At 40.6% G+C, this 72,089-nt stretch overlaps 2 protein-coding genes across 3 annotated transcripts in view; one reads left to right on the top strand and one right to left on the bottom strand.

The window, feature by feature from the left end:
* CCSAP (centriole, cilia and spindle associated protein) overlaps positions 1–1,094 on the top strand; it is a 14,270-nt gene extending 13,176 nt beyond the window's left edge. The window contains exon 3 of the mRNA XM_058543063.1: positions 1–1,094. This exon is cut by the window's left edge and continues 1,511 nt beyond it. The gene's annotated coding sequence lies outside the window, so the exon portion shown is untranslated.
* Positions 1,095–18,125: 17,031 nt separating this feature from the next.
* On the bottom strand, positions 18,126–60,958 carry RAB4A (RAB4A, member RAS oncogene family). 2 transcript variants are annotated; one of them, XM_058543061.1, is made up of 8 exons: positions 60,566–60,958; positions 39,875–39,955; positions 37,562–37,676; positions 31,297–31,359; positions 29,546–29,700; positions 27,648–27,743; positions 23,884–24,020; positions 18,126–19,211 (listed from the first exon to the last, which is right to left on the bottom strand). In XM_058543061.1, exons 1-7 carry the CDS (start codon positions 60,594–60,596, stop codon positions 23,905–23,907), a joined length of 657 nt encoding a protein of 218 aa, XP_058399044.1. In that variant the 5' UTR covers positions 60,597–60,958; the 3' UTR covers positions 18,126–19,211; positions 23,884–23,904. The 2 variants fall into 2 exon arrangements, with proteins under 2 accessions (XP_058399044.1, XP_058399045.1); XM_058543062.1 differs by lacking the exons at positions 39,875–39,955; positions 60,566–60,958 and having other exon boundaries at positions 29,546–29,662; positions 37,562–37,642.
* Between the last annotated feature and the right edge of the window lie 11,131 nt (positions 60,959–72,089).

Here is a 72,089-nt window from a genome sequence, read left to right as displayed (position 1 = left end):
GAAAACTTGGTCTTGACGTGAAGTTGAGCATTTCCTTGATATTTTTACTCTGGGTCTTTGAAGTATTATGAATTTTGAGAACACAAATATGTTTTATGCCACATAAAATCTTCACACAGTGTCATCTTACAACTGTATTAAGCTTTGAGAACTCATACTGAAGAACCATGAGCTTTTTTTTTTTTTGTTAAAAAGACTTTTTAAATATTTTGCATCAGAGAGCTCTCCTAACCATTGAGATTTATATTTAATAAGAGGAAGTTCTACGTGTTGTCCAAAACAACCTTGCTAGTAATTCTGCTGAATTTTGCTGTTATTATTATTAAAGTCCTTAAACATTGCAGGTACCTAAAGATCAAATTACTGTGGCGTTGCGATGGTGTAGCTGATTGTGAAAACCCTTCCTTTAGAACCACTTCTTGCATGTTCGGTTTTACCCATCTAGCTCAAGTGATTGTGTTGCATCTGACAATCTTAGGGAAGATAGCCTTGGCGGGTAGCTCAGGCCCCACACTGATGGACTGCCTTAGAAACCCAACTTCCTTTAGGCTTTGAACAAGCCAGACTCCCTCTAGAAAACAGACTTGTCTTTAATGTGCTTACTACTGAAAATTCCAGATGGAGGTAAAACCTAGAAGGCGATATTGGCCTTTTTGCCCTTTTTAAGTAGAGGACAAATGAACAAGATTTTTAAAGTACTTTTAATGTGCATGAACAATGAGTGAATCAATATGAATTAATTGTGAGTCCCCTTCTTATGTCCAAGTCATTAGTTGGTTAAGGTTTCTTTTCCTTCTTTGTCTTTAGGGATGAAAATTACCTTTTGAGCCTATGAAATTTTTTAACTTGTAACAATTGGATGGTTTTACTTTTTCCTTCTCATTCTAGAAACTAATGTGGTTCTAATCATGTTCCTAATTCTTGGGACAACTTGCAAGACAGCAAGATAGTTTAAAATTACCTTTCATGTTGAAAAGTTTGAAACTGTTTGAGAATCCAGTGATATGTAAAATATAGAATAAAATAATTGCTATATAAGACTGTCTTTTTAAATTTTTGGTTTTAAGTTCTTAATTAAAACAATTTGCCATAAACATGTTTTATGTGTTACTTTTATTAAAAGCAGTAATAGAATATTGAATAACATCTAGCCATCTGCTGGACCGAGGTGAATGAGAAATAAATAGGAATCTGTTCTTTTTTTGAAACCTAAGGACTGCTCTTATTTAGGAGGCATCAAAATACTTGGTTCCTCTGGTTATATGTATGCTCGCCCACCGCCATAAAATTTCTAAGCACATAAATACATTTCTTAAGTTTACTAAAGGTATAATAGGGTATAGGTTATCTTAATTGCTCATAATGTGGTAGACACATATTTATGGGACTTCATATGTAATAGCTTTATTATTGTTTCATCAAATATCAATTGCTAGTAACTTGAAAGGAGTGTGTACTAGGTCCCTCAAACTGAGCTGACTAAACTGCATGAAAGAAAGGTGGCTGTTGAGTTATTGGAAGTCAACTTCTAAAACAGAATTCTGCACAATTGGCAGGTTTAAAAATAGTCCTTAGTGTATTCCCCTCCTCTAAATTGACAATGCTGTACTGGGCATAAACTTTATAAATGGAATGTTATAGTAGTTGATAGTTAAAATGTTCAGAAGTGTTACTGGCAAAAAGGGAGAGAGGCAGAGCATATGTTAGAAGTAAAAACAACTTTTTTTGTTGACTGCTTCGGTAAAAAATCTTTAGTGGATAGTTTTACATTTCACTGGACTAGATAAAAGTGGTGCTGATATTTATATAGCCTGATTCTGTAGTTGGTTTGGTATCAAACTGCTAATGCCTGACTCATCAAGTCCTTACTGTATAGTCTTGTGATCAGTTAAATAATATTTAAAAAGTGATCCTAAAAATGTGATCTGGTCATTTCAAAATGTTTGCATCTGAAATAGATTTCCATACAATAGGACGAGTAGGGAGTTATGCTGTGTAAATGTATGCTTAATACCAAATTCTATGCAAGGAGCTATGTCTAGATTTTTGGCCCAGATTTGGTCTGTTCGAGCCTGCTGGTATGATATGGGAAAAAGTTGCTCCTTTAATAATTATTTCCATTTTGAAAGTCAGGACACCTGAGTGAAGACATTAGAAGCCTCTTTTTTGATTTCTTTTATAATTACCAAAACTGTATTTAAGAACACTCTCCCCATATTATTATAAGTTTATTTTGAGTTTTGCATTCACTTTAACATATAGAAGGAATAGAGGCTGGGTACTTACAAAGCTCAGGCAATGGGAATTTTGGGTTGTATTTTAAGAGCTATGTATTGCTTTTAGCTTATATTTAATATTGAAGTTACTTGGAAAAATGTGAATAAAGTTAATTAATATTACAGGCTGAAACTTTTGTTTGGTGGGAAACAATTCTGATTCGTACATCAGTGGTTGAAGAAAATGTATGATCACATTGACTCCTAAATGGATTTTTCATGAGATGTTTAACAAGATACATTAGATACATTCAGGAAAGGATACTTTCTGTATATACACTTTGAGTTGAACTATAAATTTTTCCCAGTCTTTTCTCTCACACCTTCCTATTGTTTTGAAAATTACAAAAGTAATAGTTCACAGTTAAAATAATTCAAAAAAAAGTAGAGAGTAAAAAGTGCAAGTTTCTTTTAATACCACCCCCTCACCAAAATTCTACACCCCTTCTTAGAGGACACCAGTGTTAAGTTTAGTGTGTAAACTTCTAGACTTTTTCTTCTAAGCACTTATCTGTGGAGGTACATAAACACTTTTTTTCCCCCCAAAGTATGGAGTAATACTATACACATTCTATAACTTTTTTCAATTAATATCTTAGGGAAGGTTTGAGTTCCAGGTAAGATGGAGTTAACATGCACCCTCCTTTTGTTTTCATTAAATACAACTATAAAACCTGGATAGAATGTATGGCACAACTATTGGAGGACTCTAAGAAGTAAATAGCAACACACAGATTGGGGAGGAACACCAGAATTCTAAGTACAACTGAAGTGGTGAGTTTACCATCTTTTTATTCCTCTGGTATCTCCCAGCCTGAACACAACACGGCCCCAAACGCCAAAGTGAGCACAGTGGTGCAGAGATCCTAGAGAAGCCTGGCTTGAGGAACAGGAAAGGAATGGCTAAAGCCCAGAGTGAGGGAGGGAAATGCCCTTTGTTTCCTCTCCTGTCTCTTCACTTTTCATGCTGGAGCCCCCAGGTAGTCCCTTGGCTGCCAGCAGGAACCTGCAGGAGCCAGGAGTCTGAGGGAGGGGAACTTCACCTCCATTTGGTAAGGCTGAGGCACCAAGAGGGTGAGGCTGAGTCTGTGTGCTTTTTTCCATCTCTGAAGGACATGCCTCAATTACAGGAGTGGGCAGTTTCGGGTTGGAGGGCCAAAAACGGAAGCCCCAAGGAACCAGAAAGTACTGGTGACATAGCAGAGAAGGATGAGCTCAGGGAAGTAGTTTCACAAAGATATTTATGAATTCTGGCTCACCCCTGACCTGCTCACCTCACTCACACTGTTCGCCTGTGGAGCTGATCCTAATTAGCCTACCAAACACATGTGAGACCTGAGCTGACAGACCCCTCCTCAGATCTCAGACTGACCACAGATGGTGTACACGTGGGACAGATCCCAACAGCACTGCAAAGGCTTTGAAAACTGACATTGGGACCAACACCCCCAGAACTTGTGGCCTGAACCTGACCAGATCGATTACTAAAACAAAAATATCAACATTCTCCATGGGATTTGCTTGCATCTTATTATGTAATATTCAAAATGCCTAGCATACAATCCCAAATCACTCAGCATATGAAGAATCATGAAAATATCTCTACTGGAAAAAGGCAATCAACAGATGCCATTATAGACTTTAAGGGAGCTAGTATTAAAAAGTTCAACTGAGCAAACACAAACACTCTTGAAATAAGTATTAAAATAGAAATTATCAGTAAAAAAAAAAAACAAATGAAAACATGAGAACTGAAAAATACCATAATTTAAAAACCCCTCACTGGATAGACTCAATAGCAGAATGGAGATGACAAAAGAAAGATATAGATCAATACAAATCATCCAATCTAAACAATAGAAAAAAGAAAAAAAGATTCAGGGCTACGTCATAGGAGTCACAGAAGGATAAGGGAAAGAATGTATTGCTTTAAAAACACCTGCAGAAATGATGGCTAAAAACCTCCCAAATAAAGCTGAGTGAACCCAAAACTGGATAAACCCAAAGAAATCCTAGCCCAGACACATCATAAAATGTTGACACTAAAAGACATCTTGAAAGCAGCCAGAGAAAAATGAAAGATTTCCTATAGAGGAACAATTCAAATGATAGTGAATTTTTTCGTCAGAAACTGTGGAGGCCAGAAGAAAGTGGCACATTTCTTAAAGTGCTGAAAGAAAATAATGTCAACTCAAAATTCTATATCCAGTGAAATATCCCTCAAGAATGAAGGTGAAGTAAGGATATTCTCAGATGAAGGAAAACTAAGAGAATTGATAGCCAGCAGACCTGCTTTACAGGAGTAGCTAAAGGAGGTTCTTCAGACAGAAGAGAAATAATACCAAAAGGAAACTTGGAATATTGGGAATGAAGAAAGAGCAAGTTATAGTATTCAGTCTTTTGTCCTTGGTTCCTGAAACAGCTCCAGAGCCATAAAGGTGAAAGGAGTGTCTTGTTATTTATAACAAGCCCCTTCAACCACATCTGAGTTTATTAATGAGGTAACTTTTGGAAAATCGCTAAAGATGGGGGCTGGTTGCCAGGGGAACGACCCCTGTGATTAGAGGCTTGAAATTTTCAGTCTCCCCCTACCCCTGTCCCTGACCTCTGGGGAGGGGAGAGGGGCTGGAGATTGAGTTCAGTCACCAGTGGCTAATGATTTCATCAATCATGCCTGTGTAATGAAGCCTCCATAAAAACTCAAAAGGACGGGGTTCGGAAAACTTCAGGTTGGTGAACACATGGAAATGTAGGAAGCGTGGTGTACTCAGAGAGCAAGGAAACTCCACGTCCCTTCCCACATACCTTGCCCTATGCATCTCTTCCATCTGGCTGTTCCTGAGTTATATCCTCTTATAATAAACCAGTAATCTAGTAAGTAATCTGTTTTTCTGATTTCTGTGAGCTGCTCTAGCAATTACTAGAACCCAAGGAGGGGGTCATGGGAACCTCTAATTTACAGCTGGACAGTCAGAAAGCACAGGTAACAACCTGGACTTGTGACTGGCATCTGAAGTGGGGAGGGGGAGCAGTCTTTTGGGACTGAGCCCTTGACTGATGGGATTTGATGCTATCTCTAGGTAGATCGTGTCAGAATTGAGTTGAATTGTAGGACACCTGGCTGGTATCACAGAATTGCTTGATGTGTGGAAAACCCACATATCGGGTGTTAGAAGTGAAGTAGTGTTGTAATAGAGTGTTGAGAGTAGAGGAGACACACAGGAGACTGAATTTTTCCTTAGAACCTAATAACAGAGCTTCAAAATATATGAGCTTCTGTGCCAACAGTGCTCTCACGAACACGGTGAATGTTCCTAAATCCTGGTGGATTTTTATAAGAAGTGTGGCAAGCATCATTCCTACAAAATGACAGAATGTAAGAAGAACAAGGATTCTCAGGCCAGCCCTGTGGCTTAGCAGTTAAGTGCGCGCGCTCCGCTACTGGTGGCCCAGGTTCGGCTCCGGGGCGCGCAACGACGCACCGCTTCTCCGGCCATGCTGAGGCCGCGTCCCACATACAGCAACTAGAAGGATGTGCAACTATGACATACAACTATCTACTGGGGCTTTGGAGAAAAAAAAAGGAGGATTGGCAATAGATGTTAGCTCAGAGCCCGTCTTCCTCAGCAAAAAAGAGGAGGATTAGCACGGATGTTAGCTCAGGGCTGATCTTCCTCACAAAAAAAATAAGTAAATAAAAAATAAAGAAAAAACCCAAAAAACAAGGATTCTCTGTATGCCCAGGAAAAGCAGCACTATGACAGGAAACAGTGGCTATGGTGGGCAGACTAAGTTGATCTTCCAGAAAGAGGCTAAAACTACAAAGAAGATTGTGCTCAGGCAAAATATATGAAGGAAAATCTGACTGAATTGAAGGGAGAACTAGACAAATTTATAATTACAGTTGGAGACTTCAAAACTCCTATCAGTAATAGAACTAGTAGACAGAAAATCAGCAAAGATATAGAAGAGCTAAACATCATTGATCAAATAACTCTAATTGATATTTATAGAACACTCCACCCAACAACAGCAGAACATGTATTTTTCAAGTGCACTTGGAACATTCATCAAAACAGACCAATTCCCAGTTTATAAAATAAACATTAACAAATGAAAAATAATTGAAATCATACAAAGTTTGTTTCTGACTATAATGGAATTAAACTAGAAATCAGTAAGAAAGATAAAGGAAAATCTCATATCAGGTGGAAATTAAACGACATGCTTATAAATAATCCACCAGTCAAAAAAGTCTCAAGAGAAATTAAGAAATATTTTAAATGGAAGAAAAAAGAAATTACAACATACTAAAATTTGTGGGCACAGCTGAAACAGTGCTTAGAAGGAAATTTATAGTTTTGAGTGCTTCTATTAGGAAAGAAGTTCTCAGATCAATAATCTAAGCTTCCATCTTAAGAAACTAGAAAGAGATGAGCAAAATAAACCCACATCTAGCAGAATGAAGGAAAAAATAAGGAGCAGAAATCAATGACATTGAAAACAAAAACAGAGAAAACAAATGAAGCCAAAAGCTGGTTCTTTGAAAAGATCAATAAAATTGATAAACCTCTGGAAAGGCTGACAGAAAAGGTCATACATACATAATATCAGGAATAAAATGTGGTTATTTTAATTTGCATTTCACTGAATATTAGTGAGGTTAATGTCTTTCTCATATTTATCAATTACCTATTTCTTTGATGAACGGCCTGTCTATGTGCTTTACCAATCTTTTAAAATTATTCTGGAAAAACTAGAGAAGCACATTGCCTTTCTTTTTAGTGGGTTTCTGTCTAACTTATTTATCTGATGCCAGTCTTCTGTTAAATATGCTGCAAACGAGTTGTCATAGCCTATTGCTAAGCGTTATGCTTTCTTTTGTCTTACCGGAAATAGTTTGCAGAATCAAACCTTGAACATTTTCTTTACAGATGGGGGATTTTGTGTCACCTTTGGAAAGATTTACCCTTCGATCATAAAAAAAATTCTACATGTTCTTCCAATGACTTAAAAAAAATCTTGCCTTTTACTTTTAGATCTTTATTCCAACAGAATTTTTTAGTGAATATGAAGTAGAGATCAAACCTTTTTCCCCCAATTAAATGGGCAGCGAATGGACTTAACACCATCCAGTAAAGAGCCCTTACTGATGTAAAATGTCACATATTTTTACATAAATTGCCATAGATACAAGGGAAGGTTTCTAGATTCTTCTATGGATCAATTTGTCTACACCTGAGCTCATAGCATTGTTTTAATTTAATTTTGCAGTATATTTTAGTATCTGGCATGGCAAGTCTCCCCACCCTTACCTTGTTCTTTGCTTTTCTTTTTTATATGAACTTCAGATTTTTTTTTCCCCCCTAAAGCCGCAGTAGATAGTTGTATGTCGTAGTTGCACATCCTTCTAGTTGCTGAATGTGGGACGCGGCCTCAGCATGGCCGGAGAAGCGGTGCGTCGGTGTGCACCCGGGATCCGAACCCGGGCCGCCAGCAGCGGAGCGTGTGCACTTAACCGCTAAGCCACGGGGCCGGCCCTTTATATGAACTTTAGAATGAGCTTGTCAAATTCTATTTTAAAATTCCAGTTGGGAGTTTTTTTAACTGCATTGAATTTACTAATTTTGGAGGACTCATATCTTAATAATATTGAGTTTTTCTGTCCCCAAATATAGCATGTCTCCATTTAAGTTGGTCTTATATTTATTTCAGTAATTTTCATCAAAAAAGTCTTGCACACTTCTGGCTGGATTTTTCCCCCTTCTATCAAATTTTCTATATGGTTATTGCCTATGTATAGGAAAGGGGCTAAACTGGAAGAAATGCTATTACTTTTTCTGATAAATAAGGGAAGGAGAATGTGGGTGAAGACTAAGAGATTAACAATGCTGTCATTAATTAAATAGCTTGGAATTACATCAGAAGAACCAGAGAACTGGTAATGACCCAACTGTTTATCAATAAGGAACTGGTTAAAGAAAATGTAGTATACCCACACAATAGAACATTATGTAGCCTTTAATAATAAGAAAGTTCTCAATGTACTAAGATATGCAGAGAGCTCCAAGATACAGTATAGATGGAAAAAAGACAGTGTATGTAATATGTTACCTTTTGTTTAAGAAGAGGAAGAGTAATAAAGGTATTTGTATCTACATCAAGAAACTCTGGAAGGATGCACAAAGTAATAAGTGGTTACCTGTAGTGGCAGGGGAAGGAATGGAGTGATGGAATGGAGTCAATGGAAGGAATGGAGTGATTCACTATTTATCTTTGACTTTTGAACCATAAGAATGTATTAGCTATTGGGGCTGGTCCCATGGCCTAGTGGTTGAATTCGGCACGCTCTGCTTTGGCGGCCTGGGTTCGGTTCCCGGGCGAGGACCTGCACCACTCTTTGGCGGCCGTGCTGTGGCGGCAACCCACATACAAAATAGAGGAGGATTGGCACAGATTTGAGCTCAGGGCGAATCTTCCTCAGGAAAAAAAAACAATGTATTAGCTATTAAAAAAAATCCTAGAGAAAACACAAACACAAAAACTAAATACTACCCACTCTTCAAAAATATGTCCTCCTGAAGATTCTAAGCTATGTGACTCTTAAGCAAGGCTGATAACAGAACCACCTGGGGGCCTCTATGGGCCCACATGCTGCGGGCGAAGTAGAGAGCAGCCTGGCTGCTCCAGCGCCTCCTGGTCCTGAACCGGGCCGGGAGGTTGTTTGAACATTACCATATTTAAAACACTGAGATTTTGGGATAGTAAGGTATAAATCCTGAATTTTCACTGAAAAGACTAACTAACCTTCTCCAGGAATAAAATTTTAGCATGAGTCTGTGATACCAACAATAAAAGCAGCTGAAGCTTATCAAGTGTTTTCAGAAGGACCAGGGCTGGCTTAAGTAGGTCAGGGCCACTGGCACTTCCACGTGTTCTGACTTGCAGGCACAGACTCTTCTCCTCTCCTCCGCGGCAGGCGCTGATGCTCCCGGGATTCCCAGCGTGTCTATTTCACAACAGCGGTGCTCCAGTAGCCTGTGCGACTGCTTGTGGAATAAAAGGATGCCTTCTTCAGGACTACCACAGTATTTACGGCAAAAGTAAATAAATTTAATAAAGATAAAATCTAATAAAGACAAAATGTAAACTTTAAAAAAAAAAAAAAGTCATGTGGATTTAAGTTTGGGCCTCCTGTTCTAATCAGTGGGAGTGTTCACTGGCATAAGTTCTCTGGAGGGCAATTTGGCTTTACCGATCTTAAAAAGGAACATTTCTTTGACTTGGCAATTCCACTCCTAAGCATTTCCTGATACACCCACGTGCGCAGATGTCCTGCCAAGGGAGTTCACAACAGCGTGGCACACTGGGTAGACTGGCGCAACCACACCGCCTGCCTCTGATAAGGAGCTAGACCTATGGGGGAGGAATGAGAAAAGGAAAGTGAGGCACAGCCTTGAAGCACAGTGGAAGCACGTCTGCTCCCAGGGTGCTGACTGTGCTCCTCTATGCACAGGGTTTCAAGAAGCTAACCGGTGCCTGTGGGAGGTGTGACAATGCCTGCTGCTTGGAATCTTGCTACACGTGTATGGTTTCACTTTAAACTTAAAACACTGGTTTCATTTACTATGAAAGACAGTCTGAACTAGTTGACTACTTGTGAAAATTGACATTGCCATTAATTTATCTTTGTTTTCATGACTTAGGTGCTGACTAATACCTGTAATGACTACATCAGTTTCTGTTTCACTATTTTATGACGTGAGGATTTCGGAATTGGGGAGTTCCTTTGTCTCTGTGCTGCCTTCTGGTCATTGAGAGGAACCCTGGGGAGTTGGCATCAAATCCTTGCTTCCTGCCACAAGCCGCCGTGGGTAGCTCACCTTGCTGGGGCCGCTAGGGCTGCCACCTCCTTCTCAGGCAGGACACCACAATGTGGCTTAGCCTCAGGGGTCTTGGCCCCATGTTCACTTGTGGATGATTCCTGACACTTACCCTACCTGTTTGCCTTCTGTACTTTCTACAGTGTCCATTGAACTAGACTTGACTTTATGCCCAGTGGAGTACTCTGCTGTGCAGTGTCACCCACTGATAGAACAGATATGACAACTGGGTAACAGAAGAACAGGCCAAAATTACTCCTGGAAATAGAGGAAAAGAGGATGGCCAAATCTGATAGTTACAGATTAAGTAAAAAAAATCCTGAGTAAGTAATGAAATTTTTCTTCTACTCTTATTCAAGAACTAAGTTAAATAAATAGAGATGAGAAGCAGTGCAGGCAAGGGCTAGCCTGAGTCAACAGTTTATTGGCATACAGCACAGGAATGTGGCCACAATAAATACATTAAATGTTGCGGGCGAGGGATAAACTCAAGTGTGTAAGGTGGAGAACAACCTCCCCAACAAGGGGAAGGCAACAGACCTCACATTAGCAAAGGCCTCACAGGCACATTCTTCCTTTACAGAGAAATACTGAACTCACGAGCAACTGCAATACCAGACAGCATTAACCGCCAAGGGCAAGGAGATTGTGACAAGCATTCTGAAGACCAGTTAGCATGCATTTTCAGTCACGCACTTTAAATTTATATTCTCAGTTTACTGAAGGCAGGGACAAAAAAGCAAGTTATCAAATTTGCATGTTTTTTTTTAAATCAAAATATGGTTTCACAGTGATGAAATTAACTTGTATTCCCCACCGCTAACAGTTCAGCACTAAAGCTATTTTAAAAATGGAAAATATTCTTACCAGTTAAAATGAGAACTGTTTATAGTTCTTAAAATTCCAGTGAATATGTGTGTTTAAAACTTTCATAATAAATTTTGAGAGAAAGAAAGATTCCAGTCAACAGAAATCCCAGTGCCTTGCCTGACCGTGCAGGGCCTGCTGTCCACCTCGTGGGGTGACCAGCCCCCAGCCTGTGTGTTTTGGGCCGCAGTTGTGAGATGGGCCTCATACCTGCTCTGTACCACTGCAAAGGGTGGTTTTAAAGGTTAAATCAGATGTTAAATGTGAGAATACTTTAAAGTTGTAAAAAATGCTATGCCCCTTCTAGGTTTTATGATTATAGACATTTCAATTGACAGTATTAAAAATGAGGAGCTTGTTAAACTAAAAACTTTCTAGTAATTTCTCCAACAAAATGTTTTTAAAGAAGAAAATAAAAGCGGGTATGAAATCCTGTCCTTTGAACAGAGACACAGTGAAAAACCGAAGGAGCACTTGGCAACTGGGTTTCTCCGCCCCACTCCAGTTCTCATGGCTCAGACAGGGCTCAAGTTGGAAAGATCAGGTAAAAACATGTAAAACAACCCAAATAGAATACAAAATGTAAAAGTTTCAGTTAAATCATTTAATCTTAAAATTACAGTAGGAAAACTATTATTTGCTATTCCTTTACTACTCCTTTGACAAGGTGGCAGGTACTAAGTTTTCAAGATCTAACTATAGCTCTGGCTTCTGCTTCAACATGGGGATTTGTCAAGTGTAACAGAGAGAGTCTAAGTAACAGAATCTCACCCCCAAGCATTTATGATCCATCATACATGATAACAATACTTGGACAGCTGAGCACACCTAGGCCTGAGAGCAAAGGTTTAACAACAATTATATCCTGTGTCGCTTCTCACAGCCCTCAAGCCTAGAGCTCTGTTCTTAAAGTGACAGAACAGTGAAGACGGAGAACACGGCGGTCCGGATACCTGCTTGCCCACAGGCTGTACCATGAGGTACCAACTAAGAGTGCACAGACAGAACCCCAAGAAATACTAATCCAAACAATGAAACCTGCAGCCTAAACATTAAAGCTCTTAACCCTAGAACATAAAATAAGATAACTGGTAACTATGTATTGAAATCAACATGCAAAAAGGGAGCAGGCTGCTCTAGGGGATATGACTTTAGTCAGTTTAATTATAATGTGTCATGGAGCAGATAGTTTTGGATTGAAATTTTGGGATGACCCATTAGCTTCATGAACTTGGATGTCCAAATGTCTTCCCATGTTTGGAAAGTTCTCAGCCATTCTTTCTTTCTATAAGCTTTTTCCTCTCTTCTCTCTCTGGGACTCCAATGATGCATAGATTGTCTCAATGGTAGCCTATTAAATCCTGTAGGCTTTCATCATTCCTTTTATTTCTTTTTTCTTTTTTCTTCTCTGACTGGATAATTTCAAATGATCTGTTTTCAAGCTCACTGATTCTTTCTTCTGCTCAATCCAGTCTGCTATTGAAGCTCTCTATCAAATTCTTCAGTTAAGCAATTGTGTTTTCCAGTTTCAAAATTTGTTTAGTCCTTTTTTATATTTTCTCTTTGTTGAGCTTTTCATTTTGTTCTTGTATTGTTTTCCTGATTTTGTTAAATTGCTTATTTGTGTTCTCTTATAGATCTCTGAGCATCTTTAGAACAATTATTTTGAACTTTTTATTGGGCAATTCTTGTATCTCCATTTCTTTGGAGTTACTGGAAGTTTACTATCTTCCTCTGCTGATGTCATGTTTTCCTGCTTCTTTATGATCCCCATCGTCTCGTGCGTCTGTGCACTGGAAGAAGCAGTCACCACTTCCAGACTTTATGGACACACTTTGGTAAGGAAAGGCCTTCACTTGTGGGTGGGGGCATGCTGGAGACTGCTGTGACCCCAGGACTAATAATGCAGGGTGCCAAGTGCAAGGGCATGTGGCGGCTCCAGGACTGGGGGTATCATGATGTTTCATCAGTCCACAGCAGATGCAAGGGTTGTTAGGGTCCTCAGTGGCACCTCCAGGTCCAGTGGCTAGGGACCAGGGCAGGCAGTAGTGGTGGCCAGAGCCGATGGTATGCACATACTTGGCTGTGGAGGCCAGCTGCAGGTGCCTGTGTAGTGGCAGGGGCTGGCTGCAGACACGTGTAGCGGTGGGGTCCAGGGCCAGCATCAAAGGCCTGGGCCAACTGCAGGCCCACAGCAGCTGTGGGGGCCCTGGCTGTCGGTGTGCTCTCCCACGGCTGCAGTCTCCCCACGAATGCACGCATGACAGTGGAGGCTGATGATGGCGAGAGGGCTGGGGACATGAAGGTGCACAGCCGGGGGTGGCTAGCTGCAAGTCAGCCCAGTGGTGCAGGCCAGTGACTGGAGATAGGGCCAAATCTGAGCCCACAAGCAGCCATGGGGGCCTAGGCTGTCAGTGTGCACTTCCATGGCTGCAGGATTGGCTGGAAATGAGAGTCAGGCTGGCAGTCCCCAAGTGTTTAGCTCGAGGTGCTAGCCACAAATGCGCATGTGGCAGTGGGGGTCAGCCGTGGGGGGTATCGAGGCTGGCATCTCGCACCTGTGTAGCTGCAGAGGTCTGGGCAGGCTGCCAGTGCAGATCCTGGGCTCTGCAAGGGGCTGGGAGGAACAGAGAGGGACTCAGACAGCTGGTGCCTGAGAATGGGAATACCCTGTGAGGCAAAAACTGGTGAAATCTGCAGAGGGTCTGCAGCGGCTGTGCTGGTCATTGATTTCTTCAGTGGTCAAAGCTGCTGGGGTCCTCTGCAGAGCAGGTCACTGGGAACTGTAGTTGCTCCCACTGTGTGGCTGATATTGGGAGCCCCTGCTCTTCTTCCTTGTTCCTAGCCATCTCTATACATCTCAGCTTTGCTGGTCTCTAGGTGGGGTGAAAGTGAAGTGGGTCCTTCGTTGTGGTGCCCTGAAAGGCCGCTTGCCCCGCTCTCCCCTTTCCTGGCGAGGGGAACTCTTTCTAGCTGGAAATTTCCTCTTGGTGCTGAGCGGTGCTGGCCTGGGGGATGGGATGATGCAGCAAAATAAGCTGTTTTCTTTCCCTTTTCTGATTATTGTCAGGTTTTTTGTTCCACTGGGCTGCTGACATTTCTTAGGTGGACTTCTGAGCCCTCCCAGAGCTGTTTTTGTTTGTCGACAGCTGTCTAATTGTTGATCTTTGTAGGGCGATGGGGGCTGGGGTCTTCTACTTTGCCATCTTGGTGATGTCACCTGAAAAAGGGCTCCAGGAGTTAAGAAACTCCCTCCTAGAAAGGAAGGAATTTAGCAGGATCATATGACCACCTGTTAGGGATTTTGCAGAAAGGAATCCTGCAGTGGACAGACAGGCTGGGTATATTATCCAGGTATTTTAGATATCCAGGTATTTTAGAAAGACTTAGGCACACAATAGACTCTGATCATCTGTCCTTTCCATAAGCACTGGAGTCCCTCCTGTGTGCCAGGCATTGGGCACACAGAAGCCTGCCCTGTCCTAGGGAGGTCTTAGCCCAGCAAAGAAGACAAATAAGGACAATGTATTGATCAATGTGATCAAGACCAAAAGAAAGGTTAGGACAGCAAATGATAAGAGCAGACTGTGTCTGCATATATCCAGGGGTGGGAAGGGGTTAGAGAAGGCTCCCAGCAGAGAAGTTCTCTATTGCACCCTATAGGACAATAGGGCTGCAGCCTGACAGAACTGGAGAGCCAGCGGGGTGCATTACAGGTGAAGGAAACAGCAAAGGCACAAGGGCGATGAGAAAGCAAGGGGCATTCAGAGAACCGCATGAGTGTCCTATAGGAGCACCATTTCCCCAGGAAATGGGAACAGTACCAGGGCATGTGACGTACATTTATGACCACAGAAACCATTATGATGACTCTTCTGGAAAAGAGAATGATGTGGTAATTACCCTGACTTATATCACCAAATTTCCTATTCAATGTAAAATGATTTGAGGGCTCCCCACCAAACACGCAGAAATTAGCATTTCTTTTCATACATAGTTGGCCCTTAAATATTTAGTGATCATAATTATTTCCATGATATTTTGAAATGTAAAATTTCAGAAATTTAGCAAGTTTGTTTTAACTCTAGTTTTCTTCAAAATGAAATTTACACATTACATCAAGAAGTTAGAGAAAGGAGCTGTCAGAGCACAGGCTTATCTGTTTTTCATTCAGTCCCCACAGAAGTTTAAGGACACTGTCCTCCAGCAGGAACGAGCAGGCTGAGATGACTGCAAATTCATGATGTGGCTCAAGCCACCTCACACTTGGTTAGCAAAAGTTCCAGAGACGCGTGCGTCAAAGTTAAATACGTTCTTCATGATTGGATATGGACAGGTTGAGATGATTTAAATTAAGTGCACCCTATGTTGTTACACTGGCCAGGGCCATACTGAAAACATGGAATGACCAGCACAGCAAGGGCACCAACCACACTGAAGCGGCACTGGCTGTAGGTAGCAGGTGGCTGCCCTGGTGTCCCTGCTGAAGGTACAACTGTCCCCTGGGCCAGGGGACAGCACTTCTGGTATAACTAGCCACATGCTGGGAAATCACCTCTCATAATACTGTATAAAAGACGTGCATTTTGCTTTTTCAATACATGCCAGAAAACCAACTTTATATAATTGCAAGGTAAGAAAAAACATAACCATTCTTGGCTTTGTAACAGTATCTTTTAAGAAGTTCCCAGTGGTACGGTGATTATATAAAATTAAAAAAATACAGATCCTTGTCAGAGAGGCATACTAAACAATTTGCATGAAATGACAATGTCTTGGATGTTTCCAAATACTCCAGCATAAAGAAAATGGGGTGAACGTAGATAAAACAGCATTTGCAAAATGTCCACAATTGTTGAATCTGGCTGATACAGTGGTTCACGATGCTATTTTTTCCATACTTTTGTATGTTTGAAAATCTCCATAATAAAAAATTGAAAAGAACATAAATGCTATTTTAAAAGAAAAAACAAAGATTCCCTGATTACATTATTTTCTAGCAGAAAGCAGTATTTTCTAACCTTAGAGGGTGATGGCCGACAACTTTGTCACTTGTCTTCTTGAAACTGGTAAGTCAAGTGTTTTCAGATAAATTCCTCTAAAATTCTCAAAACAACTCCTTAAAGAAGTTAATACAATTGGGAAGTAACAAAGCAACAACTGAAACAAACCCAGACTGTATGGATATGAACAGGTGATTGATTAGTAAAGAGACTCACTTTATAACCGGCATAAAAAATTATTAAAAATTTACAGGTGTTTTCAAGTCCCTCTAATTCTCCCCTCCAAAAAAAAAGAAAAAAAAGACAAATTTGACAGAAAATGAAGACCCATCTACTGTGTCACAGTATGAATTGCAAATCATTTAAGTTTCTAATTTTAGCATCAGATTCTTCACTCTGAATAATATTATTGATCTGTTAGGAATTAATGTTCTTAAAGATTTCAAAAACTCTTCCATAAGTCACAGTTATATGTTTTCAATAAAACCGTTACACATTCCCAAATTGTGATGTTCTCATTTTCACTTAAATGCTGGACTGTGAAAGAATAAATTACAATCTCAAGTCTAAACGGAGTTTAGAATCTTTTTCTAGGAAGACTGAAAAAATACTTTTCTAGAAATGTAAATTAAGAGTGTTCTGAAAACTTAAGTTGTGGGAAATGTATACATAACATTTGTTACTAGACTGACTGTGGTCTAATAAGAGATAGATTGAGTCTCTGTCCCTGGTTCCCGGCACAGAGCTCCTAAAACTCTGGAAACTTCCTGACTGATAGGAGTGTCTTTGGTATCCATAAGAGCCCCTTTTGAGCACACAGTTTATGCTAATGAGCTTAGGGTGTGGCCCCTAGAGAGCCTCAGGATGGGGGAGGGGGGCTGGAGATTAAGCTCTATAAAAACTTTGAACATGGAGATTTGATGAGCTTCCGGGTTGGTGAACAAAGCACATATTTGTGCTGGGAGGCTGGTGCACCCCAAACTCCACGGGGACAGAGGCTCTGGCACTCAGGGCCCTTCCAGACCTGGCCGTATGTATCTTTTCATCTGGCTGTTCATTTATATCCTTTATTATCCTTGGTAATAAACCAGTAATCTGGTAAGTAAATTGTTTCTCTTAGTTCTATGAGCCACTCTAGCAAATTAATTGAACCCAAGGAGGGAGTCAGGGGAAGCTCAGAGTTATAGCCGGTTGGTCAGAAGCACAGGTAACAACCTAGACTTGCAATTGGCATCTTAAGTGTGTGTGTGTTGGGGGGTGGGGTGGGGGGGGTGGGGAGAAGGGGGCAGACTAAGCCCTTAACCTGTGGGATCTGATGCTATCTCCAGGTAGATAGTGTTAGAAATGAATTGTAGGACACCCCGCTGGCATCTAGAGAATCAGAGAAGTGGGTGGTGGTGTTGGAAAACACTATACTGACCATTACCTAATTATCTCCCCTCTTCATTTTTCCTAAAAGCCTTTAAGAACCAGCATGGTTCTCCAGCAACTTTTATTGGTCAAAGGATGTGGAATGATATGCAGTACCTGTGGTTTAATTAACAGGCTCATTTATAAACCAACTTAACATTTATCTTATTTAAAAAACTCTTGCTTTTGAATAAACCAATGTGTTAGAACGGACATGCTTCTATCCCATGCAAAAAGCTGTTGAAAAATGAGCAGCTTGCAGAACTATCATAGATGAGACAATGAATGAAAAATTCTTCCAGCGAGGTCCAAGAAGTAGCTCAGTCTGAGAATTTGCTTCATATTCTGACTTTTCAAAATAAAATATTCAAGGCATAAAAAAAGGCAAAATTAAAATATCTAAAACAGATACATTCTGATATTTTTATCCAAGTCACTTCCCAGAGTTTACAGTGCTGCTGTGCTCTGTTGATTAAAATAAAACAGCAACAAAAGCAGTAGGCAGCTTCGAACTTAAAGGTAATGAAATTTACCAGTCTGCAGCTAACAAGTAACCGTGGAAGAACACATATAAGGTGAAGAATTTTAACCTTTCAGCCTTAAATAATATTGCATTTCAACTTTAAAGAAAAGTTCTATATATTTTTTGCTTTGACATTTTAAAATATTAGAACAAGTCTTTGTAATACAATATATATTATACTTCAATATACCTTATGTGAATTAAAAACATGTCAACTTGATAACTGTAGTAAGGCATTTAAGTATTCAGCAAAAGCTATACAGAAATTTCTTAATGAGTGGTATCCCTTTAATAGTAACTTGATTTAGTGGGTTTCCTTAAAATGAACACAAAACAATAAAAGAATTAAAAAAGAGGCAGTGATGCTATAATACTGAATCCCAGAAAAAGCACAGTGGCAAACAATGTGTTTTCTAGCAGGGAGACCACATAGATCAGCAAATTGGGAACTGATGAGCAGCCCCACGTTACACAGTCCATCGCATTTACCAACAGCTGAGAGTAGAATCAGTTGCCTAGTAAGTTCGGTTAAAGGTACTGGAATCCATAGTGCTGATCATGGTGCCTAAAACAGAGCAGGTACTCAGGCTACACTTCTGCAATTGATCTGGATGAAGATGCTTTAGAATCAACAGAGAGGTGGACAGTGTAAAGTTCATAGAAAACCTCCACTTTTCATTTTATTTTGGTATGTGAGTAACTACTGATCTAGTATTTCAAGTGTGGATCAAGGAAACACCTTGTGGACTGTGGTAAAGGGAATTAAATAAGCACTGCACTGGCCATCAATGCCAGAGCCTTTGAATGTCAGGTCATACATATAACCAACTGTGCAATATAACCGACACGATGATCAAAGCACATCTCACAATTAACAGATTTTAGTTCATACGATTAAAAAAAATAAAATATTAGACTGCATTTAGTGCAACATTCTATCATATCATACATCAGATACCATGCTGTGGAGACGTACTGGGCTGGAGCACGTACGGTACATAGTCAGGATTTAACCAAAGATGAAAGGGGAGATAGGGGGAGAAAACTTTCACATACATGTATACATCTAACGGTGGTGTCCACTGAATTAGATTTATTATACGGTTTGCTGTGCCACATCTACTAGCTTGCATAACACCCCAAGTTTTTTTCGCACAAAGATCTACTTCTGTGTAAAGTAGAAAAAGATGGTGGTAAAAAACTTCTTCAAGCTCCGACAATTGTGTCCCAAATACCACTGTATGAACACCTAAAAAATAGTAAAAACAATTTAGAAATATACATAATTATAAATGTACAAACAAATAGCTTAAAGTCTCAAAGGGAATTAGTGAATACTTCCAACTTACCTACACCTATTAGATAATGTTGACTATACATAAAAAGTCTGCTGTGGTAAATGAGAAAGAGAGGAAGCTTTAAAAAGTTAAAATCCCCACTTGCAAATTTTATAAATGAGCCTTCTGTTTTAGCAACAGGCACATTCATTTAGACTTCAATTAACCCAAAAAAAGTCTCCTCATTGACATAAAGGCAGAAGAATCTCTATGTTACTCACTCCCATCAAATACAGCCCTTCCTTTTCTTTCTAAGCAAGAGCATGAGGATTTCCCACAGAGTTTAAATTCAAGCAGAACAGCTAACTTTTTTTAACTGGTAAATTGGGTTTAATCTACCATTTTGCTATTTGATTTCTATTTGTCCCATCTGTTCTTTTTTTTTTTTTTAAGATTTTATTTATTTATTTTTCCCCCCAAAGCCCCAGTAGATAGTTGTATGTCATAGCTGCACATCTTTCTAGTTGCTATATGTGGGACGTGGCCTCAGCATGGCCGGAGAAGTGGTGCGTCGGTGCGCGCCCGGGATCCGAACCCAGGCCGCCAGCAGCGGAGCGCGCGCACTTAACCGCTAAGCCATGGGGTTGGCCCTGGCCCGTCTGTTCTTTATGCCCCTTTTTCTGCCTTCTTTTGGATTTTTAGATTAATTACATGTTTATTCCATTTTAATTCCTATGTTGGCTTATCGGTCCAAACTCTTTGTCATGTTATTTTAGTGGTTGCTTTAGGATTTTCTTCTTATTAAGGCTTTATTTTTTTTAGCTCGGTTTCAGGTTCACAGCAAAATTGGAGGGAAAGTACATAGATTTTCCATATACCCCCAGCCCTCACACATGCATATAGCTTCCTCCATTATCAACATCCTCCACCAGAGTGGTACTTTTGTTACAATTGTACCTACAGTGATGCGTCATAATCACCCAAAGTCCATTGTTTACATTACAGTTTACTCTTGGTGTTGTACATCGTATGGGTTTGGACAAATATATAATGACATGTATCCATCAGTATGGTATTATACAGAGTATTTTCACTGCCCTAGAAATCCTCTGTGCTCCACCTATTCATCCCTCCATCCCCGACCCACTGATCTTTTTGTTGTCTCCATTCCAGAATGTCATATTGTTGGAATCATACAGTTATGTAGCCTCTTCAGATTGGCTTCTTTCATTTAGTAATATGCAGTGAAGGTTCCTTCATGTCTTTTTATGGCTTAATAGCTTATTTCTTTTTAGCGCTGAATAATATTCTATTGTCTGGATGTATGACAGTTTATTTATCCAATTGCTGAAGGACATCTTGGTTTTTTCCAAGTTTTGGCAATTATGAATAAAGCTACTGTAAACATCCATGTGCAGGTTTTTGTGTGGACATAAGTTTTCAACTCCTACCAAGGAGTGAGACTGCTGGATGACATATAGTAAGAGGATGTTTAGTTTTGGAAGAAACTGCCAAACTGTCTTCCAACGTGGCTGTACCATTTTGCATTCCCACCAGCAATGAATGAGACTTCCTATTGCTCCACATCCTTGCTAGCATTTGGTGCTGTCAGTGTCTTGGATTTTGGCCATTTTAGTAGGTTTGTTGTAATGGTATCTTATTTTAATTTGCATTTCCCTGATGACATATGATGTGAAGCACCTTTTACACGCTGATTGCCACCTGTGTATCTTTTTTGATGAGGTGTCTGTTAAGGTCTTTGGCCCATTTTTAAATTGGGTTGTTCTCTTATTCTTGAGTTTTAAGAGTTCTCTGTATATTTTGGATAAAAGTCCTTTATTAGATATGTCTTTTGGAAATATTTTCTCCCAATCTGTGGCTTGTCTTCTCATTCTCTTGATGTTGCCTTTCACAGAGCTGAAGTTTTTAATTGTAATGGAGTCCAGCTTATCAATTATTTATTTCATGGATTGTGTCTTTGGTGTTGTATTTAAAGTCATCATCATACCCAAGGTCTCTAGGTTTTCTTCTATATTATCTTATAGGAGTTTTATAGTTTTATGTTTTACATTTAGGTCTATGATCCATTTTGAGTTAATTTTTGTGAAGGGTGTTAAGGTCTATGTCTAGATTCTTTTTTTTTTTTTTTGCATGTGGATGCCCAGTTGTTCTAGCACCATTTGTTGAAAAGACTATCTTTGCTTCATTGTATTGCCTTTGCTCCTTTGTCAAAGATGAGTTGACTATATTTATGAGGGTGTATTTCTGGGCTTTCCTGTTCCATTGATCTATTTGTCTATTCTTTCACATACCACACTGTCTTAACTACTGTAGTTTTATTGTGTCTTGATGTATGGTAGTGACAGTCCTCCAACTTTGTTCTTTTCCTTCAATATTGTGTTGGCTATTCTGGGTCTTTTGCTACTTCAAATAAACTTTATAATCAGCTTGGTTTTCCTCATATAGATATTGTACATATTTTGTCAGAATTATACCAAAGTATTTCCTTTCTTTGGATGCTAATGTAAATAGTATTGTGTTTTTATTTATTTATTTTTTTTGTGAGAAAGATCAGCCCTGAGCTAACATCCAATGCCAATCCTTCTCCTTTTGCCGAGGAAGACTGGCTCTGGGCTAACACCTGTGCCCATCTACCTCTACTTTATATGGGATGCCGCCACAGCATGGCTTGACAAGCGGTGCGTTGGTGCGCTCCCGGGATCCGAACCTGAGAACCCTTGGGCCACCGAAGCAGAGCGTGCACACCCAACCACCATGCCACTGGGCCCGCCCCTGTTTTTAATTTCAAATTGCACCTGTTCATTGCTGGTATATAGAAAAGTGACTGTTGTATATTAACCTTGTATCTTGCAACTTTGTTATATAATAGCTTATATAAAAGTTTGTGGATTCTTTTGGATGGTCTATATAAATAATCATGTCATCTGTGAACAAAGCCAGTTATTTCTTCCTTCTCATCTGTATACTTTTTATTTCCTTTTCTTATTGCATTAACTAGAACTTCCATTATGATGTTGAAAAGGAGTGGTGAGAGGGGACATCCTTGCTTTGTACCAGATTATTAATAGTAAAGCTACAAGTTTCTCACCATTAAGTCTGACGTTAGCAGTAGGTTTTTTGTAGATATTCTTTATCAAGTTGAGAAAATTCTTGAGAAATTCTATTTCTAGTTTACTGAGAGTTTTTATCACGAATGGGTGTTCTATTTTTGTCAAATGTTTTTTCTGCATCTGTTGATATGATCATGGGATTTTTCTTCTTTAGCCTGTTGATGTGATGGATTACATTAATTGATTTTTGAATGTTGAATCAGCCTTACATACATGGGGTAAATCCCATTTGGAAGTGGTATATAATTCTTTATATACATTGTTGGATTTGATTTGCTAATATTTTGTTGATGATTTTTGCATCTATATTCATGACATAGTGGTCTGTAGTTTTCTTTTCTTATAATGTCTTTGTCTGGTTTTGGAATTAGGGTAATGCTGGACTCATAGAATGAATTAGGAAGTATTCTGTCTGCTTCTGTCCTGTGAAAGAGATTGTAGAGAATTGGTATAATTTGTTCCTTAAATATTTGGTAGAATTCACCAGTAAACCCATATGGGCCTAGTGCTTTCTGTTTTGGAAGATTATTAATTATTGGTTCAATTTCATTAACAGATATAGGCCTATTCAGATTGTCTATTTCTTCTTGTGTGAGTTTTGGCAAATTGTGTCTTTCAAGGAATTGGTCTATTTCATCTAGGTTATCAAATCTGTGGGCACAGAGTTGTTCATAGTGTTCCTTTATTATCCTTTTAATATGCATGGGATCTATAGTGATGTCCACTCTTTCATTTCTGATATTAGCAATTTGTGTCCTGTTTTTATCTTAGTTGGCCTGGCTAGAGGCTTATCAATTTTATTGATCATTTCACAGAACCAGCTTTGATTTCACTGATTTTTCTCTATTGATTTCCTGGTTTTAATTTAATTGATTTCTGCTCTAATTCTTATCATTTCTTTTCTTCTGCCTACTTTGGATTTAATTTGCTCTTCTTTTTCTAGTTTCCTATGGTGGACACTTAGATGACTGATTTTAGATCTCTCTTCTTTTCTAACATATGTATTCAATGCTATAAATTTCCCTCTAAGCACTGCTTTCACTGTATCCCCCAAATTCTGAGAAGCTGTGTTTTGTTTTCATTTAGTTCAAAATATTTTTAAATTTCTCTTGAGATTTCTTCTTTGACCCGTGTGTTATTTAGAAGTGTGTTGTTTAATCTCCATATACTTCGGATTTTCCAGTTTTCTTTCTGTTATTGATTTCTAGTTTAGTTCCATTGTGGTCTGAGAGCAGACACTGTATGATTTCTGTTCTTTTAAATTTGTTAAGGTGTGTTTTACAGCCCAGAATGTGGTTTATGTTAATGAATGTTCTATGTGAGTTTGAAAAGAATATGTATTCCACTGTTATTGAGAATATCTAACTTTTAATTATGCAATCACCTCTCCTTTTCATAATGTAGCTACAAAAAGCAATAAGAATCTCTACAGTTAAGCATGCATGGAACCCTGGGTAGTGAACACAGTACAAGGTCAAAGGGACAGCAGAGATGCTGTGACGTGAGCACCTACCTGTGTACTCCCGTGCTGCTTCTAACAACCACACTCCTGAGCACTCGGGGCCTGTGCGCGACGTGGTGACCGCAGCTGTCTCAAGGCAGCATCTCCATACTGAATACCTGAGCCCATTCTTTCTGGGTCCAGCTCACCTGAGGACCAAGCAAGTCTTCCTTAAAAAAAGTTTTTATGTTTCCGTGATCCCCAAAATATATTAAGTGAAAAAATCAAAGTGCAGAACACTGTGTACGTATGCCACTGTTCTGAATAAATAAAGAGGAAAAAAATATATACGTGTATGTTTGCCTGCATGGGGGCATAAAAATATCTTTGGAAGGAGACATAAAGAACTGATAATAATGGCTGACTTTTGTACTTTTTGACTTTGGAATTATGTGAATATACTATATATACAAAGATAAATTAATCTGAAATTAAACTACGAAGATATCATTTTTCATTTATCAGACTGGCAAAAACCCAACTATGATAATATACCCCGTGGGCCTGGCTTCAGCGAATAAGCATTCTCATTCATTACTAGTTGGATTATACATTGCTACAACCAGGATAGGAGGAATTTGACAGCCTCTGCCTAAACTCGAAATGCTTATGTTCTTTCACCTAGCAAATGCACTTCTGGGAATTTATCCTACACATATACTCACAGACATGAGAAATGATATATAAAAGATTATTTACTGCAGCATTGTTTGTGACAGTGAAATACTGGCAACAACCCAAATGTCCAAAGTAGAAAGGTTAAATAAATTATGGCAATACACACAAGTGAATATTACACATACACATGTATTATACGTATATATGTACATTAGCATATATGTGTATATGGAAGTCTCTATATATTGATTTGTAATGATCCATAGGCATAGTAAGTGCAAAAAGTGAATGCAGAATTTATAGTTACAACTTTTGCTAACTTTTGTATAAAAAAAGGAGGAAATAATGGTTTTTGAATCATATGAATGTACTGTCTATTTAGAAAATTAAAATAAAAAAGTACTGCTGAAGAATTCTAATTTATATCCTTATATTTTTTCACCTAGATGTAACTATGATTTTTGATGATCTCAGAAAAAATATATCTTAAATGTTCTATACGAGTCAACTTTTATGTACTGTATCTATGGATGCAATATTAAAGTAGCAAGGTAATTTAAATAAAACCTCATGTTAAGCTTAATAATACTCAACACCAAGCAAATTTTAATGATAACCATTGTTATAGAGTCTTTAAAAATAACAGTTTTATACCAAGTTAAGTCAAAAAATTTCTTTTTTGTTTTCAGATCCAAAAAATAGAAAAGGATGAAGTGTCCCTCTTCCAGTTGAGACCCAGCCCTTCTGTCTGGGCCCCTGACCCTCCCTCTGTCCTGCCTCACCCCGCACCCTACTTTCTCTCTGTCATCTCCTCTCTCATCCTTCTCTCCTTTACCTTCCACCTCTCCTTCTCTCTCAGCATTTACACGTGCTCAAGTTTCTTCCATCACCAAAACCTCTTACTTTAAATTAACCCTTTGTACCCTGCTGCACCAGTTCCCTCCTCAAGAGAGGAGCCAACACTCTGCTTTCTCACCTCTTCTTTGTTCAATTGCTGTCTTCTACCTTCATAATTCTCCTGGAACTGTCTCGACAAAGATGAATAATGACTTCCTATTGCCCACCCCAGTGGATATTTTTCAGCTCAGTTCTTAGCCTATGGGACTTTTCTCTATTGCATTTGATAATGAACAAGCCTTTGACCAAATTTTGGCTGACATGATATCCACTCTCCCTGGATCTCTTCATCCACTTCTGACCATCTCCTTCTGTCTTTCTTGCAGAGGCTCCTTTTCCTCTGCTCATGCTTCAGTCTCCAGGGTTTTGCTCTTTATCACTGCTCTCTTCACTCTCCACTGCTCTTCAGGTGATCAAATTCCTTCCAGAGTTTCAAGTACTCCTATACATTGATGGCTCCCAAATGTACACTGCCAGCCCAGAATTCCCCCCAAACCTTACTAGATATCTCCATGTGTTTGTTCCAGTGGCACTGCAAAGGGAACACATCCAAATCAGAATCATCTTTATTCCCTTGAACCTGCTTATCCTCCGGCTTAATGCCATCTCTTTACCGAGGTACCCAAGGGAGACAGTTAAGTTATCCTTGGCTCCTCCTCCTTTCCTGACCCACCTCCTCACTCCCCACCCAAAAATCAATCGCCCTGCCCTACCATTTAGCATATCACGCTACCGCTACAATATTTCTTAGGTTCATCTATATCTCTTCACTCCTACTTCCACATTCTTGTTAAAGCTTTAATCAGTTATCTTTCACCCGAATTACTCAAAAACATGTTAATTGGTATCCTGGCCGCCAGCCCTGTTCTCCCTTCAATCTGTCCTCAACATGGCCACCTACATATCTGATTTATCTCAAGTCACAACCTGACCACATCTCTTACTGCTAACCACTCTTGAATGGCTTCCCACCCCTACAGCAATGGTTCTCAATCTTGGATGAACATTAGAATCAATCATATGAGAAAGCTTTTTAAAAGCCTGATGCCTAGGCCACACTTCAGCCCAATTAATTCAGCATCTACAGAGGTAGGGCCTGGGATTCAAATCTTTAAGCATCCCAGGTGACTCTAGTGTACAGCCAGGGTTGAGACTCAGCAACCCACAAGATAATGTTCCAGATCCCTGACGATCATCACTGGCCTGGCTGCTGCCTCTCTTCAACCTTCTCTCCTGCCATTCCCTTCCCCAGTCTTTCTAGTAACTTCAACTTTCCGTCATTTTCTGCCAATCTCAACTCCTGCTCTCCCCTCTGCTGGACCACCTTCCTCACTCCTTTGGCCACCTCACTCTTCCTCATACTTTAAAAGACTGAGCTCAGTTGTCACCTCTTCTTGGAAGCCCTCCCTGACACCACGCCCCTGGCTGGGTAGGTTCCCCTCCTCTGTGTGACCCTAAGATCCAGCGTACCTCTCAATTAACATATTAACCACACCATTTTACAATTATCTTTTGAGTGTCCTCTACAAAAGACAATTTCTTGAGGGCAAGGGTTGTGATTTACTCATTTTTGTATCCCAGCACCTCACAAAGAATAGGCATTTAGATAGCTGAATGAATCAATTAAAAGATGAATGTCCATATATTATTTTGGTTGATATTTAAATAAATATCAACTTTAATAAATGACAACTACATAGTATTTTGTCAGCTGCCTAAATTAGGGTTATTTTAAATTTATTTTTACTGAAGCAACAAATACAATAATGAGGCAGGTTACTACTAAGGCATGCTCAGTTAGCTTCAGAAATAAATTCTCTATGATGCCCAACCTGCAACTACCACTATCACGTGATGTTCCCCTAACTCCCTTGACATCACACAGCTGATCCCCCGCCACGACACAACCACTGGCCCAGCAGAGTTAGTGAGTTGTTGTCAGAGAGTGGACAAAGGTCCACTCTTCCTTCTCTAAGTGATTGATCCCACAAAGGCTGTAGTTCTAAAAGCAAACACAACCAGATCCTTGACTGCCCGGCCACTTTCATCAGTGGGGCTGTGAAGCCACCAAGAAGGAGGGCTGGGCTTTCAGCTCAGCCACATGGACAAGACCTTCAAACGCATAAGTGGCAATTTCAGGGTGGCAGGTGTAGAGAGGATACTCTTTGACCACATCACTCCTGGAAATATTAAAAAGTGATACTGTTGAGCTAGAGAGTAAGATATGCTGAAGAAAAGTGTATTAATGGAAAGCCTTTTACCTGATTCAATTTTGTTAAGTATTTTTCTTGCACACTGTACAAAGGCCTCTTCTACATTCTCCCCTGTTAGTGCACTTGTTTCCAAAAACATCAGCTCTAAAAATGACATCAAACAAAATATGAAGCCATTATTTAGAAGACAATCATAATTATTCAATTACTAACAGCTTTTTCAGTATTATCTTAGAATAGCAGGAGGTGTGTAATCTATTACTTAAAACCATGTGTTTCTGTAAATATAAAATCAACAAATGTCAATATATATATATTTTTAATTATTTCATTTATTTTATTTAATTTTTTTTTGTGAGGAAGACTGGCCCTGAGCTAACATCTGTGCCCATCTTTCTCCACTTTATGTGACATGCCGCCACAGCATGGCCTGACAGGCGGTATGTCGGTGCACGCCTGGGATCCGAACCCTAGCCGCCAGCAGTGGAGGGCGCGCACTTAACCACTACGCCACGGGGCCGGCCCCTCAATATATTTTTTAAATGTTAGAATTCTAACCTTTTCTGAAAAGTAACTAGTATCTTGTACTAGCACTTAAATCTGTTGAAGAGACTGAGCAATCACCAATGCTGGGTAAGCAGGAGGCTGGCTGAAAGGGCCCACTTGCTGATAGAAGACTAAGTAGCAATTTCCTTCTCCAAATAATTTTTATGTCACCACAAACACAACCCACAAGTGTTTACATTTTTGAAGGGACCATATTGCAGTGTGTCATTCTGACCCTGAAGAGGCCTTAGATGAGTTAACACTCTTCCTGTCCACCAGAGCAGTGACAATCCCAGCAGAGAGGCCTGCTCTCCGTGCTCTCGCAGGCAAACCACAGCCTCTCCAGCCGCCTCTTCCCTTACTTGTAAAAAGGAGGCTCATTTAAATGATACCTAAATTCCTTCTGAGCTTTAACATTCGAAGCCTCTATATTTCTAAATAGCTTCTTTACAAACTCATAATGGCTTATGTTTTTCTCACGTTTATCTTCTTAGCAGAAAATCAGCCAATTGCTAGGAATACAATTTGGTAGTCCTAGAGTCTAATTGAAAATTGATATTGGGATATTTTAGTTCTTGATTGGTTCTAAAAATTAAAGTTATTTAAAATATCTGAATTTTTATCATTCTGTTATCTATAAGCAACCACTAATTTTACGTGCCATTCTCATGTATTCTATATGGAAATTCAGAGAATTTTCAAAGGCATCTATAACCAAATGACTTAAATTTAATGTAAGTAAAATAAAGCCAATAAGCGCAGGATTTCTTCTGCTTCTCTTTCTGTTTAGATCTAATATTTCACCAACTTAGCTTCAAATTACATTAAAAAATAACATCATCTGATTAGGGCCTTTAAAAATTATTGTTATAAATTTCATTTTATTTATTTATTTATTTTTGTGAGGAAGCTCAGCCCTGAGCTAACATCCATGCCAATCCTCCTCTTTTTACTGAAGAAGATTGGCCCGGGGCTAACATCTGTGCCTATCTTCCTCCATTTTACATGGGACGCTGCCACAGCATGGCCTGACAAGCGGTGCATCGGAGCGTGCCCAGGATCTGAACCTGGGCCAGCAGCAGTGGAGCGCGTGCACTTAACTGCTATGCCACGGGGCCGGCCCTAAATTTCATTTTAAACCAAGACCTATAACATTCAAACATCCTAGACTGAAAAGTCATTACAGAACATTAATACATTTGCTTTATCATTACAATAACTTTTGTAGGCAGAAGGCAATATAGTGAAAATGTTAGGTAAGTCTAAATTTATAGTAAAAAAATTGGAAATTCCACATTTCCTATATATAGTTTAATCTTAAAACTCCAGATGTTTGGTGAGCAATGTTATTACCCCCAAATCTGCCATTTGAAAAGCAGTAATCGGTAAAGGTCACTTACCATTTTCTTGAGCAAATCTGGAGGCTTCTAAGAAAGTAACTTCACGATCTGCATCCAGGTCCTTCTTGTTCCCACAAAGGATGATCACGATGTTCTGACTTGCTAGCATTCTGGCATCTGTTAACCAATTAGTAAGCGCATTGTAGGTTTCTCGGCTGTGTAATACAAGATTGTGAAAATAATACATGTATTTTACAAAACTAGCAACTCTTTCCAGTCATTCACACTACTCACACTGCTTTTAAATGTGTCAGGGTAATGCCAACAACCTTTAGGATAACTCGGATAACCTGAACACCCCAAGTATACATCATACCCACAGGGCTTGTTTCGTTTTGTTTCTAGGAAAATGAAACAGCAAGTCAGACATTTTGTTGTTTTTTTGTTTGCCCAATCAGGGTGCAAAAGGAAACAGAAGACCCTTCCTTCATTTTACAAATATTCATTGAGCTCTTTCTTAGTATGTACCACACTCCGGTAAGCAAGATCTAACAGCTAACTGCTGCCATTTAACAAAACCATGCAATATGCTGGTACTTTGTTATATAGGAAGTTATCACACTGATTCTTTATGAGGACTCTATGACACAGGCTCTGTGATTATCTCCCTTTTCCATAAGAAACCTGAGGCCCAGGGAGATTCATTAAGTTGCCCAAAGTCACACAGCAGCCACTGGCAGAGACAGGATTTGACCAAGTCTGTCAGACTCCAGGACCAACTGTCAGACCTGCTGTCTTCAGCCCTCATGTAGCTAAGGACAAATTTCCTCTACTGGCACACTTTGATAGCCTACTGACTTCACATTTGAGCAAGCTGAGCCTTTCACCGCCTGGGCAAGTGTTGTTGGGCTGGGCCAGGAGCTGCCCACCTCCTCACCAGAGTGCTCGCTCCCAACACACAGACTGGGTGTGTGTCACAGCAGCAGGGCGACACCCTCTCACCAAGTTCCTACCCAGAAAGAGGCCCCAGATGATATGGTTTAGAAGGCACAATTCTAAGGTGGTGCTAGCAAATGCCGAGATCAGTGCTGTCTGATGGGATTTCTGCGAGGACAGGAACGTCCTATAACCTGCACTGTCCAATACAGCTGCCACCAGCCACATGTGGCTGCTGAGAACTTGCAATGGGGCCAGTGAGACCAAGAAACTGAATTTTAATTTTAATTTAATTTAATTGCGACGTGAGTGATAGCTTCACACAGGACATTGCACTCAGATCCTTATGATGTGCCAAGAGCTTTATATTAACCAATTTAACCGCCCAATAACCTCACGAGTATTACACAATCATCATTACTTCATATAACAGACAAAAGTCCAGACAGCGAGAGCACCTTGCCTGAGGATGTCACACAGCTGGTAACCCGGAACTGGGACTGCAACCCAGGCAGTCTAAGCCCAGAGCCTGTGCCCTCAATCTTGGTCAATGTCAATTCCTTCTAATAATTTACCACACCTAAAGCTTCACTGTGTGAACCTTAAGGAAAGTGTCAAAGCATCGTGTTAAGAAACTATGAAACACTGGGGATGCTTTATCTATCGAAAACCTTACCAACATATTTCTTTACGTGGTAAAGTAATGCTGGGAATGCTTCAAAAATCTTTAAGACCCGAAATGAGAGGATTGACTGGCTTCCTAAACCGCAGGCAGGCGCGCGCCCGACACACAGCACACGCTGCACCAGGTGCGCCTGCGCAGAACGGGCCTCGGGAGACGAGCGCCCAGCTGCCCTCCGCGGGGTCTGCATTACCTGGTGATGTCATAGACGAGGAGAGCCCCAGCGGCACCTCTGTAGTAGCTTCTCGTCACAGACCTGGAAGAGATATGCTGCTCTTACTTTCAACCAGTCAAGACCCTTCACTACTGAGCACCAGCCTCCAACAGAAAAGCGCCCGTTTTTGGTTTGTAAACCACACCACACACGATTCAGAGAGATCTGAATATACGTATGAGGAGCTATTCTGTCCGAAAATCACATCACAGGAACGACGGGGAGGTGAGGCTGTCAGGCTGGGACCAGTAGGATATTCTCTACAAGGAGGATGAGGCTCTCGCATAGAACTGCAGCCAGCTTGGAGAACTTCCGAGGAGGGCGGCATCTGGAGGCGGACAGAGCCATCACAGACCCCAGGGGGCGCTGAGCGCTCAGCATCCCGCTTGGCTTCCTCTGGGGGTTCCGTGTCTTCCCCACCCCCCTGCACAGCTGCCCCCGCTTCTTCCTGGGGAAAAGGGCACTCCTCAGATGGGACCACCCTCATCTTCCAACAGGAATCCCCAGCCTCCGTGCCCCTGGACTCACGTCCTGCCCATCACTGACAAGAAGGCTGTACTATCTCAACTGAGCGCCTTATCCCTTCTCCCATTCGCGAGGACTTTTTCTTTCAGTTAACAGCCTTTCTCCTCTGCGTTACCAATCTCTCCCTCTTTGGCAGATTTTTTCCCATTAGCAAAATAAAATTTGCTCTGGTACCCCCAACTCAAAAAAGAAGAACAGGGGGCTGGCCTGGTGGCATAGGGGTTAAGTCCAGGCACGCGGCTTTGGCCTGGGGTTCCCTGGTTCCGATCCTAGGCCCGCATCTATGCACCACTCATCAAGACATGCTGAGGCGGGTTCCACATAGTAGCAAATAGAAGGATGTACAACTACGACATACAACTATCCAGTGGGGCTTTAGGGAGGAAAAAAGGGAGAGTGGCAACAGATGTTGGCTCAGGGCAAATCTTCCTCAAAAAAAAAGAACAAAGCACTCTGCACAATCCTGCCAGCTACTATCCCATTGTTGGCTCTTCCCCGAATCCAAATTTCTCAAGAGCTGTCTTTACCAGATGCGTCCTTCTCTTCACCTCCAATGTGGTGTCCACCTCCGCTGCTGCACTGAAACAGCCTGTCAGGTCAGGTGAGTTTTGCATATGTGAATCCAGTGGCATTCTCTGTCCTGTCCCTCTGCCTTGCTTTGCCACTGCCAGAACTCCTTCCTCGCTCCGCCTCTGCAGGCCCATCTCTCCCTTCTTCCTCCTCTCTTACCAGCCACTGCTGCTTCTCCATCTTTGGAGCATTATTCTGACTCTGCCCAGTTTGTACTGGAGTTCCCCAGGGCTGGGAACTGGGTTCTCTTTTCAAATTTAATCCTCAGCTCAGACTACTTCTGTAAGATCCAACTGTTGCCCCAACATCTCCATGTGACTGCCTAATGAACATGTCACACACAACATTTATAAGACAGAACTCTGGTTCCCCGCCTCCAGGTCCATCCTGGCCGGTGGGAGGAGGACATCACCCATCCACTCTGCTTGTACAGCCAGAAATCTCTGCGTTTATCCTTGACTCCTCTTTTCGTCCATCTCCATATTTGAACCGTCAGGTCCTGTCTCACTAACTAAACATATCCTATATTGTGCATGTCTTTCCATCTTCGCCAGCACCATCCTAGTCCAAACCACCAGGTCTCTGCCTGGACCCCTGCAGTCCTATGCCTGGTGTCCCTACTGCCATGCAGGCACCACTTGTTGTCTCTCCATCCATTCTCCAGAGGAACTGAACTCCTCGTCAAGGCCTACAAGGCCCCCTGTATTCAGGGGCTGGAAGTCAAGCTGGATCACCAATGGTCAATGATGTAATCAACCATGCCTACACACTGAAACCTCCATAACAATGGGGTCCAGAGAGCTCCTGAGTTCCTCAACACATGGAGGTGCTGGGAGGGTAGTGCAGCCAGAGAGGGCATGAGAGCTCAGCACCTGATTCCGACACGCCTTGCCCTGTGCATCTCTTCCATTTGGCTGTTCCTGGGTTGCACCTTTATAATTGGTAATAGTAAATACACTGCTTTCCTGAGTTCAGTGAGTTGTTCCAGCAAACCTGGGGGAGGGGTCTTGAGAACCCCCAAATTTGTAGTCTGCTGGGCAGAAGTGAGCATGGCCTGGACACCCCATTTGTGACTAGTGTCTGAAGTGGGGGCATGCTTACGGGACCAGACCCTTAACCCGTGGGGTCTGACGCTAACTCCAGATAGTGACAGAACTGAATTGCTGGGTATACAGTAGGTGTTGGAGAACTGGATAACTGGTGTGGAAAAACCCCACTCATTTGGTGTCAGAAAACAGGCACCACAAAAATGAACAGTGCCTATCTCTGGGAAAAAAGAAAACTGTGGAACTTATTAAAAAAAGCCAGAACTACTCATTATTATTTTGATACTTTGAAAAGGGCAGCTATTTTTAAATTTACTTTTTAGCTCTTAAACTCCAAAGGCAGGTACATAGCTTGAACCTTCCTCTTTCCCCCTTTAGACCACGACCACAGAGGGGCACATGCTTTAAGAAATGGCAGCCAGGCACACGAGGAGGACTGGATTGTCAGCTCTTCCCCAGGGAGCCTCCTGGAGCAGGGGAAGACCTCTTTTCCACATACATTAAGAGGCAACTCTTTTCTATTTTAGCTGCAGCAAGCATCTAGTTTTTAGAGAAAGAGTACCTAACAGTTCTCCTCAAGATACACTAAATTACATCTATTAATTATTTTACATAAATTATTCAATTATACAAATTAAAGTATTTAAGAATACTTTTTTGAGTTATTGAATCTTTTTTCAAAAGTAATTTAAACCAAAGTAATACATGTACATAGTTTTAAAGTAAAATATTGCTCGAAGGCTGGACATGAAACTCCACTGTCTCCCGCCTCCCTCTTCCCCCCTCCCTCCCAAGGCAAGCACTCTTCTTCAGGATCAATTTTTTTCTTGGATTAGGTCATTAAAGAACACACGTTGAACACCAATGTGCTAGACACAATTCTGGGCTCTGGAGAAACAAACAAACAAAAAATAAAACAATCCTTACTTTCATGGATCTTCGTTCTTCTGGCATTTGTGTCCATGTTTCTATAAAATGCTTATGAAACCACTGAGTTGTTGATTTCAGAGCTCATTGCTTCCCTGCTTTGATAAGAATCTTGAGCTCACTCACATTACACCCCCCTTCCTGTCATTTTCCTAGTCGGGCAGCATCATCACATGATGACACCTCACGACAGTCCCTCGTTGTTCCCCCCGGGCTGGGGCCCCTGTCAGCTTCACATCTTCCTCTTTCTGTGTCTACTCCCTTGTATTGGTGAAGTATATCTTCCTGAAGTTTCTGAGAATATGTGAAAGATAACCTTTGTTTCCCCCCACAGTTGCACATCTGAAGGTATTCTGATTTTACTCTCACATTTACTTGATAGTTTGGCTAAGTTTAGAATTATAGTTAAAAAGAATATTTCATGCTGAGTTTTGAAGGCAATCCTTCATTATCTTCTAGCTTCCAAATGTTGCTGTTGAATGGTCCAATGCAATTCTCATTTCTAATCCTTTATATGGACTGTTTTTTCCTCTTGGAATATTTTTCTATCTTCACTTCATCCCTGGTGTTCTGATATTGCACATGACATGCCCTGGTCTGGATTTTTTCCCCACTCATTTGTAGTTAGCATAATATGGGCCAATAATTCTGGAATCTCATTGCTTCAGTGGAAAATTTTCTTTGCTTGTTTCCTCTGCTCTTCTCTCTTCTGGAACTCCTAAAAGTCAGGCAGTGGACCTTCTGGATTGATTCTTCATGTTGTCTCTCCCCTTTCATCTCAAGTTTCTCGTTTAACTTTCTGGAAGATCACTACTCTATTTAATATACTATTTCAATTGCTGTTTTTTTTTTTTTTTTGGTCAGGAAAATCAGCCATGAGCTAACATCCATGCCAATCCTCCTCTTTTTGCTGAGGAAGACTGGCCCTGAGCTAACATCCGTGCCTATCTTCTTCCACTTTATATGGGACGCCGCCACAGCATGGCCTGACAAGCCATGCGTCGGTGCGTGCCCAGGATCCGAACCTGGGCCACCAGCAGTGGAGCGCGCACACTTAACCGCTATGCCACTGGGCCGGCCCCTCAATTGCTCTTTTCTAAATATAATTCTGTTCTCATTTCTTGAATGTAATCTCTGCTCGTATTTCTGAAGATACTGTAGTTTTAGTGTTTTTTCCTATTCCCTCCAAGTTCCTATTTTCTTTATTTTGGAATCTTTCTTTTATTTTAGAAACTTTCTTCAAATGCCTGGTGATCCTTGGTTGGTCATTTATATTCAAAAGCAAGGAATGAAAAAGTCTAAAGAAGCTCTTTATGTGTGCGGTGAAGGCTCACTGTAGGACAGCTGGACAGAGATCGGGCTTTTTTACTGAGGAAACCAAAATGGTATTCTCTTCAGGTCTTTCCTTTGAGGCTACTCATTTTTCTGTAGAGAAGAATCATTTCTCCTGCCTGAGACATCACACCTGGCTGCCAGCAACCACGGAGGAGTTGGGGGAAGAGGGTTAGGTTTGCAGACTTGCAGTCCTTGCCTCACCCCTGCCCTCTGCCCGGCCTATGACCCTGGGTCTAGACCCTGTTTCAACTCAGAGACTGAACCTCTCATCGTGCGTGTGTGTGCACATGTGATATCAACACTTTTACCCGTCCCTTCTGTAGAGCCTGATGCTTCCAAATCCTGCCCTTTTCTGGGATTCAGAGGAAGAAATGGCTTCCTGCTCACTGGCCTCCCCCATTACAAGCACTTACAACGGAGCGTCCTCTGTTTTAAGTCAGTCACTATGCCATCCATTCCCTATCTTTAGCATTTTTTGGAAATCTCTTAATCATAATTATGCACTCTCCCTTTTTCAGTCTTTTTGAGTTAATTCTATTTCAGTTATTTTATAGTCATTTCAGTCACTTCTCCGGGGCTGAGAAGACATAAGTATCTGAATTGAATCCACCGTGATTAATCAGTGCCTCCAGAAGAATGACTGAGATTAAAAATGGTTATGATATCTGAAATCAACAATCCAAAGAGGCTTATGCACCCCTATCTTCATTGCAGCATTATTCACTATAGCCAAGAAGTGGAAACAACCTAAGTGTCCCTCAACTGACGACTGGATAAAGAAGATGTGGTATATATAATATACAATGGAATACTACTCAGCCACAAAAAAGACAAAACCGTCCCATTTGCAACAACATGGATGGACCTGGAGGGTATCATGTTAGGCGAAATAAGCCAGAGAGAGAAAGACAAACACCACACAATTTCACTCATAAGTGGAAGATAAACTAACACACGGACAGAGAGAACTGTTTGGTGGTTACTAGGGATAAGGGGGTTGGGGGGTGGGCACAAGGGGGGAAGGGATGCATTTATATGGTGACTGACAAACAATAATGTATAACTAAAATTTTACAATGTTATAAACTATTATGACATCAATAAAAATGGTTATGATATTTTTGAAGCAAACAATTATTGAGCCTTTAAAATATAATACATACCTGACTTTAATTAAGTGAAATGCTTGCAGTGGGAGTGAGTTTTATTTAACTGAACTTTGAAACTATGAATATCTGTTCTGTTTTGACTTTGTGTATCTGTTCAAAAAACACAACTGAAATATGAATCTACTTTCTTGCTTTAGTAGTTACAGAATATTAAACATGTAACCATATCTGCAGCGCTCTGGGGTCATCATTTTGAACATCAACTATAACCGTAGTGTAATACAAGTGTGGAGGAGAGAATATTTTGTGGAATGTATATCAACCATCAGAACATGCTCTAGTTAAACAAAATCCCTAAAGAGGTTTTTGAAAACTCTCCTTTAAAAGTGAAATATAGAGAAAAATTGTTTGTGCTATGACTCTGCCTTGATTTTAATCTAAAAGTTCACTGTAGAACACGCCATGCCACCTCCTCCTCATGTGCTCACTGGTTCCGAAGAGTAAGTCAGCCTCTAAACTAGGATGCATTCACTCGAAAGAGATTCTAATGTATTCTTTAGTAAATCCGTGCTGCACGGAGAAGAACTGACTTTTAGCTTGTCTTAAAGCTTCCAGAGGTGAAGTTTCTGAAATCTGTGGGGGGGAGGAGGGAGCTATATATATTAAGAGAATATAACTGATCATTTCAAATCCAATTTTCAAATATTTTTATTAAGTTAGAGAAAAAGCTACCTGAATCGTTCTTGGCCTGCTGTATCCCATATCTGTAACTTTACATATTTACCACCAACATTTATTATCTTTGAACCAAATTCCACTCCTATTGTATGATTTGAGTCGTCTTTGACTGAAAAAGAAAAAGAACAAGATATTTAATTCTAGAACATTAAGGAAACAGGCTTACAGAGTTAAATAAGTAACACCAAAATCAAGGGTTAGGTCAATGAAAAATGTCATTTACTTCAGCCATTCATTTCTCCAACAGTCAACTGATAAGAAGCACTCACTGTTTTAAACAAAATATACACAGTGCCTATTCTCAAAGAGACAACAAAACCTTTTCTCAAAACCCCTAAAACAAACCATACATTTTAAAGCCTAAGCTTGGAGGTGGCCACGCCATATGAGAACCCTGTCCACCCGCCCACTGTTAAGGTACTCACAAATGGTGAGTAAATACCTGGGTACCATCTTGAAAGACTTACTGCCCAGCGACAGATCTGCAATTTGGTCAATAATGAGGTAGTGATAGTTTCAACTATCTGAATGGATAAATATTCTAAAGAAATAAAAGTAAAGGGAGGGAAAAGCACTGTAGCCCAAAAAGAAACTTGATGGACAACAAAGATTAAGAGAAAAAGTGGAAAAGATAGAGTAAAAAAAAAAAAAAAAAAATCAACCAACAAACATACTCCCAAACCAAAAACTCTACAAAGATTACAGCTGTGGAGTTCTCATGAATTTTAGTTTTGTATGGCAATAATTTGCAATGACTTTGTTAGAGAAAAAAATACTGTCTGTTTGTAAGGACAGGGAGGCAGGAAAAATAAGTAGTGTGCCAAACCCAACTGGAATAAGCTGTCTATAAAAGAAAATTTCTGTGATGATGAAAGGATAAGCTAAAAACAAACATAATGGCTATATAATCCATTGACCAGTTTATATTTTATAACAGAGGACAGAATATTTTATAATAGGACAGAATTTAATTGTACCAGAAATCAGGGGTGCCATTTGACAGCTGTGTCTTGAGCGAATGGGGGATGACAGGTTAATACTGACTATACCAGCTTGTCTCATGCCTGGGCATGGACACCCACTAGAATTAAGCCACCGGGCAAACCTCGGAGTAAAAGCCTTCAAATGCCAATGGCATCCTGAGATGCCACACGAGAAATAAAATGAAGCCTTATTACATCATTACTGTTGACCACGCAAATTAACCAAACACAGCTCCCTGTCTCCAACGTGAGGAGTTAGGGGAGGACTATCAGGGAGAGCTCTCCACAGAGGAGAGAAAGACTGAGAGAGCTGAGTTTTCATCCCAGTGTCCTTGGGTGTTCTTTTCTGAGACGGTACAATGCAAAGTCTTGGCAACTTGTAAAGAAACCTGGACCACCCAGTGAATGAATACTTGTTAAATTCAGTAAGGACTGGTTCTGTGACTAACCCATGCTGGGTCCACGTTACTAAACAGAGGTTCCAACAAGCCCTTGGTTGACGAAAATGGAAGTAGCAGAATACATTTCAAGAATTTTATTATTCAAAGCTCTTTGCCAAGACACCCCATGCTGTCTCCATTTCACCCACTACCGAATGTATCTCATGCATACCGGCTTAAGATGTTCTTCATTAAATGAAATTCTGTTTTTGTGCCTTCACTCGACTGCCACTAAATAGACAGGTCATTATTATTCTTTCCATTATTATAAAAGCACTGTTTATTTTAACGGCCTTCAAACCTACAGTCTTTCACAACAGTTTGGAATGAAAAAAATTCAACCTTCCTTACCAAAACAGTACAAGTCAATGGCAAAAGATGGGTTCTGTGGTCAAAAGGCCTGGGCTAACCGATTCCTAGGTGACCATTCCAAGAGCACACACCAACTTCTCTAAAACTAGTTCTGTACCTGTAAAACAGAACTGATGACAATAGCTCCCTTAACTACAATACAAGGCCACTGAAGACCAAACATTACTGTTTTATCCAAAATGTACTACTAGGGCTTCTTGGGCCCTCCCTGTCAGGAAATGGAATTCCTCTGCTGTCTTCCACATCATCATATTCTATTTTGATATCTGGAAAATGTTCAGTATGATTCACTATATACTGAACAATGAACCACTATAAAACTGAAATGCTAACTTAATAAAAAATCATATTACTAAAAGTTTAACAACTAACTTTTAATGTTACTTTACAATATTTTTAAACTACGACTTTTTCCCTGAAAAAATATTCGGAAGTTCTGCTATAAACAAATCTGAGCAAGAGAGCACTCTCAGAAGACACGCATGCAACAGTGACTGTCTGATATCACTTACATTTCTTTTCAATAAACTGATGAAGTAAGCAAGACTTGCCAGTTCCTGCATTTCCAATGACCAAGAACTTAAACAAAAAATCTGAAAAACAAAAAGAGACTGTGAAAAATAACTTTAAAACAGGTGCTATGAATTTATTCTTAGACTACAATCATAAAAAGAAATCTTAGTTATTAATATAACAGAAAAAAGAGCTAACAATATTTTGTGAAAATGACAAAAACATGTTGACTTACCTTTACACCTTTTTGATATCTGGTTTACAGACTAAGTCAGTGTTTCTCAAACACTCTTGGGAAAATTTCCTTTGCTGTTGGAAATTTGAAAACTACTCTTATAATGAATAAAATTTGTCTCTTTGCTAGCCACTATTCAAAGAAATATGAATATGCAGCAATAAGCAAAAACAGCCTAGAAATTTCAAGGGTTTTCTGTACAAAAGAAAAAAATCTAGTAGACTTATAGGCTTTGAGAAGTCCACTCCTTTCTTCTTTTAAAAACAGGTGTAAGTTTCCCCTGCTCATGCAGATTTTTGTGGTCTTGCTTCTATTCTCTCATCTGTAACTTGTAGGAAGGACAGCTTTAGCCAAGTGTGGGTCAGTATTCCAAGTGTGAAATGTCTCCTTCAACGTAGAAGAGAGCTCTTCATTTCTTCTTTACACAGAGTAACATATTTAATTTGGGGTATTATTTTCCATAAAATGGAAGCAAAGGATTTCCAGAATAGAATTTGTAAATTTGCATGACGGAGTATCAGTAGCCCCACACTGCCTTGGTGACTCATTTTGCTTTTTCTGTTAGCAAAGAACTTGAGTTCTGCCGAGCCTAGGAGCTACAGTGTACCAACGTCCTCTTCCACCCCTCACTCTCTGATCCCGACCCACCACTGCTAACCCCCACGCTGCCAGACATATTTTGTGGCCCTGAAGGCCCTGCTCCATATTCCTCATTCCCTCGTTTGCCACTCCCACACTCCTTGTGCAGACCCAGACCAAGCACTCTCTACCCTGGCTTCTTTTCTCCTCCAATTAAGCCCAAATAGTCTATTTCTTTACCAATGCTTGGCCTACCTGTTTCTTAACAGCTACATTCATCATCACTCAGAGATTAAGTCTATTCAATCTCTCATGATTTTCAAATGGTTATAGGCAATTAAACTTATAAAATAGTGTTACTGGAATTGTCAGCATTTAAAAATACAAACAGTTTTATATTTCTCATTGCATGTTTTAAAAGCATGCCACATCCATGCTCATAGCAGTATTATTCACAGTAGCCAAAAGATGGAAGCAATTCAAGTATCCATCGATGGATAAACAGATAAACAAAATATGGTATGTACATACAATGGAATACTATTCAGCCTTAAAAAGGAAGGAAATTCTGACACAGGCTACAACATGGATGAATCTCGAGGACATTATGCTAAATGAAATGAACCAGTCACAAGAGGACAAACACTGTATGATTCCACTTATATGAGGTACCTAGAGTCATCAAACTCATGGAGACAGAAAGTAGAATGGTGGTTGCCAGGGGCTGGGGGGAAAGGAAATGGAGATTTATTGTTTAATGAATATGAGTATCAGTTTGGAAAAATAAAAAAGTTATGGAGATAGATGGTGGTGATGGTTGCAACAACAAAGTGAATATACATAACACCACTGAACTGTAGACTTAAAATGGTTAAAATAACAAATCTTATGTTATGTATATTTTACCATACACACAAAAAATTAAGCATGCCAAGTCTAATCATTGTCATTTAATAGTTTTTTACCACCAAGAAATCGAAGGGAAGATGGTTAAGATTGCCAGGTTAAAATGAAAATATTAAAATTTCTTAATCTTATTCAATACCCTCTTCTATTTAAGAAACAAACCCAATACACTGTATAAGTTGTAAACAGAAGAAGATGAGAACCAGGTAAAGATGCTGTCAATATGTCGGCAACAGTAAATCTTGAGAGAGAAAAGACATGGTGTATACACAAATTCAAATGTTTCTTATATTTTATATTTAATAGAAAAATGAATTTCATAAATCCATGTAATCCTAGAATTTAAACTCATATATCTAAGCATAGACTTTGGCTTAATGCTTATTCCCTCGTTATTTTCTGCTTTGGAAGTTTTGCTTAAATGTACTCTGCTATGGTAATTGCTATCCAGATCACACCACTGCCTCAACAGGTAAAAGGGTAACATTACCAATTGAATAGCACCTTGCTGGACAAAAGACAAGTAAGATGTGTGATTTTCATATGTAAAAATATTTAATTCCACCAACAAACTCTTCATACTCTGATTCTTGTAACTCAAAAAGGTATTTATACTTAAATAGAAAACCTTTTTGTTTGAAAAACCTTTTGAATCAAACACCTAAAAAAGCTGGATAAAATATATCATCTTTCCAAAAAACACATAGCTGAGCTTTTAGTGAAGAAAAGGAAATCTCTAGATGCTTGGAACAGAGAGGAAACTGAAAAAAGCAGTAGGGCCCCAGATGGAGGACTGTCAGTATTGAGTTTTAATACCTGTGTGGTGGGCTGTGCCTACATGAAGGACGGAGTAGGGAGCTGAATCTGAGTTCTCTTCAGGGCAAGGCCTAAAGTGAAAGGGTAGGCTGGGGAAAAAAATCCACGCATTAGCTCAGGAAGACTCGGAGCCTTCTCTGACTCTGCCTGGCTCTCAGCAGAATGGGAAAACCATTCCCCTTGAAGATCAGTCATGGGCTAGTAAATTCAAATTTAAATAAACATGTGGACAATGAACCTCCAAGTCAAGAAATTGACAATAATAAAAATGGCTCTTGAAAGGTTATCTCTGGGATGCCTGGAAGAAGCAAGCCAGATCACTCTGGAAAGACACACCCTCAACTCAAGATACCTAGGATTCCCACACATACAGCTCCTCTGAAGATAAGTTCACAACCTAAAATTATAAAACACTCAAGGAAACAATTCACCATGAGTGAGTTAGCAATCTACAGACAGATTACACTTACAGGAATTTGATGAAAAAAACAAAAACACATGATAAAGTATATTCAAGATAATGAATACCATTTAAAAAAAGGAATTGAATTTATAAGAAAGAATAAGATGATATGAAAGAAAGGTAGATTTCTAGAATGTGTCTAGAAATAAAAATTGCAGTCATTGAAATTAAATAGTCAATGGATGGGTTAAACAGCAGAAGGAAAAAAACTGAGGAGAAAATTAGTGAACTGGAGAAAATTACCAGGAGGCAGCACAGAGAGTTGAAGAGAGAGAAAATATTAGAGTTTAAGAAACATGGAAGATTTAAGGAAAAGGTCCAACATAGATCTAATAAGTATTTTGGAATGAAAAAATAGAGAATGACGTAGGGAGCCAATGTTAAAAGAAATAATGACTGAGAATTTTACAGAATTAAAATTAAAGGGATTGTCAGAATCAAAAATAACTATGAACCGGGGGCCGGCCTGGTGGCACAGCAGTTTAAGTTTGCGCCCTCTGCTTCGGCGGCCCAGGGTTCACAGGTTCGGATCCCAGGAGCGGACAGGCACACCGCTGGTCAAGCCATGCTGTGGCGGCGTCCCATATAAAGTAGAGGAAGATGGGCGTGGATGTTAGCCCAGGGTCTATCTTCCTTGGCTAAAAGAGGAGGATTGGCAACGGATGTTAGCTGAGAGCCAGTCTTCCTCATACACACACACACAAAGCTATGAACCATGAGAAGGATAAATAAGAATAAATCCACACTGAAATACATCATCATAGTGAAACTGGAGAATGACAGAGACTGTAAAAGCAATTAGGAAAAAAAAATTCTCTATAAAGAAACTAGGTTCCTTAACCCCAAAGGTCAAAAGGCAACGGGATCCTATCTTTACAGTGCTAGGGCAGGAACACAAAAACAAAAACTGTCTAATGCAGAATTCCATATGCAACAAATTATCCTTAACGCCAAGGTGGACTTCTGCTTCCAAGAAGATGCAGTAGAAGTGCTTTTCCTACTCTACCTGCTCAGTACAACTTAAAACTCTAGACATTCTAGATAAAAGAAACATAGGAAGGCTTTGAAAAGTTTAGAGAAGGAGGCAGACTGGCCAGGACTCCGGCGTCTCAGGAATGACAGAGGTGAGTACCTTGGGTTTTCCTTTTGCCTCATATATCCCAGACTTGGAGCTGAACAAACTGGCAACCTAGAAATGCCAATGGGCGCAGATTTTAAAAAGCTCCAATGAAAGCCTGCTCTAGCCACAGGACCAGAAAAGGGCAACACAGCAAGACAGAAAACTTTTACACAATAACTGCTCTAGTCCAGCCAAACACCAGGGAAAAAATTGTGGCCCCCACCAGACACACCAGCAAAGGCTGAGTGGGGAGCCTAGACTTCTACCCTTTCAAGGCTATAATCAGGTTCCCTAACACCCCCAGCAGGGTGGTGTCACAGAAGACCAAGTACAGAGCTGAGACTCTCATCCCTGCTAGATAGTTATGAGCTGTCCACTACCTCTGCCACAGTGTTAGTGGAGACCGTGGTGGTGGTGGGGTGGGGGTCACAGGACATTGGCGCTCTTGTCCCCACGTGGCAGTAACAAGGAACACCCCCTCCACCTAAGTGTCACTGGAAGCTGAGCAGAGAATCTGGATTTCTACGTCCACCTGGCAGTAATGAGGCAGCACCCAAGAGAGGAAACCAATTAAACATAAGATTTAAATAAAAATCTAAGGTCTCATAACATAATACAAAAATGTCTAGGTTTCAACTGAAAATCCCTTGTCATACCAAGAACCAGGAAGATCTCAAACCGGAAGAAAAAAGATAATCAATAGACTCCAATGCCAAGATAATATAAATGTCAGAAATACCTGGCAATGATTTTAAGGCAGCCATCATAAAAATGCTTCAATAAACAATATGAACATATGAAATGAAACACAGAAATGAAAAATAGAAATCTTCAGCGAACAGAAAGTCTCATCAAAGAAACAGAAAATACAAAGAAGAACCAAATGGAAATTTTACAACTGAAAAATACAATAACTGAAATATAAAGCTCAGCGGATAGGCTCAACAGCAAAATCGAAGGCACAGAGGAGACAACCGGTGAACTGAACGACAAAATGACAGAAAATACCCAATCTGAACAACAAAGAGAAAACAGACTGGAAATATATGAAAAGAGCCTCATGGACCTTTGAGACAATAAAAAAAGATCTAACATTTGTGTCATTGGAGTCCTGGAAGGAGAGGAAAAAGAGGACAGGGTTGAAAAAGTACTCAAAGAAATAATGGCTGTAAAAGAAGTAAGGTTTTTATACTTCACTCGAAGTGGTAAAATGATGTTACCAGTAGGCTGTGATACATATATATAATGTAATACCTAGCGCAAACACTAAGAAAGCTCTATAAAGAGATATACTCAAAAACATTACAGGTAAATCAAATGGAATTCTAAAGAAAAATTATATAAACCACAGGAAGACTGGAAAAAGAAAAGAGATAAATAAAAAATGGAACAGAAAACAAAAAAATAAAACGGCAAAAACAAATCCTAATGTAGCAATAACAACATTAAATGTAAACTGTGTAAATATACCAATTAAAAGACAAATATTGGCAGATTCCATTAAAAAACATGACTCAACTATATGCTGTCTACAAGAACTCACTTCAACCATGATACAGGCAGGTTGAAAGTAAAAGGATGGAAAAAGGATAGCACACAAACATAAATCAATGAAGAGCATTATTAATATCAGATAAATATCTGAAGAGAAAATAAAATTATCACAGACAGAAAGGATCATTATATAATGATAAAAGGGTAAATCCCAATAAGACATAGGAATCCTAAATGTGCAAACACCAAATAACAGAGTTATATAAAACATCTCAAGGAAAAACTGACAGAACTGAAAGGAAAAACAGACAAACCCACGATTATGGCTGGAGACTTCAATACCCCTCTGTCAACAATTGATAGGACAACTAGACAGAAAATCAGCAAGGATACAGAAGAACTCAACATAGTCGACCAACAGGATCTAGTCAACATTTACAGAATACTCCACCCAACAAGAGCAGAACACATTCTTTCAAGAGCCCATGGAACATACATCAACATTGACCATATCCTAGGCCTCAAAACAAACCTCAACAAATAAAAAAAAACTGAAATCACATAGAATGTGTTCTCTAACCACAATGGAATCAAACTAGAAATCAATAACATAAAGACAACAGAAAAATCTCCAAAGACTTGAATACTAACTAATATACTTCTAAATAATCCACTTCTAAATAATCCATGATTTAAAGAGGAAGGCTCACAGGAAATCAAAAAATACAATGAGCTGAATGGAAAAGAAAATACAACTTATCAAAATTTGTGGGACACAACTGAAGCAGTGCTGAGAGGAAAATTTAGAGCACTAAATGCATACAGCAGAAAAGAGGAAAGTCACAATTAATTATTTGAGCTCCCACCCTGAGGAACCTAGAAAAAGAAGAGCAAAATAAACGCAAAGCAAGCAGAAGGAAGGAAATAATAAAGAGCAGAAATCAATGAAACTGAAAATAGAAAAACAAAAAAGAAAAATCCATGAAATAAAGAGCTGGTTCCTTGAAAAGATCAATAAAACTGACAAACCTCTAGCAAAACTGTGGTGAGTTCAAGCATTTGGGGTCCGATCAAGGAAAAAGTCATGACTGTGAGACAGCCATAGCATGCAACAAACTTTATCTGGGCAACACTTCGACAGGCCGCATGGGAGGGGAAGTCCCTCACAGCAGGACCTTCCAGACAAGGTGCCCAGAAGGGGAATAGGGCAGGGAACTCCCGGGGGGGGGGGGGGCGGATTGGAGAGGGGACTTGACACCTTTTATAGGCCCTGAGTTTGTTTTATCAAAGGTCAGCAGATGGTGAGGGCAATTTCACTGGATATGCAAAGCAGGCAGTCTCTAAATGGCTAAAAATATGCTTATTTGGGCTATATTTAAAGCAACTGAGTGTGTAAGAATTTGAGTGTGGTGCTGGCAGGCTTTGAACTATCGTCCCAGCTTGCTGTGAAGAAGGAAACAACATAGGGGCCATCTTTAACCCATCTATATAACAAAGACTGACAAAGGGAAAAAACAGGAGACACAAATAGCCAATTTCAGAAATGAAACAGGGCATATCCCTACAGACCCTGCAGACATCAAAAGGATAACAAAGGAGTAACACGAACACCTCTACACACATAAATTTGACAACTTAGATGAGATGGACCAACTCTTCAAAAACACAAAGTACCACAACTCATTCAATATAAAATAGATAATTTAAATAGCCCTATAACTACAAAGGAAATTGAATTTGTAATTTTAAAACTCACAAAAAGAAATGTTCAGACCAAGATGGTTTCACTAGAGAATTCTACCAAACATTTAAAAAAGAATCAACACCAATTCTACCCAACTTCTTTGAGAAAATAAAAGAGGAGGGAACCCTTCCCAAATCATTTGATGAAGCTATTATTATTCTGATACCAAAACCAGAAAAGGACAGTATTAAAACAAAACAAACTACAGAACAATATCTCTCATGAATACTTAATAAAATATTAGCAAACAGAATTCAGTAATATATATACATATATTATATGTATATATAAAACTATACACTACTACCAATTAGGCTTTATTTCAGGGATAAAAGGCTAGTTCAATATTTGAAAATCAATTAATGTAATTACTCTATTAACAGGCCAAAAAAAATTCATATGATCATATCAATTGATGCAGAAAAAGCATTTCACAAAAGTCAACATTCATTCATGATAAAAACTCTCAAAAAAATAAAAAAAGAATAGAGGGGAATATCCTCAACTTGATAAAGAACATTTGAAAAATTCTACAACTAACTTTATAGTTAATGGTGAAAGACTGCTTAACCTCTAAGATCAGGAACAAAGAAAAGATGTGCACTCTTAGCCCTCTTATTCAATATCATAGAGGAAGTTCTTGCCAGTGCATAAGACATGAAAAGGAAGCAAAGGCATACAGATCAAAAAGGGACAAATAAAATTGTTCCTATTGGCAGATGATATCATTGTCTACAAAGAAAATTCAAGGAATCTCAAAAAAAATTATAAAAAACAAAAAACCTTCCTACAACCAATAGGTGAGTTCAGCAAGGTCAAGATTGTAGAATATAAAAATCAATTGTATTCTACATACTTACATCAACACACGGGCATCAAAATTAAAAATATAATACCACTTACAATCACTCAAAAAAATACTTAGGTGTAAATCTAACAAAACACGTAAAGGATTTCTATGCTAAAAACTACACAAAGCTGATGAAAGAAACAAAAGGAAATCCAAATAAATGGAGAAATATACTGTGTTCACAGATTAGAAGACTGGACATGGTAAAGATGTCAGTTGTTCTCAAATCGATACATATGTTTAATAAAATTCCTATTAAAATTCTAGCAAGACTTTTTGGTGGATACAGATAAGATTATTCTAAAATTTATATGGAAAGACAAAGGAACTACAATACTAAAACAATTTTGAAAAAGAAGAATAAAGTGGAAGAATGGGCCGGCCCCGTGGCTTAGCAGTTAAGTGCTCGCACTCCGATGCTGGAGGCCCAGGTTCGGATCCCGGGCGCGCACCGACGCACCGCTTCTCCGGCCATGCTGAGGCCGTGTCCCACATACAGCAACTAGAAGGATGTGCAACTATGACATACAACTATCTACTGGGGCTTTGGGGGAAAAATAAATAAAGAAAGAAAATTATAAAAAAAAAAAAGAATACAGTGGAAGGAATCACTTTACCTGATTTCAAGACATTATGTAGCTACAGTAATCATGACTGCATGGTATTGGCAGGCAGAGAAACATCCAGATCAATGGAACAGAATACAGAACCCAGAAATAGACCTACACTAATATGTCCAACTGATTTTGAAAGTGCAAAAACAATTTAATGGAAGAAAGTTAGCGTTTTCAACAAATGGTGCTGAAGCAACTGGACATCCACAGGGAAAAAAAATGACCCTTGACTTAAGACTCATACTTGACATAAAATTAACTCAAAATAGATCACTGACTTAAAGGTAAAACGTAATACTATAAAACTTTTAGGAAAAAAATAGGAGAAAATCTTTAGGATCTATAGCTAAGCACAAAGTTCTTAAGACTTAATATCAAAAAAAAAAAAAAATTCCAGAAAAGGAAAAATTGATAAAGTGGACTTCATCAAAATTGAAAACTTTTGCTTTGTAGAAAACTTTCTTAAGAAAATGAAGACAAACTAGAGACTGGGAGAAAAGATTTTCAAAACACATACCCAACAAAGGACTAGCATCTGGAATATACACATTAAAAAAACCTCTCAAAACTCCACAGTAAAAAAATCAAACAATTCAATTGTAAAATGGGCATTAAGACATGAAGAGACATCTCACCAAAAAGGATATACAAATGGCAAATAGCATGTGAAAATATGTTCAATATCATTAGCCAATAATTAGAGAAATGCAAACTAAAACCATAATGAGGTATCACTACATACCTATCAGAATGGCTAAAATAAAAAATAGCGACAACACCAAATGCTGACAAGGATGCACAAAAACTGCACCACTCATACACTGCTGGTGGAAACATAAAATGGCATCGCTACTCTGGAAAGTAGTTTGAAAAATTTCTTTAAAAGCTAAACATGCAGCCACTATATGACTCAGCAATCGCACTCCTAGGCATTTATCCCAGAAAAATGAAGACTTATGTACACACAAAACCCTGTACGGGAATGTTTATAGCAGTTTCATTTGTAATAGCCAAAAATGAAACAACCCACATGTTCTTTAACAGGTAAATAATTAAACAAACTGTAGTATATTCATACCAAGGAATACTACTCAGCAATAAAAAAGAATGAACTATTGATACATGCAATAACCTGGATGAATCTCCAGAGAATGATACTGACTAAAAAAGTCAGTCCCAAAAGATTACACATTGCATGATTTCACTTATGTCACATTCTTGAAATGACAAAATTATAGAAACGAAGAACAGATTAGTGGTTGCCAGGGGCTAAGGAGGGGGTGGGGGCAGGAAGGAAGAGTGTGCGCCTATAAAAGGGCAACAGGAGAGATCTTTGTGGGGATGAAAATGTTCTGTATCTGCAGCTATGGAGCATCAATATCCTGGTTGTGAGAGCTTAACGATAGTTTTGCAAGATGCTACCACTGGGGAAAACAGGGTAAAGGGTACATGAGATTCTCTTTATTTTTTCTTAAAACTTTATGTGAATCTACGATTATCTCAAAAAGCTTTATAAAAAATAAAAGAATAGGTGACATTAGCAGACAATGGCTCTAGAAGTTTACTATGCACAGTCCTAAACTGAAAGAATTACCAAAGGATGTGCTTCAAGAAGGATGTGGTACCCAGAAGGAAAGAGTGGCAGGTAAGATGCCAAGCTGTCTAGAATGTTATTGTCTGTCTGGAGATGTATGTGTTTGGCCAGCACAGATAAAACCAAGCACAACAACGGGCAATGAACTACCCCTTATAGGTGACAAGAATCCATCTTTATGAGGAGTTTCAGTTAACATCCCTCCTGAGGGGATTTGGATGTCACATAACTCTTTGTAGCTGAGAGCCAGGAGACAGCAGCCCCATGCAGTCATCTACAAAACCGGGGGTCGGGGTACGGCCTGATGTTCTCCCCTCAGTGTTCGAGGTTTGCTGGTTTACAGCAGTGAGGCCCTCACGCATCATGCCCCACATCCCTGGGTATGGTAGAATTTGCATTAGTATTACTGATTTATTTTGTTTTTATAATCTGTGGGGTTTTTCTTTCTCTTCCCTTTCCTTGCTTGAAGTTAAATAACACATACTACATATCACGTATATGTTTTATATGTCAGGTGTATGATGCTTAACAGGAGCAGGTAAATAGCCATATTACAAAGTAATTAATGAAGGAAAAATGCCCAGTTAGGTTGTATAAGGTAACTAAATGTGAACTAGTTAAATAATTATGTCTACTTTAATTAGATTGGGTGTTTTGTTATCAGTGTTAATTTGCAGGCTCAAAATCACAAAGAAATTTTTAGCATTCAATTTATGATAATTACAATCACCTGATGAGGCTTTCCTCAGGAATGAATTAAGCTTGAAGGTAGGGAAAAGGCCATATCCCCAAATAGCAAATCTAAATGGATATATGCTGCTAATGTACTTTTAATTTTTCATGGGAAATGTTAAATGAGATAATAGGAAAGGTACCAATTAGAAATCAGTCTTGGGCAAATGTCAGCCATTCAGGAACACAGACAAAATACAGATCAGGAAAAAATGGCCTCCAAGCACTGAAGTAGCTAACAGAGAGCCCAAGGATGAACTCTCGGGGAGAAACCTCATCTGGAACTTGCTGAGTTGTTTTTACATTCATTCCAAGCAACCTCTACTACGTAATTTCCCAGGCCACAGCAGATTAGAAGCATTTACTCGTGTAGGACTGTGAGCTACAGCACAATGACAACTAACTGCTGGCACCAAAGGTGGCCACTGACAGCAGGCACGGAGCCAGAAGGTGACCACGTTAGCACAGCACATTTGTTCCACAGCTGAGAGTCAACGATGACCTTGGGTCTTCAAGAAAATGAAGTCATAGTAGACAAGATGACTTTTGCCTTCCTAGTTTCTCCCACAAGCAGTGGTTTTGCTCTTAAGATTTCCAGAGGTGAGAAAGGAAGCAAAGACGAGGGCCTTGACTGCAGGATTCATTCCATATGTTTCATTTCCTGGCAGAAGAGGCTGAGTGTGGGAACAATGGAGTCATCTGAAAAGGGTTCCTTGGTTTCTGGCTTAGGGAACTAGCTGGTTTGTGATACCAAGAACTGAGAAAAGAAATACTGAAGGTTCTGAGGAGGAATCCATTTCATGGCAAAATAACGAGTACCAATTTAGAGAGATTAAACTTAAATACTTTTGAGCCAACGCGGTGGAGATTTGGGGAAGCAGTTCTTATAAGGGCTGACTATGAAAAGAGAAGATGAGCAAGATAAAGGACGCCAAGTGTCCACTGGGTCTGACCACCAGCACCCCAGGTGAAATCTTCACTTGGGGTGGGGCCAAATCAGTCAGCTGAAGAATTAAGGAAGCGAGACACTGCAGATAAAAAGTACTGACAACTAACTCTTACAAGCAGCTTGGCTGTGATGGAAAGAAGAGAGGAGACGGGGGAATTAAAGGAGGGTGCAGAGTGGAAGGCAAATGACAGAAGTGACCAGTAGAAAAGGAAAGGGATGACTGGCGACACCAGTCCCTGAAACTTGAGGGATGAGGTCCAAAGTAGAAGGCAGGGATTAGTCTCAGACACACAGAGAAACCTCCTTTCTTCTGGGATAACAGGAAAACGGTTAAGGATAAGTGTGGAGGTAAATAAATTTATAGGTTGGCAAAGGGAAGGGGAGGAGAGGGAGTTCCCTTAGCATGGCATCTTTTTCTTCCCTGTCATCCACTTGAGGTGAGATAAAGAGATTAGTGAAGGATTAAAACAGCTGACGTAGAGAACGGGCTAGATGGCCAGGATAAGAAAAAGGATTGCTAGGTATTACTGAGGACTCAGCTGGAAGCAGAGACCATAAATCTATAGTGATCTCAATCTAAGAAGAGCTTTGGCTGCATAGCAGCAGGCAAGGCGGGTGGTTGGTTAGCCAGGGTTGGGAATTGCAAAGCACGTACAGTTGAAGGATGAAGGAGGAAGAGGGGGAAAGAAAGGCCGTGGGTGTCATCTCTGGAGAGGGAGAAGCTCATCGCCTGAAAAGAAGCTGGGCAGTAAGAGGGGAACCAGGAGCCTGAGCTCTTAAAGTGAAGACTGGATGGGAGTGATCAGAATGGGACACATGACAATGTCCAGTTAGCAGCCAGGGAAGTGAGCACCTCAAGTAGGGGCAGAAGAGAAGGTGAGAGAAGGTGACTAGAAAAGAAGTCATGGAACAGTGATGCAAGTTGTGGGCTGACCCCTCTGCATGGATTCTGCAGTCACCCAGGATCAGTGAGCAGTTGGAGAAGAGAGGAAGACTGTATGCCAGAAGACCCTGTAGAATAAGGAATAACCCCAAGGTCATCAGATAACACAATGAGAAGGAGCTAGGAGAGCACAGAACATAAGATAACACGTACTTCAAAGAACAAAATGTTCTGGTACACTGGTCAGGGAGGAACTGAGCAGCAAAAACCTTGGTGAGATGTTGGCTTAGGAGAGGTAGACGGTCTGGGCAGCAGGAAGACATGTGACCTGTGGAGGGCAGGTACAGTAAGAAGGACAGGGAGGTGGAAAAGCCAGCAACGGCTAACTCGGGGACTCTGCTGGTCTACCCGGGGTAGTGGTGGTATGGCGGAGCCTGAATTAAATGTCAGCAGAGAGGAATGGCGACATCTGTGGATTTAACATTTGCGGCACAGACTCTGCAATGACTGCTCAAGGTCTGTGACAGGATCTGTGATTTTGCTAAGCGCTTATTTGGATCAAACTCACTGTGGGCCTGGTGTGTGGATGCCAGTTAGTTAGCAGGTAAGTGAGCCTAGCCAGACAACCCGCATGGAAACTGCAAGCTCTTAGTTGCTTTCTACTTGATGTAATAATATAAAAAAAGAAATTATTCTACTGAAGTGGAAAACTGCCCAGAAAAGGAAGTCAGCGGCCGGTGCAGTAGACAGAAACAAAGAGACCTAATAAAAACAATTATTGGGGCCGTCCCGGTGGCGTAGTGGTTAAGTTCGGGCGCTCCACTTCAGGGGCCCGGGGTTTGCGGGTTTGGATCCTGGGCGTGGACATATGCATGGCTTATCAAGCCATGCTATGGTGGCCGTCTCACATAAAATAGAAGAAGATGGGCACAGATGTTAGCCCAGTGCCAATCGTCCTCAGCAAAAAGAGGAGGATTGGCAACAGATGTTAGCTCAGGGCTAATATTCCTCACCAAAAAAAAAATTATCCTTAACCAGGAAACAAGTTTTGGACACTTCAAAGAGTAGAATGTTAAATTTGATTTAGATATATGAGAGGACAAAATTCTATAAAGAACTAAGGCCAAGCAGTTTGTCAAAATGTTTCAGAGAACACTCCACCTAGTGTAATAGAAAGATAAAAGTTGAACGGTTAATTTTTTATTTGAGAATACATAAGGAAAACATCTTTCTGAATGTAACTTTGGAGCAAGACTTAAATACCACAATAGTATTTGCAATTTGAGAGATTACACAGATCTGTGATAGCACCCTCGTGAATGTTAAAGGTCTTCTGCACTAGTTTGGAAGGTACGAGCTTTGGGCCCTGCCTCCCAATTTTGCTCTGAGTTCAGAGACAAATTTTAACTTATAGTAAACATCCAATGCTTGTTTAGAACATACATGAGAGCGATGAGATCCACGGAGAATGTTTACGCTGGGTCACCACTGATCAGAGAGTTTATGGAGCTTTCTGTATAGGAAAGAAAGCTGTGTTCAGACACTACTCACTGCTCCAGGGACAGAAAGTCAGGAGGCAGTCCCCTGCTTTCAAAGAGCTTGCCATCTAGTCTGTTTTTTTTTAGAGGAGGATCAGCCCTGAACTAACATCCACGCCAATCCTCCTCTTTTTTTGCTGAGGAAGACTGGCCCTGGGCTAACATCTGTGCCCATCTTCCTCCACTTTATATGGGACGCCGCCACAGCATGGCCTGACAAGCGGTGTGTCGTTGAGCACCCAGGATCCGAACCCAGGCAGCCAGGAGCAGAGTGCGCACACTTAACCGCTACGCCACGGAGCAGGTCCCCTGCCATCTAGTCTTGAAAGAAAGATGTGCTTTGTCACTATCAAGAGTTGACTGAATTGCAAAATAGATCTGCAAAGTCCCCACAGGCAGTGCAAAGACTGCCTGTGTTTATTAAACTGGTGTTTATTTGGTGAGGACTCCTGTAACAACCAGTGAAGGCAAATGAACAAGAGAAACAGTATTGTGACTGAGTATACTACGTATAATATTTTTAATTATAACAAAGAAGAGATGTTTTGTTTTAAGTCCCCAATTTGTTTTTTGCATGATTAAAAATTCATATTCAACAAATGATAAACCTCCCTCTAAAATACATCCTCTCATTCACAATGTATTACCACTTTATGAATAGTGTCCCTTCCTCCCATACCTAAATATTGTTAGCTGCTTTTTAAGACTTCTTAAATGCCAAAAACACAGCACACAAGAAAAACAGAAAGAATGAAAAGACTGAGATCACTAAGTATTATCATGTAAGAGTTTACCATTCTGATAGTGTAGCATTGCATTTGGCTATGAGAGCTACAAAGCCTTATTTCTCTAGGTATCATATCCATCATTATCAGGGATTTATTTGTATTGGCCAAATCTCTCTCAATATAAACTTATTTTTGTTTGGAAAGCTTAGAGGGGAATTACAAAATAAGATAATCTGCAGACAGACAACGTTAATCTGAGTTCTGTGTTGTGCTGCAGTATGGCAGCCTTTACATCTGCCTTACTTCATCCATCCTTTAAACAATGGTACTCTGCATATCATTTTACCTTTTAATCCATATTCACAGCTACAGAGAAGCAAAAGTCAAGTATTCTTCAAACACATGGAACACAGTCCATTACGAAGATGAGGCTGGCAGAAAAAGCAGTGACATTCAAAGACAGTGTTACAAGATGCAAAGGATTCAAAGGTTTTCCCTCAAACTATTTCACTGGCAAGTATTCTAATGGAGTTAGAATTACATCAGTCTAGCCAATCTCTAGACGATGGTTTAAGAGAAGAAATTCAGTAAACAGTATCAGCTTTCTTTTCATTCCAAAGAAATATTCAGAGCAAAGATCGTCAACACACTTGCCTGGTTCTCTATGGTAAGAGTGATGCCTCTAGTACTGAACCTTGCAAAAGAATCATTACAGCTAATTCTATACAAAAGGGCCCAAAGTACGAGATATATCTAAAAGAACGTTGGAGATGGTCCTTAACAGAAGACATAGTACCATTATTACAGTTAGAAGTAAAATTGACATTTATGCTTACATCAAATTATTTTTCAAGGAGCTCAAAAAGCTTTGGAAATACCATTAACTTATCATGGTCACTTTCCCGCAAAGCTGTGGCATAAGTTACCAGAAGTCTGGGCCCCCAAATAAATTTTACCAAGCCTCCTTCCAGCTTACTCCTACCAGAAACCACCTCATGCTTGCCCAGGGAGCCCTCTTATTTTCTCGCATGCAGGAGCTGCAAAACAATCAGCACAACCGCTCAAGTCGCTGCGATGAAGAACTTGAGGATGATGGGTTTTCTTGCCTTATAATCTACTAAACTGGCCCAAACTTAACCTTCCCTTGCCTCTTCTAGAGTAACGAGTAACTTAAACTAGATTAAGAAGTCAATTTAAAAGACTTAGAAACCAACCGGACTCAGGAGATAAAGATGATGAAGAATTAAAAACGGGTTCTAACTTGCTCTCTTAAGCAAATGGATACGTGGGAAACACAGAAGATTGGGGAGTAGGAATGGGTACTTGGGTTTGGGACATGTGTTAGGATTCTCCTAGGCCATCCAAGTGGAATAGGTAGGGGGGGAGTTGAAAACCAGATATCTAGCTTGAGTGAATGACATGACTGGAGGTAGGGCTTTAGGAGTCTTCAGAGCAAGGCAAGTCATGGGCAAGGATCGGAATGCTTTATAGTTCAAATGACGGTGAAAAATTACCATAAACTTTTGCTTTTCCAAAGAACAATGTTTTCAAAGTTCTATGGCATGGAGGTATTATGTAGTATTTATAGTGACTTGATACTCAATCGTGGTCCCTGGACCAACCACACCTGCACGGCCTGGAAACTGGTCAGGTGCAGAACCTCTGTCCACCCCACACCCGCTGAATCAGAATCTGCATCTTAACAAGCAGGGGACTGGGGGTACATTAGTGTGGGAACTGGTGTAGTGTTCCCAAAATTCGGTCCTTGAAATGTTCACTAATTTTCAACGAATGAGAAAAAGAAAAATACAAACACTTAAAATGATAAATTTATTCAATTTAGAGAAACGTCCTTTATTATGGTGTTACACGCTTCCTTTGTTGACATTGTTTACATGCCCTGTCTTTTATGAAATAAAGTAACGGTAATTCAGGTGATTTCCCCAACAGCAAGTTATTTTATACTTTATCGGCACCAGGTGACTTTGACGATGTTATTCCCTTTACCTAGAATATCTTCCTCACTCCACCTTGCCTTATCAAGCTTAAACTTCTCCATGAATCATGTTTTGAATACCAAAGCCTATGTATTAGTTTCCTGCAGCTGCCGTAACAAAACACCACAAACTGGATGGCTTAGAAAAGAAATTTATTGTCCCACAGTTCTAGAGGCTAGAAGCCTGAAGTCAAGGCGTGGGCAGGGCCATGCTCTCTCTGAAGACTCTAGGGAATGATCTTTCCTTGCTTCTTCCTAGCCTCTGGTGGCTGCCAGCCATCCTCGGCTTGTAGATACATCACTCCAATCTCAGCTTCTGTCTTCACATCACATTCTCCCTGCATATGTCTGCGTCCAAACTCCTCTCATCTTACAAGGATACTAGTCACTGACTCACGGTCCACCCTAATCCAATACCACTGCATCTTGACCTGATTACAAAGATCTTATTTCCAAATAAGGTCACAGTCACAGGTACCTGGGATTAGGACCTGAGCATATCTTTTGGGGGACACAATTCAACCCATAACAGCCAATACTGATACATTTTTAAAAGAAAATATCCTGATAATTTTCAAAATTTTGTGGTAAATACTATAATACTTATAAAACGAAGCACAAAATAAAAATATTAAGAGTACATTGTGATAAAAATTAGAATAGGACCAACAATTTGTGTTCTTGTTTCATAAACCATTTTCACCGTAGAAGGCATAAACTCCAATGTACAGATTTGTCTCAGATTTTTCCTCACTCTCAAACTGCCTCAGCTCTTAAAAAAATTTTTTTTTATTTCCAGCGTTTTCGACACCACTTATACTTTTTAGCTCCTTTCTGAACATCATTGCTGAGTACTACCTATTTGATTTGTCAGTTTTGTCTCACAAATTTTGGTATCAGAAATTAGGTAAGGCCAATTTGTGATCTCCCAAGTCTCAGATGGCTGGAGCTCCTGGGGAAGTCCCAAGCCACACTAACCAGCCAGGGCTTTAAGAATGTTGTGGATCTAATAATATTTGAGAAACGCTGTTTCAGTTTAGGGATATTCAGATTGACGGTTTCAATCTGAAACCTAAGTGTTTAAAATTTCAATTTTGTATTACAACATTATATAAAGCATAGTACTCACGTAGTTAGTGGTTTCAAAGCAGCAAAACGCTGAACATTACTCAGTCTATGGAAGGTGAAATATTGCTTTAATACGCTAAAAAGCAGGTAGATACAGCTCATTAACAGTATGTTGTAAGCATTGGCTCTTTATTTTTCATCATATCCCTGTCAAGCCACAGAGCCTCCTTTTCCAGAAAAGAGAACAGGAGCAGAGGGTACAAAGGTGTTTAAAGGTTAGGCAAACATTCCTTTACCAGCTATCTAAGAGGCAAACGTCTGAAAGGAGGGAACCTGATTGTTTTACTTTTGGGGAACAATGCTGCACAAATATGGGCAATGAGAAGTGAAGGTGACAGCTTAGGACTTGGTTTGGGCGACTTTTATTTTAGGTTGGCACTTGCAACTGCCACACTGGCTCTTTCTAAAACTAATTTTCTATTAGTTTCCTTTAATTTCCTCTATTAGAGGAAAAGATGAAATTCAGTTAGTAAAAAGTAAAAACAAATTTGGAAGATACCATGAAATAACAGTATTAATGGTCAAGGCCTTACGATCAGCATTTAGTCAGTTCATGCTCACAAGTTCACTTAACTCTGTCTGAAGTGGAGAAGCCAAAGGTATGCTACGTTTTATCAAGTTATCATCTCATATAAGACAGATGAAACAGAAAAGCTCTAGCTCCTGAACTCTTCCAGTCCTTTCTACTAATTCATAACCCCCACCTGGGTCTCTTATTTGGACTTTCCACTCCTCCCTAGTGCTCCTTTAAAGTGTGGGGTAAGAAGCACTTGAAAGAAAAGCAAAAGTATAACCAAAAATTGCTAGAGAAACTCATTTTCTCTATGAAATCTGACTGCAGCTCTCCATAGAGAGAACCAGACCATGTGGATGTACTGCATTTGCAGCTCTGACAACAGTGGTCCCCACGAAGCTAGCAACTTCCTGGAGGATTTCCTAAGCCTTCTAGGAACAGATGTCCTGTCCCCAGTGTCACCAAGAACAGGGCATGTACTAGTCACAGGAGTGGCTGAAGGTGGAGCAAATGCACTACGACCCCACCCCTTTTAGGAGAGAGGCCCTCTCTGCCTCACCCTCACCCCTCCCCAGGCCTGTGGGGCCTAAACCACACCCCCTTATTGGAACTGCATGTCCCTCAGGGCCTGGGCACATGCTGTTCTGGCATGTGTGGCTGCCCTGGCCCCCAGTCTGGCGGGGTTTCTTTCTTACCTACTTTCTATAGACCACATTCCTGCAGAACTCCTGCCTGGGTTTCAACCATTCATTAGTGTCACACCTGGATTAACACTGGAATCGCCACTAGACTGTAAACTCCATGAGACCAGAGCCGGCCTGCTGTGTTCCTCGCAGTACTGACAGCGCCTCCTAGCAACAACCGGCTCCATGCTGCCATTCCACACATATTTGTTGAAGCAAAGGAGCAGCATACCAGGACAAACCCAGACAAGACTGATTCAACTGGAGGTACATACTTTTGAACTTGAGCTTCTGTAAACTTCCAAATCAAAGTCTTAATCTGAGAATGCACACATCTGAAAGAGCGATCAGAGATGGTAAACATCTCCTCGACCCTGACACAAAGCAGAGGTATGCTATACTGTTTATTTTACCACACACGACTAAAACAAAAACAAAAAGACACAATATATGAGTTGGGAAGGTTTTCGTTTATTCAAAAAAATATTTGTTGAGCACCTCCAGGTGTGGGTGCTATAGAGGAAGCAAAGATTAGGAGACAGGGCTCTGCTTCCAAGGTGTTGATGGTCTTAAAATGACACATTTATAAATAGCCATAATGCAACCTAGAAAGGGCTAAAAACACCTGAGAGAGAGAGAAGTAAATAAGGCAAAAGGTCGCCGGAGAAAGAATTGATTAGTCTATCGACAATTCCTCACTGTAATCCCTTTGCAAAGAAAGGAATTCCACACCAGGAAAGGTCAACCTGGAACATCTGAGGAACACACTGAAACACAGGCGTCGCCCCAAGTCCTTCACATCCCTCGCTGGGGACAATATCACAGATGAAACCGAGTCTCAAACTGGCTTTCCAAACCCTGAGATCTTGAAATGAGACTAAGAAAGAAAAACCCTTCCGGGCGTAAACGCGGAGAAAAACCCAGAGGAAACTTGAAAAAGCAGATCCCGTCAACAGACTGCACACAGCCTGGCCCGCGCTCGGGCACTCGGATCCGCAGCCCGCGCCCCCCGCCCTCCTCGGCCTGCGCCCCCCACACTCCGGGACCCCGCAGCCCAGGCCAGGCCCCCGCGCCCCTGAGACCCTCGGCCCGCCTCCGCCCGCTTCCCCCTGCCAGCCTCATACCGTAGGTCTCGGACATGGCCGTCTGCGACATCTTGGGAGCGGCACCGCCTCTTGCCAGGTCACCGCTGCAGCTCTGGCCAGGCCAGCAGGAGGGCAGGGCCGGGGTCGTCTGCCGCGTCTCGGTGGGGCACGGCGTGGGGCGGGGGACCTGAGGAGGGAGGGGCCGCGGTCCCCACGGCAGCCGCCGGCCACCCCGCGGCTGCTGCCCTGCCGGACTGCCGGCTCTGCGCAGGCGCACGGCCCCCCGCCCCCTGCCGGGCCGGGCCGAGGACCAGGAGGAGGAGGAGAAGAAGGAGGAGGAGAGAGGGGAGCTGGAGGCCGGTTCCCGCCCGTGGGCGCGCGTGCGCACGCAGCCCGCGGAGGGGCGCGGGGAGGCCGGCGCGCATGGAGGGGCGCGGGGAGGCCGGCGCGCATGGAGGGGCGCGGGGAGGCCGGGCGGGCCGAGGGGCGGGGCTGGCTTAGCCGGGGTTGCGGAGGTGGGGAGGAGCCGACGGTCGGCAGGCTTGTGGGTGACGGAGGGCTGCGGACAGTGGGCTCCAGCTCTTGGGCAGAGGAGGCGAAGTGCCAGCCCTGGGGAGGAAGAATGTCCTTTGGCCAAACTAGCCCGCCTCAGTAAAGACTTTGTCGTCGTCATTTGCAGCTCTCAGCCGGGAAAAGACTTCGTTCAAGCTGTTATGCTCAACCCGGGAAGGTGGTTACTGTGTAGCTAGGAGGCAGTGGCTCCAGGTGTCCAGCTAGAGGCCAGCCCTGTGGGCGGGGAGGCAGGCTTACTTGCCGGGAGACTGAGATTTCTCTCTGAACCTGCCAGGCCCTCTCGGGTGGGGCTGAGCTGGTGTCTGGGGGAAACCGACGGAAGCTTAAGATGTACCACTGCTGAAGAGTGCCGGGAAGACTGTAGACATTGGCCCCTCTGCATCCCAGTTTAGGGGAATGTGGCTTATGGGCAGGAAGCATCTCCTGACCCTCAGCTGGAGATGCATTTCTAAGGTTAGGAGTCGTTGGTGAGTATTTTGATTTAAGGAGCAAAACTGAATTCAGGATCCCCTTCTGTTGGAAACGTCGACATAAACGTTTATTGGGAAGAGAATCTTGGTTGGGAGTTTGCTGCATCTGAGCGTGATCAGGGCCACATGGTATCTCATAAGATCCAACGTTGTTCAAAAGACATAGTAGAATACTAAAAATATACCTTGGCTAAGCTCCCAAGTAATTTGGACGGTGGGGAAAATGCCAGTAAATATATATTTTTTCAAGTCCATTTGGCTCCATCCTCCACCTAAATTGGCATCAGACCTTCCCTGAGGCCTTTTCCCCTCTTCCCCAAGGGCTATTTGGCTCTACATTTTACTCTTCTCTCTGAACCTAATAGCAAATAAATATCCTTGCTTCTAAATCACAGAGAGGACCTCATGCTGAAATATTGTGAGAACTGTCATTTCCTAGAATTATTTTGTATACTTGTTCACTGGCTCAGATACTTTGTTGCTTTCTTGTGTGGCTTTCTGCATATTAGGTTTGATTTACACTCCTGAGTATAGCAGACTTATCCTGATTAAAACTATTTCAGAGGAAAGACAGTGATCCCATTCTTTAGATCAAAGTTTTCTTCCTGCCAGAAACTTCTGTGGATAAGAAAGGAATCACTGGGTTACAGTGATCGCTTGGGTTATTGACTGAAACTGGACCTTGAGGGTCTCTGAAACCTGGAGAGAGTAATAGAAATAAAAATGAAGCTGCTATTTCAAAGCTGAGAGCAGTTTTCTATTCTGTAGAAAACAAAGACTTACCTAGGCATTTGAGAAAGACTGTTTTGTTAAAACCACCCAAAGAAATCATTTAGTTTGCAAATATAAAGCCAAATATCACAACTGGAAAAGGAAATAAATACTCAAGAGCTGAGGTTTGAAGGAGCCAAACCTCCTTGAATAATAATGTGAAAGGTTCTTTGCATCTCGGTAACTTTGGATCTTTGAGAGAAAATAATTTTCTTCTAAATATTCTTGGAGACTGCTTTGGTTCTGAAGTACAGTTAATTGTGTGCAAGGGACACTTATTGCCAAAATTAATGTATGTTTTCTCTGGTTATTGTCTCCTTTCCCTTCAGGGGAAGTTTGTGATAGAGTAAAAAGCATGTTTCCAAAAGCCTAGGCACATTGGAGATTAGTCTAAGGGAGATGGAGAGAGAAGGATTTCTTCCAAAATAGATCCCACCCACTCCTCCTCAGGTCAGTGGGTCCTGCAAATAGCTGGTACTTTCCTTCTTGCTCCTTGGCAATGCCTCACATTTAATGACCAATTAGGAGCCTCAGGGGGCTGCCAGTTTCACAAGGATTCCTGTTCCCCAGGACTGACAGAGGACCACATGGATGGGGACAGTGGTTTCTCTGCAGGGACCAGTGGGGACAGATGGACAATGACTGAAAGGTCCTTCTGGACTTCTAGGCACAGGGTTGGACCTGTAACAGTGGCCTGGTTCTCTGGAGGGGAGCCTTCAAAAGGCCTAGGGATGAGAATCCAGCATGACCCTGACATTCCAGGGAGCAGTGGCATTGGGAGCAAAGGGACGTGGCATCCTTGCCAAGTTAGGCTTGGTAGAGGGCACTGGTCACAGCCTCTACAACATGATGACTTTCTTTGGTAACTGGAGTTGAAGAACATAAGCCAACTTGTGTCTGAGCACTTGAGGACTCAGAAATATCTGGGTGTTACTTTGAGAAGGAGCCAAGTTCTGCTTAGGCAGGTGGAGACTGGCAAAGATGACCTCAGTTAAACACCCAGGCTGGTGATGGCTGTGACATATAACTCTTATGTTCAAGTTGGAAGAGACCTCAGAGGCCACTGGACCAGTTTGCCTTCCAGTGCCAAACAACACTGCCTCTGTGATTGGACACCTTTGTTGTTAGGGAATATTCAGTCAGGATGGGCTAAATTAGCTGTAGTAACAAAGACCTCCCAAGACACTTATGACTAACACAAAAAGTTCACTTCTCACTCAGACTACCGGCCCCACCCATTCTGGCCGAGAGGCTCGGCTCCATGTGGGCATTTGTAGACCCAGCCTGACCGAAGTCACATCTAAACACTTGCTCCCACCATCATTCAGGTGGGAGAAGGAAACAGCACCAGATGTGCATTAGCTCACGAAGATCCCATCAGGAATTGATAAAATCACTTCCATTTACATTTTATGGGCCAAAGCAAGTGACGTGGCCACACCTAATTTCAAAGAGAACAGGGAGTGCAATATTGTTATGTTCCAGAAGGAAAGAAGAGAGTGTATGTGGAAATACATTATGACTAACACAGGAGCCTTTTACCTGTCCAGGAAGCTCATTCGGCTTCTGTTTTAGACAACTTTATTGAAGTGTAACTGATAGAGCTTTACGTGTTTAAAGTATACATTTTGATAATTTTTTAAATATGTGTACACCTGTGTTTGCTGCTACTGGGATGTTACTGCTTCTAGGCCTTTTCAGTGGGCAGAGACATTTTTTATGATTCTGTTTTATCTCTTTTGTTTATTAGGAATAACTTCTGAGGTTATTTTCATGTTATTTTTTAGGGTTTGTAGTATAGGTCTTTAACTTCTCACAGTCCATCTTCAAGTAAAATGCATTTCATGTAGAGTATAGGAAGTCCACAACAGTTTTCCTCCATCCCCCTCCACCAACTGTACTGTGGATGTCCTGTTTCTTACATTTGTTATACACTCCACATACATTGCTATTATTTTTGCTTTAAGCAGCCAATTTTCTCTCTTTTTAAAATTGTGGTAAGATACACATAACATAAAATTTACCATCTCACCCATCTTTAAGAGTACAGTTCAGTGGTATTAAATACATTCATAATGTGCAACCGTCACCACCATCTAGTCACAGAACTCTTCATCTTGCAAAACTGAAACTCTGCACCTGTTAAACATTCACTCCCCATTCCCCCTTCCCCCAGCCCCTGGCAACCGCTGTTCTACTTTCTGTCTCTATGAATTCGACTACTCCAGGTACCTCATGTAAGTGGAACCATTCAGTATTTGTCGTTTTGTGATGGGCTTATTTCACTTAGTATCGTCCTCAAGGTTCATCCATGTTGTAACGTGTCAGAATTTCCTTCCTTTTTAAGGCTGAAAAATATTCCACTGTGTGTATTTACCACATTTTGCAGCAAATTCTCTTTTAAATAGATTTAAACAATAAGAACAAGTATTTTCTATTTACCTACATAGTTATCATATCCAGGACTCCTCAGGCCCTTGTGTAGATTCAGATTTCCATGAGGTGTTGTTTCCTTTTTGCCTGAAGGACTTCCCGTAGCAGAGCTTGAAGCTCAGGTCTGTGGCTGATGAATTGTTTCAGCTTTTGTATATCTAAAGAAGTCTTTATTTCACTTCTGTTTTTGAATGATATTTTTGGTGAGTGTAGATTTCTAAGTTGACAGTTTTTTTTTCTAGTACAGTGTTTTCTGGCTTATATTGTTTCTGATAAGTCTACTGCCCTTCTTATCTTTATCTTTTTGTATGCATGCTGTCTTTTATCTCCATCTGCTTTTAAGATTTTATCTTCATCACTGGTGTAAGCAGTTTGATTATGCTGTGCTGTGACTCGTGTGGTTTGCTTCATGGCTCCTGTCCTTGAATTTCATTAAAACTCTTTGGTCTGTAAGTTTGTAATTTTTATCAGATTTGGAATTTTTTCAGCCATCGTTTCTTCAAACACATTTTCTGCCCCTGACTCACTTCTCCTTTGGTGGCTGCATCACACTTATATCAGGCCACTTGAATTTGTCCCACAGCTAACTGATATTCTGTTCATTTCTTGCCAGTCTTTTTTTCTTTCTGTGTTTCATTTTGGATAATTTCTATTGCCATGTCTTTAAGTTTACTAATCTTTCTGTGATATTTAATCTGCTGTTAATCTCGTCCAGTAGATTTTCCCTTTCAGACATGGTAATTTCATTTTTAGAAGTTCAATTTGGGTATATATCATCTTCAGTACTTATTCTCAATCTCTCTCCCCTAGCTTCTTGGACATATGCAATATGTTTTAATAATGGTTTTAATGTGATTTTCTATGAATTTTTATCACCTAAGTAATTTTTGAGACAGTTTCTGTGATTGGCTTTTCTCCTCATTATGAGTGATATTTTCCTACTTTACATGCCAGGTAATTTTTGCCATTTTATATTTTATATATATATATAAATATAATATTTATTTAATGTTTTTATTAATTTACTTTAATTTATTTATTATATATTTATATATATTTAAAATATATGTTATTGTGGGAGATCAAGATCTGGCCACCCGGAAATCTATCTCTTTACCTTAGTTGTTTTCTCTGGGGGACATTTGACCTCCCCCACTACCTGCCTAAAGAATTTGACATAGTAACTCCTTCCTGGAACAGATTTTCTATCTGATGGCTGTAATATAATGTAAAATAGATGTTACAATAGAAAAGGCACCAACAAGCCCATCTTATCAGAAGTTCTGTCTCTGGCCACATTCTTTGGATGGCCCTGCAAGGAGTTGCCAGACAGACATTTACGTTTATAAGGGAAATCTCCATTTGTAAAGGTATCTCCCTCTCTGTATTGGGAAAAGGGGGAGTGACCTCATTTCTAGACACTTATCAATGTAAAAGGTGAGGCCTTAAATCTGCATAATAACCTTACTCTTGTTTACTGTGCTTTAGTGGTAATCTCCTGTAACTGACTCCCCCCACCCCCAACATCCTCCTTTGTCATTGGCTGAACATGGTATTTAAGACGAGAATTCTGCTATTGTGTTGAGAAATGCAGTGTCCCTGCTTTCTCCCATGTATACATGTTATTAAACTTGGTATTATTTTCTCCTGCTAACCTGTCTTGTTAATTATTTGGCCAGCCATAAGAACCTTAAGGAAAAGGGCAGAGGGAGATTCTCCCTCTCTCCCGACATTATGTATATATATATATGTTTTTGAGTTTTGTTCTGGGATGCAGTTAAGTTACTTGGAAAGAGTTTGATGCTTTCAAGTTTTCTTTTTAAGCTTTTCTGATGGGCCCAGAGCAGCGTTTTTTCTCATTACTAAGGCCTGTAGTGGAGGAAGAAATTTTCCTCTACCCTTCTTGGTTTTTCTGGCTGATCTAAGAATTAAATTGACATGAGACGGAATAACAGGAGAAAATCAAACAAAGTTTAATAACACATACACATGGGAGAAACCCAAGAAAACTGAGTAACTTGCCAAAAGGGCTAAAGAAGCCACCTTAAATACCATCTTCAGTTAAAGACAAAAGAGGAGATTGGGGGTAGTGGTTTGGGACTTCAAAGGGGAGGAAAGCAATTCACGTGGAGATGGAAAAGCAAACGTTTGGTAAACAAACGTTTGCCGTGCCCTGCAAAGACAATGGGACGTGAAGAGGACTTGGATCAAATGGACCTTGGTAGGTTCCCCTGTCTTCCACACCTAGTTCACATTATACTATGGTTATCTATGGTGATAGCTGCTTCTGGGACCAGGCCTTCCCATCTTAAGTTTTTTTGGGCAGTTAGGGAGAAGGTCAAAGTTTCTTCCTGAGTCTTATGTTCTTTAAAATAATCAGCTGAAAATAAGCCAAAAAGACGTATTTTGGGCTGGCAAATTCTGCTCTCCTACGGGCCAAACCGTTCTGACTGCTCAACCCAATGTCCTTGAACTATGAGGTTTTCCACTGTGGTTTGTGGGGTTAGGAACTCTTCTGGGCCCTGTGTGAGTGCTGTGAGTTGTTCCTGGTAATCCTGATACGTGATTCTTTACCTGGCCCTGGGCAGCTTCCTCACACACCTGCACTGAGCAGTGGTGAAGCCTTGAAGGGAACCCTCTGTAAACCTCTGGCACGCTCTCTGCACAGCCCTCTCCTCTCCTCACTGGGTCCTGAGGACGCTAGCTGCCTTGGCTTCCCGGGATTCCCAGCTCAGGGAGTCTGCTTCCTCATGCCTGTGACCCCAGAGCTCAGTCTGTGCATCTCTTTATGATCAGTTAATCTGATCCAGTCATAAGGATTTATATACCGTCTAAAGCTGATGATTCCTAAATTTCTGTCTTGCCTAGGCTTCTCTATACAGTTGCCTACTGGATATCTCCTCTTGAATGCCTATGAGGCTTCTTGATACTAAAGAATAAAACCATCCAAATTTCTCAACCCAACCTGTGCCTTTTGCAATCTTTCCTAGCTCAGTAAATGGCAGTTTGCTCAGGACAAAACCTTGGAGTCCTTGATTTGTCTCTGTCACTCATGTCTACATTTGATCCATCAGCAAGGCCTACTGCCTCTGCCTTCAGAACATCCAGAATCTAATCACTTTCACCATCTGTGCTGTTCCCCCTCGGTCCAAGCCTGCCTCACCTCTCTCCTGCATTGTGCCTTAACTGGCCTTCCTGCTTCTGTGTACCTCCCTCTAGTCTGTTCTCAACACAGCTGTTAGAGTGATCCCATTAAAATGTAAATAAAGAAAAACAAAACAAAAAGGACAATTCTCCTTTAAAGCAGCCAGTGTGAGGAGGGAAGGGGAGGGAGTAGAATATAAGTCCCATCATACTGCTCTCTCCTCAAAACCCTTTATCTCAGTTACCATGGCCTATAAGATCATCCATGGTCTGCCTCCCTTCTGACTCCTCTCCCTCCACGCTCCTTATTCTGTTGCCTCTGATCACATAGGCCTTCTTGTGTGTTTTGAACACATCAAGCAGACTTTGGCCTCAGGGCCTTTGCACGTGCTCTTTCCTCTGCCTGAAATGCTCTTGTCCCAGATGTACGCATTGCTTGTGCCCTCACAGCCTTCATGTTTTCTGCTTATATGGCACCTCATCAGTGAGACCTTCCCTTTCAGATATAAAAGAGTGATCCCTCTCCTCCTCAGCACTTTATACACACCCTGCTCTGGGTTTCTTCCCTTCTTCACAGCATTTAATGCCCCCTAACACATCTATTGTTTGTTAGTATATTGTCTGCTCCCTCTCTAGATTGAAAGCTCTATAGGGGAAGGAATTGTGTCTTTTTTATTCCCTGCTCTATCCCCATGCTGAAAATAGCATTTGGCACATAGTAAACCCTCCATAATTAAATAGTTGTTGAATGAGTGAGTGAATGAAATAAAACTCAGCAGCTCTTTATTTAATATGGATTTAATTTAATGTAATGAACTTAATTTTAAGCTCGTTGATTTATGGGAAATTTAAAAGTTGATCTTTTAGATGCCAACATGTAATTGTGAAAAGGCTATAATAAAACCATTTAAAAGTATCATCTAATACTGGCGTGAATTGTTGGGTGCTTAATAAACACGAGGTATAGTGCTAAGTGCTTTGCATGTGTTATAAAAGCCAGTCCTCATGACAAAGTCATGAGGTCAGTATTACCCATTTTGTAGATGAGGAAACAAAGGTCCAGATGGATCACATATTTTGCCCAAGTTCTCAGGGCTAGTAAGTATCAATGATGAGATTTTTCTCTAAGGCAAAACTGAGCTAGAGACCTCTCCTTTTCATCTATAACGTGTAAGAGGGAAAAAATACAATATAAAAACACTCAAAACACAGAGATGTGACTTCAAAAGACGTCGGATTTTTTAATGTAAGGGAACCTAAGGAAAATAATGTCCTTTTGAGCCAAGCCCTGTTCTGGATGCTTATGGGAGCATAAATTCCCAGAGCACATCTGTACATTAAGCATAAGATCAGACTAGCTCCAAGATGGAAAATAATATTGAAGTTAACACCCGATTCTCCAATACTAAACTCAAGTCTTTAAACTGTCCCTAAAAGCATGTAGACTATTGTTTATCTAGCAGGAATATGCTGCCAATGCTCAATGTGACAGTATGCAGTGTTAAGTCAAGGCCAGAGTTGTGCATATGTTTCTTAGTTCAGTGACATGATAATTCCCCACCTTCATCTTTTAATTTGAAAGTTACAAGCAAACCTTCCATGAGTTCTAGTGGGAATGCTTCTCTGCTTATTTCTGCATTTAACAGCATTTATACTCAGGGATTATTTATGAGTCCTTTTAATTTTTGTTCTCTATTCAGAAAAAGAGGATTTTTTGGTTCCTCTTTTCTTTTAATCATACTTTACATATCAAATTAACTATCTGATGGAGGATACTAAAATACTTGTGTTTTCCTCCCATTTTCTGATGAAAGTACCATAGAATTATCTTTATTTTTTTATATTTCTTTTCCGTACTGTGTTTCAAATCATATAGTCTATTTTTAGCCTGGTTTCTTGTTAAAAAGATGGTTTGCAAAACAAGTATATATATATATATATATACATATATTTTTTTTCCTTTTTGGATTTTCCTCCCTGATCACCACCAAACACATTTAATCAAAATTTTCTTTTATGGACTGATTTTTAACTTTAATCAGTATTATTGAGGTATAATTTACGTGCAATAATATTCACCAATTTTAAGGATACAAGTCAATGAGTTTTGACAACTTATGCACAGTTGTGTAACAAACAACCACAACCATCATGATATAGAACTTTTATATCACCCCCAAAAGTTATTTCATGTCCTTTTGCAGTCCTCTTTAGGCTGATTTTTAAAAAGTTTTGGTAGAGGCTATTGGCTGTCACATGGGAAAATATAATATGTTCCATGAGATTGGGGGGGTGGATTTTTCTACTGCAAATAATACCCACCATATTCTCCATCTCCAGGTGTTCCGAAGCCTGTCTTTCTCCTTCTTTCAAACTCCTTGATTTGTGTTAGCCACCTGCTCTTTATATGAACCCAAACAGTAGCCAATACCATTTCCATCCATCAGCTTGGTGAACTGTGCCTTCTAGTGGATGACCAGTGAGACCTAAGAGAGGGAGATTCCTAGGTTTCATTGATGCTCCCTGTGACTTTACAGGAGAGAGAGATTTAAGTCTGAGTCATGAGAATTTCTCTTCTCTTCTCTGAAATGTTGTAGACTAGGCCGGCAGATGTGTAATGAAACACTGTGTAGTGTTTGCACCATTCTGCCTTTCTCTATTAGTTTGCCAGGGCTGTTGTAACAAAGTACCACAATCTGGGTGTCTTAAACAAAGACAGTAAAAGAAATTTACTGGCTACCAGTCCTGGAGGCTAGAAGTCTGAGATCAAGGTGTTGGCAGGGTTGGTTCCTTCTGTGAAGGAGATTCTATTCTATGCCTCTTTCTTAGCTTCTGGTGGTTTGTTGGCAATCTTTGGCACTCCTACAAGCATCACCCTGAGTTCTGTCTTCATCTTCACATGACCTTCTCCCTATGTGTGTGTCTGTGTTCCAATTTCCCCTTTTCATAAAGATACCAGCCATATTGGATTAAGGCCCACCCTAATGACTTCATCTTAACTAATTCTTCTGCAACAACCCTATTTCTAAATAAGGTCACTTTAGGAGGCACTAGGGGTTAGAACTTCAACATGTGAATAGTGGGGGTCATGACACAATTCAACCCATAACACTTTTCATTACCCAAATGCCCCACAAAAATGATAAACACAGTACAACAATAATGCCTTGCGTTGGTATAGGCCCTGGCGTCTTCTCAGAGATGAAGTGCAGATTTCTGCAGATTCTCAAACTGTAGAGCACATATGAACACCCAGGGACCCGTTAGAAACACAGATTTCTGGATCCCATCTGTAGAGGGTCTGATTCACTGCGTGTGGTTCAGGGCCCAGGAATCCATATTTTTTAACGAGTACCTCAGGCGTTTCTGAGGCAGGTGGTCCTCAAATTTGGAGAGATCCTGGTGTGGGCTGGGGAGGGGTTTTATTACTAAAGGATTCAGGCACCAGCTGCTTGTGGAAAATGTAAGGGAGAGAAGCAGAGACTGAGGAGGACATGGTGGGTGGCAGGATCTTTATGTCTGAGTAGTGAAGACGTCTTGCTCAGAGGTATTTCTCTGGTACCTTACTCATCAGACATCAGGGTGGGTTAGGAATATACTATGCACTACATTTTAAGTGACACATATTTTTTTGTGGGCCAGTCCATTCCCCCTCAGGAGGGGAGTCTTACTGCTCCAGTAAGACAGAGCTTTCTCTCCAGAGGAAGAGCCAAGTTTCAGAGGCAGGAGCCACCTCCAGAAGCTGGTGGGAAAGGATGGCTTTGCGATGCCCCTCCTTTTCCTGAGGCTTAGCATCTCTCCTGCATCCTCTCATCTTTCTTAGGGAGGATCTTGACTCAAGAACTTTCCCTCCATCCTCTCCATTGAGATGGCTCATTTCCTTCTTAAGGCACAATCTTTTCGGTTCCTTTCTTTCTTGTCCTCTCCCCACACCTGTAATTTAGCAATAGTTCAGTATTAGCTGGGCCCGGACACTAGGATGTAAACTCTCTGAGGGCAGAGACTTTACCTTTGTTGTTTTCCTTTTTTTTTCCCCCTCTAGCACCTGCCCCAGTGCCAGGCACATTTTAGGTGCCTAAAAATATTTGTGGAATGAATGAATGAATGAATGGTACCGCCTTGTAAGGAAACAGTAAACATGACCATGGAGAATACATTGAGCCTTTAAACCA

Source organism: Diceros bicornis, chromosome 6 (genome assembly GCF_020826845.1).
Source record: "Diceros bicornis minor isolate mBicDic1 chromosome 6, mDicBic1.mat.cur, whole genome shotgun sequence".
NCBI lineage: Eukaryota > Metazoa > Chordata > Mammalia > Perissodactyla > Rhinocerotidae > Diceros > Diceros bicornis.
This window is presented reverse-complemented; position numbering and strand designations above follow the sequence as displayed.

What these genes read in the sequence shown, in the direction of transcription:
- RAB4A (XM_058543061.1), bottom strand. Translation starts at nt 60,596, where the DNA reads ATGTCGCAGACGGCCATGTCCGAGACCTACG. An exon ending in CTCGTCTATGACATCACCAG is followed by an intron (nt 29,701 to 31,296) that starts GTAATGCAGACC and finishes TGTATTACACAG; the next exon opens with CCGAGAAACCTACAATGCGC. An exon ending in CAGATTTGCTCAAGAAAATG is followed by an intron (nt 27,744 to 29,545) that starts GTAAGTGACCTT and finishes TGTCATTTTTAG; the next exon opens with AGCTGATGTTTTTGGAAACA.